We start from the raw sequence: 62,861 nt of genomic DNA, 5'->3' as shown, positions 1-62,861 counted from the left end.
AAGGTGAACTTATATCCTTCCCATGGGACGTCCATCAATCCATAATCATCAACCGCAGCTTGGAAGTTATTCATTTGCCATTGCGCTCTACTACCCCCTTTCATCTCATTTGAGAAAAGAATTTCGTTGAAATCGCCAATGCACACCCACGGTAATGAAGATTGCCCACCAAGAATGCAAAGGAGCTGTCACGATAAATGTCGGACCGAAACCGCAGGCCAGCCGTAGAACCCTGTGATTCTCCATTCTCTATCATCCTCTCGAATAGTGAAGTCCATATAGTGAACCGACACAGACATAAAAGAGCAATTTATTTCTTTCTTCCACAGAAAAGCGAGACCCCCCGATCTTCCCACACTATCCACTTCTAGACCGTCATACCCATCCAAGCTTTCTCTCACCCTTCTCATTTCACGACCACACAATTTTGTCTCGCATAGGAAAAGCATGGTCGGGGTCTCTCAACGTATCAAGGCACGTAGAGCTCTAGCAATGTCGGGGTTGCCCAAGCCCCGAAAATTAATGCTTAGGAGATTCATTTTGCCTGGCGGGGTTGAGTTCCCTCAACCTCCGCCTCAGATATTAAGACGCCCCCGTCTAATTGACTTTTCAGCCTTTGCCCCACATCACCAGTCACCACCATCCTCCTCCTCACGGACTCTCTTCCCCCTCCCTGGCAACACTTCCCCCTGATTCACCCCTCCCCCCGTAGCATATCCCTCTCTCGCTAATCGCTTCCAACTCTTCCCCTGAACACTCATTCCACCCTCCCTTCTATCCCCCTCCAATTGTTTTTTAAACGAACCCACCAGCACCTGCCCTCTCCCCTATAAACCTCCATACTAGCTTGCCACCCCCATCCTCCTCCCCCCACATTTCGAGCTCAGGCCCCCTCTTCTCCTCCTCCTCCTCCTCCAATTGTACATGTTCAGGTCTGCCCTCTTCCTTCCCTTCTCTATCCTGCTCCACCTGTACTACCTCTTCCCCTACACGCTGCACCACTTCTAACCCTCCTTTTTGAGCTCCCCTTTTTCCATAATCACCCGCCACACTACCTTCTCTCACCCCCACCCCCTTCTTGCTCTTCAAATCAATAGAAATTGATTGCAACTTGTCGATCATACATGTAATATCAGCCTGATCATCATGCATTTTGGATCTTTCAAACTCATAGTTCAAATCCCTCTTAGCTTTCCCCGGACCCTCATAAGTTGTTTTTGTAATCTTCCATGGCGATGCCCGCAGCTACTTCCCACACAACAAATCATCTTCCTTGTAAGGGCCAAGGTCACAATTTTTCTCCCCGTGCCCTACAATCCCACACCCGTTGCAATAAATAGGGAGCCGCTCATATTTAACATCGAAATTTACAATATGCCCCTCCTTCATACGAACTGGGACAGAAACCTCCAATGGTCGTCGTACATCGTGCAAAACCCGAATTCTAATAGCCCTATCAAGCTCATTATTCGTACCCATTTCAACAGCAACAAATTCTCCCAATTTCGTCCCAATTCTCCGTATGTTAGCCAAACTCGATCGTCTCGAAATAGGTAAATCGTAAACTCGTTACCAAATAGGACAAAGAAATAAAGGAACATCCATAATCTTACCTGCTTCATTTGGCTCATTAAAACACCACAAATACTTGTCAAAATGCCATGGTTGTCCCACCAGCACCCTGGCCTTATCCCGTTCTGACCCGAATTTGAAGACAAAAGTCCTCTCTTTTGCATCGACCACATTCCCTAGCATGGGTTTCGAAGGATTCCACACTTTGATCATCGTATCGATGGCCGCCAGAACGTTAATAGACTTCGATGCCCATATCTTTCCAACAAGCATACATTTCGTTTTCCTCACCACTTCATCAACCTCCTCCTCCCATTCCACCGCCTCCTCTCCCCCTCCCATGTCATCACCAACGTGCTCTTTCCCTTCCCGCCGCTGCCCCCGTGTTTTACCATTCATCTGACCCTGCATAAGAAACAAACAACAAACTAGAACAAACCGAATAACCAGACACACGATGAAAATCGTGAGAGGAAACCTCGAGTAGAAGGAGAAACTAAGAGCAATAGACCGAAACCCTAGGAGTTTTTGAAGTTTTTTTGATGGCGGCAAAACCCTAGACACTAGTTCCTTATATCCCAAAATATTATTTATATATATTCCGTATATTTTTAGCTAATAGACCTTACAGGCTTACACAAATAACACAATAATCTGTACTAGAAAAATGAAGCGTAACATGGCCTTGCTTCTTCGGCCCAGCTCTCTGTTTTATTTCTTTTTGGTCCGACCAAATTCTGTCCATGCTTAATTCACATTTTAGCCCAATTATATTCAATTTTTATCACCTGTTTAGCTCGTCAGCAATACTCCATCCTATTCAATAAATTCTTTACATATTCTTTTAATTTTTCTCACCGGTTTAGCTCGTCGGCATATTGAATAAAGAAAGAATTGAGTGAATAGGACTATAGGAGGGAGTATGTTGGTATAAACTAAGTATAATTCTATAAAGGATAATTTCCAACAAAATATTGTGTATAAAGTTGTAGTTATATTGCGAAGGAAAGATTATTAAGAAACGTACCAACTGTATGTCAGAGAGTTACATAACAATGTTGAAAAGGCAGTATAAAAGAGAAGGTTGACGAAACGTTTTGAGATAGATATACAAAATGAGTACACAAAATTGTGTACGTTTTGAATTAAAACTTCTCCTTAACAGGTAGATATAATGTATTCTTGCGGCGAATTTTCTAGAGATTAATACCTTGTAATATATATTTCATATTCCGTAATAATTTGTGAAAAACGAGGAAATATATATATTTAAAATGTGAAAATAAATTCACATACATGATAAAAACAGTACAATACTACATGTAAATAACAACATTACCCTGGTTACAACGCCATTATTCCTTAGATATTACAGTCTAAATAGAGTGTCGTATCGACTTATTTCTATATAAGTGCATATATATATTAGAGAAGGACAGTGTCCCAAAAGAGCTCATCTTACAAATTATAGTTTTGCAAGACCGTCTTAAAGGAGACTATTTAACCCGTCTTAGACAAATGCGAGAGCGGCATGACCATCATTCAAATTTAAACCGGATCCTCCTTTATACAGTAGCAGACCAAGTTTCATTTCAACCGGAGTAAACCCAGCAACGTTTGGTTTGCAATCAAGATCTTTGTTATGATATTGCTCTGAAATTTTACTCCAATTATTTTCCAAACGTGTGATAAGATCACCGGCCTTAAAACTGCTATACATTCCACGAGCTATCACCTGATCCTCGATATATTTGAATCGCGCTGCCTCGGCAACCATTTGTATTGCGATTAGAGCAAACTTGGCTACAACTTTACCAACATTCTTTTTTGGATCATTAAAATCCAGCCCATAAACCTGTGTAAAGGCTGTTTCAAGACTAGGAACCCCTGGACTTACATCTACCCTAGCAACAGCGGCCTTATTTGCTAGATCACCGTAACTGCTCTCAACGGGAAGCTTCGGTCCTAGAGTCACGTCTTTGTTTCCAAAGATGGTCTTTTCTTTACCCTTCAAGGCGCTGTACTCGTCCGAAAAAAAATTGGCCCGTAATTTATTGGTTTTCAAATCCGTGTCCTGATAACCTACAAGATAAGCATCTGAAGCTCTTAAGGCTAATGTAATTGTGTTCCCATTGGAAACCAAGTCTACCAAAACATATGATGAGGGTCTGCCTTTGGGGGGATCGGTGGTCACTGGTATTTTACACACCGGTGTTCCGGTGCCGAGTGCTCCCCTTAAAACATTCAAAAACGACGAGTATTCTTCAGAATCATAATCATCGACGGTCCAGGTCGGCCACGCAGAAGCTGCTGCCACAATCACCGCCATCATCAACCACCATGCCGATATACTAGACATCTTCATCTTTAATTTCCCCTTGTATCCGGCCTGTTTGAAATTATTGCTTTCACTCGTCACTTTTTCAAAAGGGAGACGTAAATAAACTTCGACTTAAAACAAAATCAATATATAAAATATTAGACCTGGCAAAACGGGTCAACGGGCCGGGTTTCTCATTGAATTCGGGTTAGCTCGGGTCGAGGCGGGTCATTTCGGGTTTGTTGTCGGGTCAATGAATAATAGAGAAATTGATATTTCAAGTCTTTTCAGTTCAATTAGAGTTATATTTTGTCGGGTCATTTTCGGTTTGGTGGTTTCGGATCGGGTCATTTTCGAGTCGGACAGTTCGGGTCAAGAAAGCTCGGGTCATGTTCGGGTCGGGTCAAATCCATTCGGGTTTTCGGGTCACTTCGAGTCTCGGGACAGCTTTTTCAGGTCGGGTCAATCGGGTCGGGTTGCTTTTGTCAAGTCTATATATAACTAATACGGTTAAAAATGGAAATAGATAAATATTAATGGTATGAGTGGTTAGAATACACTCTTGTATAAATCACTCATAGTTCATTTATTGAGAAGTCAAAGCTAGGTCATGAATATATCAGCATCCTCCTTACTAGTAAGAGAATAAAATCTTTTACACATGAAAACAATATTACATTTATATTTTACCTCTTTTGTAAAAAATAATCATTATTACATTATTATCCCCAATTTATCATGCAATCATTTACATAAATGTTGTCCTTCATTATTTACACTCTAAAATTACGCAACTATGCTTCTTATGCAATTTTTACCATAATTATTATTCATCACCTACACTCTAAAATTACGCAAATCTGGTTCTTATACTATACTTTATCAGGTTAGACTCTAAATATGTTTTTCTGAAGGACGTAACAAATTTTTATGTATTTTTTTATTAAAAATAAAAAAATAAAAATATTAATTTAATTATTTGTAAATTGTCTTTTTAAATGCGTAGTATACTATTTTAATTTTACCTGTTTTCATTATAAGGTTAATAGGCGTTTTAATTAAATCTTACATCACTTAATTGTATTTTAATGTCATATCAAGTAATGATATACTAACATTATAGTATTATTTTTAACAGTAAAGTAAAAATAGTCTAGGACAAAAATAACTTAATCTAAAGTGTCTTCTGATGAGAGTAAATTTTAGTTTTCTATCTCTTACTAAGATTATACTCCCTCCGTCTCGGTCAATTGTTGTCCTTTTATTTTGGCACAAAGACCAAGGAAATAGGAAAGGAGCAATAACTAAATGACAAGTGGAACAAATTGAATGAGAATGATCAAATTACTCATCAAGTTCATTCTTAAAATAGAAAGGATAACAAATGACTGAGACACCCCAAAATGAAAAAGGACAACAAATGACCGGAACAGAGGGAGTATTTAGTACGGAAGACATCATAACATTAAACTGCAAGTATAGTTAATTTATGCAATTAAATTGATAAGAAAGTCTCTTTATAAAACAAATCTAAAACATATTGTGGCTGTAGCATGAGAACTATACTAGTTATTCACTATACGTTTACATGATTATGTAAAAACCATTTTACATGACATTTATAATAATGACTCAGAGCAAAAGTCATTACTTGAACTCGAATTATATAATTTCAGGCTTGGTCTGAAGTCTGAACCCAAGAAAAATAATATTTGGAGTTTTGTTCCTTACGAGTAACTTTAAAATTACTTGCAAAATACGAGTATAATTTATTGCGTTGTTCAAATTTTATTCATCTTGGGAATTTCTCATGTCGAGCGTATTAAATTTGTACATTTTCTTTTAGTTATTAATTCGTGATAGACCCATCATTCCACCAACACGGAAAATAATCTCACTACATACGTTCATATCTTAACTTCGTATTTTTGAAGTGGTTCAACCCGACAATGTTAATGTATACGCTAACAGACAATGTACAAGTCATTTGAGTTTGAGCACGGGACACATGTCGATCTTGTCAACTATGGAGTATTTCCCAATTATTTATTTATTTTTATTTTTGACATAAATATTGAGGAGAAACTAATAACTACGATAAATAAATAACAAATGCACAAAAATGCAAATAACGATCATGTTATTCACTAAAAATATCATGAAAATAGAGTAAAAGGTAAATAAGGACAGAGTAATTGATATACTAAAAAATGCAATACGTAAATATATAGATGACCGAGATAGTATAGAATAATTTTTTTTTTTTTTGACAGCCTGGTATAGAATTGTTGTACACAAACACAAACCTTTTCTTTGCTGAAACCAGAATTACAAGCTGATTAAAGATCGACGGCCCTTTTTTTTTTAACGTGATTGATAGTTCTTTATTGTTATGATTTAGTGAAGAGAAAGTGCGTTATTTCAATGTCTTATATAGCACTGGTTGGCTACGTCTTTGCATGTCTTACGTGTCACGTGTCATTTTTGCGTTGGGTGCTTTCGGATTTATATCATATTATCGGGTTAGTTCAGGTTGAAATAATTCGGGTTGGTATCGGTTTGGTTCATTTTGAACTTTACGGATGCGTCACATCATGACGTGGATTTTATCCTGAGATAGGCCAGTTCACCCCGGGTTATTTTTTGTGAGTCATGGGTCGGGTCACTAGATCTGTTTTAGGTATATTGGTCGCGTCATTTACGGATCAAGGGGGGCAGATTATTTCAAGTCGAGTCATTTCGGGACAATGATTAAGAAAAAAAAAGATGTCTTTGATTATTACTTATTTATACTTAGTTTTGGTAATTGAATTTTTAGTTTAACCTAAATAATATGAAGTGTGATTTCAAATTATCATTCAAGTCCTTATTGGAGTTATTGGTTAATTACAATTTTATCTTGTCGGGTCATTTTCAAATTAGATGGTTTTAGATCGGATCGTCCTGGCTCACATAAGTCACGGGTCAACAAAGATCGTGTCATTTTGCTTGGCCAAGGTAAGACAACCATCCTACAAAACTTACGGAGTACAATGATTACTCTGTAAAAAAATAAAGTACACTGGTTTAGATTATAATAATTATATATAAGAAAAAAGACAAGGAAAAAATAACCATTTTCACATTATCACACGATATAGACTATGGTATACGCCTAGAGATAAGAGTGGCACGCGGGCAGTTGGACTTACACGCTTCAGCACGGCCGACGACCTATTTTAGCATGACACGAAATTGACAAGGCCAATATATCGTGGCAGTAGTTCGTAGTTGGGTCATTTTCACAATTAATTCTGACAATAAAAACACTAATAAAACAACGTAGTACTAGTTGGAGTAATGTCATTGTTGTCAAAAAAAAAAAAAAAAAAAAAAATGTTGGAGTAATGCACTGTGATAATTTTGTCACCATTTTCATTAATTTGTCTTCTAAACATTCTTTACCTGTAATCTACAAGCTTTTGCCATTTTGGTAGAGTTTGGTATAGGGGTGGCAATCGGGTCGGGTCATATAGGGTTTGGATCAGTCACCCCTTTCAGATCGGATCGGCTCGGGTCGGCTTCGAGTCATTATCGGGACGGGTCAAATAATGTGTTGAGTCGGGTCGGGTTATTTCGGATCAAATGGTGTATAGGATCGGGTCGGGTTTGGGTCGGGTCATTATCGGGTCCGGTTACTTTATCACATTACTTCAATTTTTGACCATTAAATTTAGTTTTTAAGCATTATTTGATTTAATTACTTCATTATTAATTCTGATGGGGCATATTCTGCACCGCTGACCAAGTCAACATGATTGAGCAAGGTCAAAGATATCCACAGCAAGTCAACGACTTGGACAATCTAGCCGATGCAGCCCATCGGCCCGTCAGCCTGGGTCTCGGCATGGTAACCTGCCAGCCGGGACACATATCCGCGTACTCATATCCAAGACCCCTCGGCGGCGAGTCAACAGGATCCGCCGGCCATCCATAGGCCCCTCGGCCGAGGGGTAGATCAGTCTTTCCACCTGCTAGCCACTTGGCCACTTGGCCACTACGTGACAAAAGGTGAAAGCCTATAAATACTCCTCAACCTTCATTGAGGAAAGGATCCGAACTAATCCACAACTAAACCTAAATACACTATTCATCTGGTAATATCTTCCTTATCTCTCTACAATACGCATTCAGCCAAGTAACAACTTATCCCTTAAGTTTACTGACTTGAGCGTCGGAGTGAGTACGCTTGGCACAAAGCCAAGCCCTCAGTTCGTTCATTGTTGCAGGAGAGGCCGTGAGGAACGATTGAGACCAAAGGAGAATCCAACTCAAGACATCATTCAACAAGCCAAGGGTGGTAACTATACTTGATCTGGAATTACACCCGGAACAATTGGCGCCGTCTGTGGGAAAAGACACTAGAAGCTAGTCACATTCATTCCCAAAAAAAAAAAAAAAAAAAAAAAAACAACAGAAACCCACCCAAAAAGGCTAAGAAGATGTCAAAACAACAAGACGCGGTCGTGACCGACGAAACCCCATTCCACCAGGATGACACCTTCAACAATTCTGGAGTCGTGCAGCCCTCCACCAGCGGGGTAATCCAACCGGAGTTCGGCATGCCAATAATGCCGGACACGCCGCTGCCAGCCAACCAGGTCACCATCATGGGACACGTGGTTGACATAGCAAAACTAAAGATGGTCCTGGACCTAATTAGTAATACGCCTGCTCACACTGTCACGCCGACAAGAGCGGCGGAAAACGCCCAGGAGACCAGGGCCCGAAACGTAACTCCGAGAAATTTGAACGGAGCACCGGGAGAAGCGACCCAGCCCAAGTCGCGGGGAGCCCAAAGTGGGCGTGGTAGACCTAAGTCCTTCCCGCACTCATGGGAGGACAGCGTCCCCGCAACACGAACGAGGCTTACCCCGGAGGAACCAGAGGAGTCCGACTCAGCAGAGTTGGAGAAGAAGTCCGAGTCGGGGAAGAAGTCCTTCCCGCTACGAGGAGAGGAGCCGGATTAGGAATGCGAGGAGCCGATCGCCGCGCGTCGTTCGATACGCGGTCGACACCCCCTCAACGCCTACGTCCTAGACGTCCGGTGCCAACTAAGCTCAAGTTACCACCTCTATCATACAAGGGAGACAAAGTGATCCGGCCGACCACGCCGAGGCTTTCGAGTCTTACATGTCGGTATGGGAACAGCCCGATGAGGTCTGGTGCCGAGTCTTCCCGACAACCTTGCATGGGATGGCTCAAAGTTGGTACAAGGGGCTTCCCGACGGCTCGGTATACTATTACGCCGACCTAAGAGACGCCTTTCTAGCCCAGTACTCTTGCAACAAGAGAAGGGCCGTGGAGACATCGGACCTCCTAACTATCAAGCAGGAGGGGGCGAGTCTCTACGAAGCTATGTGAAGAGGTTCGACGGAAAGGTCCAGCAGATTCGAGAAATTAATCCCGAATTGGCAGCCTTCGCGCTGATGAAGGGCCTCCCAAGGGGAGACTTGAAAAATGAGCTCATCAAGTGCGGAGGACTGAACTTGGACGCCGCTAGAAAGATGGCCGACCAGGCCATCAAGGTAGAAGACTATCACAAGACCTGGGTAGGCCCCAACGAGGCCGAGCACTCAGAAAAGAAGAGTCACCGGGAGGACAACCCGGATGAAAGACGCCGTGACAACAACGGGTCACGGTCCGACGAAAGACGCCGTGAGAACAATAGGTCACGGTCGGACAAACCTGCCAGGAGACAGGACTCGACGGGCGCCGGGTGGAGTTCGGGAACGTACCACCAGAGGCGGTATAGTGATAAAACCCCTCTCGTCGTATCGCCGCCGAGGTCTTTGCCCCGAGCAAAAGCGAGGGCCGAAGTGGGAGAGACCCCCCAAGCCAAAAAGTGACGGTGACACGAGCCAGTACTGTGAGTACCACGGCCACACCGGCCATTTAACCAACGACTGCCGGCATCTAAAGAATGCCATTGAAGAGCTGATCCGGAAGGGGAGCCTCGGCAAGTACGTTGCCAAAGGCCAAAAGACCGACGCCGAAACGGCTCGGGTAAGAAATCCGTCTTGAACGGATAGGGGTGATCCATGTTGTCATCGGGGCAACGAGAACGGAGGGTCCGCCCATGGGCACAAACGGCACCTGAACGAGCTATATCAGGCCATCAACTTTGTGCCCAACACGGCGATCCCCGCTTCCAACGTCCCCGATATAACCATCGGAAGGAAGGACTACGAAGGAGTCATCGCTCCTCACAACGACCCACTTGTAGTCAATTTGGACATATCCAACCACCTGGTCAAGAGGTGCCGATTGACACAGCGCGTACACGAACATCATGTTCGGGAGTGCTTCCTCGGCCTCGGCCGAAAGTCAAGGACTTGAGCCCCGCACCAACCCACTATATGACTTCTCCGGGGCGGCTTGGTACCACGGGATCAATCAGACCCCGGTGACGTTCGGCGAAAAGAATACGGCTAAAAATGTCCTAGCTGAGTTCGTGGTCATCGACGGCTCGTCCGCCTACAACGTTCTCATAGGCCGAGTCACCCTGAGCGAGGCTGACGCAGTGATGTCCATCCGGGCCCTAACACTGATGTATGTCTCGGACCGGGGGGAAGCATATAAGCTCGTCTCCAAAGACGAGAATGACGAGGTGGTCAACGTCCAGATAGCCGCCAGAGGATGCAACATGCAATCCCTCAAAGTGGCAAAGAAATCAGAGAAAGGGAAAGGTCTATCCTTACAACAAGAGGGCGACCTCATGGATGTAACTAGCGGCTAACTAGGACGTTGTGCCTTCGACAGGCCATTAGGACGCTGGTAATCTCGGGAATAACCTATGTAGCGGCGGAGGTGTCCAAAACAGTTGTGGGCACCCCGACGCATGTTTTTACCTAAATGAAAAATCATCCAAGTCTTCCATCAAAATGTTCACTCTTCCCATAGTCACTAGGAAGCAGCAGACGCCGACTCACACTGTCATACCGACAAGAGCGGCAGTCTTTATCAGTAAGCAGATGTCGGCTCACACTGTCATACCGACAAGAGCGGCAGTCTCATGAAGAAATAGGCGCCGTCGCAGTCACCCCAAGTAGTAGACACCACGGCAGTCACCCCAAGAGGTTGGACGCCGTCGCAGTCACTCCAAGTGGTAGACGCCACGGCAGTCTCCATGAAGAAATAGGCGCCGTCGCAGTCACCCCAAGTAGTAGACGCCACGGCAGTCACCCCAAGAGGTTGGACGCCGTCGCAGTCACTCCAAGTGGTAGACACCACGGCAGTCTCCATGAAGAAGCAGGCGCCGTCGCAGTCACCCCAAGTAGTAGACGCCACGGCAGTCACCCCAAGAGGTTGGACGCCGTCGCAGTCACTCCAAGTGGTAGACGCCACGGCGAGCCTCATGAAGAAGCGGCGCCGTCGCAGTCACCCCAAGTAGTAGACGCCACGGCAGTCACCCCAAGAGGTTGGACGCCGTCGCAGTCACTCCAAGTGGTAGACGCCACGGCAGATTCATGAAGAAGCAGATGCCGGCTCACACTGTCACACCGACAAGAGCGGCAATCACGACCAACGCAGTTGATACTCGCAAAGCAATCAAAATGCCTTAGAAGCGTTAACACGATTGAGATACGCGCTCTAGCGCCTCGGCCAAGCGAGGCGGAAACAAAAGAGACACTCAATTAATAACGTAAGAAGACAACCCAGACGAAGACAGAGGCGCTAAAAGTACAGTTGAGGCTCAAACACTAGCGCAAGAAAAAGAGGTAAGGTAAAAACCTCGGCCAGGCCGGAGGCAGAAGAAACGAGCTCTTATTAAAAAAATGTTCAACGAATTACAAGAAATTACAAGGACAAACCAAAAGACAAAAGGCTACGGATATCATCTCCCTATGTCTGCCGTTGCTCGCCATCGGCAGCGGTAGCAGCACCTTCTTCAAGGGGCAACCCAGTAGCTCCCTCAGCAGCCCCAGCCTTAGCCTCGGCAGCCTCAACTGCCCTTGCCCAATCGGCTTCCGCCTTGGCCGCCTTAGCCTTCTCAGCGATAGCTGCCGCCTCCTCGGCCGCTTTTTGCTCTATCTTCACTCTCGCCGCCTCCTTGACCCTCTCCTCCACGGCTTTCTCCTTAGCCTCGAGCTTATCGTCGAACAGCTTGTCGTATTTGTCCCACGGAAAGGAACCTTCAAGAGGAAAAAGCTCCTCAATTACTTCCCTAGCAGCTGCTTCGGCCAGATCCCGGAATTCGGAACACAAGTCGGGGAGCATTTTGGTTTGGAGCATCTCAATGTCGTCCTCCTTTTGCCTGATGATGGCCTCCTTGCTCCGGATCACCTTCCCCTGGATCTGAAATTTGCTCCTAAATTCATTCCTCTGCTGGAGATAAAGGTCGGCATGCCTCTGAACAAGGTCACACTTCTCCAGCAACTTTGCAGCTTCGGCCGCAGCAGCCTCGGCCTTGGCTCTCTCAGCAAGGACCTCCTTTTCAGCGTCCTCCCTAAGCTTTCTCTCAGCCAAGAGTGCTTTCTCGACATCTCCCCTAAGCCTTCGCTCATTGAGGAGATCCAGCCTCGCCTTCGCGGCCATCTTCTTAGTGACATCAAGCTCAAGAGCGGATCGAGCCACGGCCTTCTCTTGCTCTATAATGCGAGCACCGCCAGCTCGTTCCACCTCGCCGACTCCTCGACCAACCTCGCACCTTCCGCCACGAGCCGGGAGGGGGAAACCTTCTGGGATGAAGGGTCAACAGTGACATTTCGACCGCTAGTCTGCGGTCGGGAAAGGGAAACCTTCTGGGATGAGGACCCAATGGCGACGTCATGATCAGCCTGCGCGGGTTTCTCACTCACTTGCTGCTCAACAGGAGCGGCGACTGACAGCGGCTGATCTACAAAATTTAAAGAAAGCATCAGTATCAACATACATCGACATGCCGAAGAGCTGTCATCGGCAATACCGATGAATCGGCTAAACCGAGCCACCGGATAGATCGCACGTGCTTGGCCTTCTTGGCCGAAGGGCACACCTCCTCGTCGCAGCAGCAGGCTAAACGGCAGCGGTAAAGGTCGTCCGCTTTCTCTTACGAACAAGGGGAGACCCCTCCTCCTCGTCAGAATCATCCCCATTAGAGATGTAAACGATCTCCACCGTATCCTTTCGAACAGGGGGGATGGGGGTGGAAGCGATGTCGGCGCCACCACCGCCGAAGACTTTGTTCTTCGCGTACGGCGCGGCACTTGACTAACGACCCTCGCCTGGGCTTCCACCGCATTCAAGCGTCTCGGTTGCTGGTCCATAAGCTCATTCGGCGACGTCCCGCGGTCATGGGTAAGAGCCTTGGGATGCAAGTTAGCAACGGTCTTATCTTTGTGCAGCCCCATTCTCCGAGGAGGATATTCTCGCATGTGTCCGCCCAAAGCGGTGCAAAGGAAACAAAGCGGGAGTTAGGTGGAAGAAATAAATCAAAGTTCGAAGAACAAGAACATTGAGAGCGATGATGGGCCTTGCACCGACCCCACTCACCCCGCGCTAGGGGGGTATAAGACCGACATAGCAAAGCGGCTCATCCCGAAGAATGATCTCGCGTCGGGGGAATCCATCTTCTCGGCACCCCACTCTCATCCGTCTCAAAGAGCCTCATCGCGCCTTCTCATCCGCGTTAAGGTAGACACACTGGCATCCATCTTGAGCTTCTTGTATGAAACCCACTTGTCACGCTCCGCCTTAGTCTCGCACCGCAAATTAACCGGGTGCTGGAAGGAGCGAGGCAGCGGATAGTCATCCGGCACCTTAACGTACACCCACCGATCCCTCCAGTCCTTGCAGGAGATAAGTTTGTCAACAGAAGCATAACCATGCTCCGTTTGCACACTGTACCATCCGACACGGTTAGGTACTGATGGCCGGAGATAATGAAGCCGGCGGAATAAATTCACTGTCGGGGCCTCTCCCTTGAAGAGACACAGCCAAACAAAACCGACTATGGTCCTCATGGCCAACGGGTGTAGTTGGGCAACGGCAACGTTCATGGCCCTAATGATAGCCATAACGTACTCATTTAGCGGAAACCGGAGCCCGTACTCCAAATGCCGCATGTATACACCAAGTATGACCCGGGGAGGACAACAGACCGCTTTGACCCTCCCTAGGAATAACGATCTCGTACCCTGCCTCGCCAAAGAAGAAATGGTCCTCGAAAAGTCTCTCGCCGGAACAACGGGCAAGCTTATGGGTCCAAGCACGTCAAGGCGACCTTACAAGCGTCGCCGTGATCCATAACGCGCCTCTCTCCTCATTAGGGCGAGCCTTTTCAGCATCATCACCAAAATCGTCATCAACCTCATCGGAGTCATCCCATTCCTCCAAAACTCGAGGATCAACTTCAGGAGAAGGAGACCTAGCACCCCCCGGTGCAGAAGTACTAGCCCCAGCGTCGACAGAAGACATGATAGCAATAGTTACTTAACAAAATAAGAAGGAAGTTTGTTTGTTTACCTTGAAGAAACGCTCGCCGGAGTAACAACTCTGAAGATTAGAAGACAAAGAAAACCCTTGAAAGTTTAGAGGAAAATTTTAGAGAATGAAATTGGTGGCCAATTTCACGGGATAACTGCCCTATTTATAGGGAAAAGCCCATGAAGAAGGACCAATCAGAGAACAGCCCATGAAGCGTCAACCAATCAGCGTGCAGACACGTGTCGGACATGCAACCACGGGATGTCAATCGTTGCAACAGTTAGACGTCAATCAATGCAACAGTGACCAAGCGTCTTCAACACGCCTATTCATATCTCCTTGCCTATTCACCTTCCTCAACAAATTCCCAAGCATCTGCTCTCCGCCGGCCACATAATCAACCAAGCTAGAAAGCGCCGGCGGGGGGCAATCAAAAAAACCGGCACTCTCAACCCTGGTCTCGGCCAGCGTCACTTTCTTTTCCACACCGGATGCCCTTTACGCATCCATGTGGAGGGGGGATATGGTACGGCCTAAGAAAGACCAGGCCGAGGCAAAAGAAGCCGCCGCAGAAGAAGCCGATGCAGGAAATTTTTTACAAATTACTTGCGCAGAATATACGCTCAAACATACATCGGAGCCCATACCACGGCATAGACTACGCTGGGGGCAAATTGATGGGGCATATTCTGCACCGCTGACCAAGTCAACATGATTGAGCAAGGTCAAAGATATCCACAGCAAGTCAACGACTTGGACAATCTAGCCGATGCAGCCCATCGGCCCGTCAGCCTGGGTCTCGGCATGGTAACCTGCCAGCCGGGACACATATCCGCGTACTCATATCCAAGACCCCTCGGCGGCGAGTCAACAGGATCCGCCGGCCATCCATAGGCCCCTCGGCCGAGGGGTAGATCAGTCTTTCCACCTGCTAGCCACTTGGCCACTACGTGACAAAAGGTGAAAGCCTATAAATACTCCTCAACCTTCATTGAGGAAAGGATCCGAACTAATCCACAACTAAACCTAAATACACTATTCATCTGGTAATATCTTCCTTATCTCTCTACAATACGCATTCAGCCAAGTAACAACTTATCCCTTAAGTTTACTGACTTGAGCGTCGGAGTGAGTACGCTTGGCACAAAGCCAAGCCCTCAGTTCGTTCATTGTTGCAGGAGAGGCCGTGAGGAACGATTGAGACCAAAGGAGAATCCAACTCAAGACATCATTCAACAAGCCAAGGGTGGTAACTATACTTGATCTGGAATTACACCCGGAACAAATTCAAACATAACAATCTAATTACAAAATCACCTTCATTTTGATCAATAATAAGCTTAATAATTGTCGGTTCATCAATCTAATCGGGTCAGTATCGGGTCGGATCTGGGTCACATTCGGGTCACTGATCATCGGATCAAGTCGGGTTATGGATCGTCATCGGGTCGGGTTGGGTCGGTTTCGGATCACTGGTCATCGGATCATGTCAGGTTACGGGTCAGCATCGGGTCGGGTCGGTTTTGGTTTCGGGTTGCAATATTCTCGTGTGGGGTCGGGTTTGCTTAGGTTCGGATCGGGTAAGACTTTGGTATGTGGCATTATGCCAACACATATATATGTGACTTGACTACTCTATCGCCGTGCATGTCACATTACATTATTTACGTGAATTGCTCAAAAGCTGTTTAGTTGACACACGGGAATTGATCAATTGAATACATGGGTGAAGCCATTGTTAATTATAACAAAAGGTCTTGGTATAGACGGGTGGGGTGAACAGACGGGTAAAGACCTCTAATAAAATGGGTAGAGGGAACAAGGTGAGGCACCCCCATGTGCTTCCCACTCTATGGCAAATGAGTATTTTATGAGGGAAAATAGTGCCCGTCTATAATGAGAATTTGTGTAATTATAATTATAATGTCGATTGTCGAGTGATTAACGACTAATGAGAGAATAGAAACACTGATACTCCGTACGTGATTATGACGTCTTCTAAAGTACGTAGGGTGGTTAGATAATCTTAATTCTTAAATGGAATAATTATGGGGAAGTTGATAATTAATGTGAAAAAGTAAATCACCTTATTTTGATAACCAAATAAATCTTCACCGATTATAATTTTTTTTAGTAGGTCTTCTGAGATACGGCCTCTCAACAGTTTTTTGGAGGTGATAGTGTATATCATCCCTCTGTTGTAAATCACAAACGGGGTATCATTTCTTTCGATAAAAATATGCTCCAAGGATTAAAGCGTTGGTCTAAATAGCTTTATCGAAAGAAACGGTACCGTCAACAAAAAAACATTGATTTTATTTTGTCTTTCTCATAAAACCTAAATTTCACTCAAATTTTTCAGTTATGAATCTTAATTTTCATATTCAACAAGTAGCTATTTCGATTTATCAAAAAATTACATTAATATGCTTTGTATTACAAAAAAATGCATTGTGTAACTAGATTATTTGCGTGTTGATTTAGGGTAGGCCGTAGGCGGTAAAGGTATAACGCACTACACGATTGGCAAATTTCAATCAACTTGTCATTTAAGACTTAATTATTGCTTGTCAAATTGTTTAGGGTACAATTTCTTTCGATAAATTTCTTTCGCCACTAATTCAATATGAAAAGACTGACCAATATAATGTTGATATTGCTTGCCAATTTGAGATTTTAATTAAATAGACATTCAAGACTTAATTGTCTTGTCAATTTTTTTCAATGAATAAACTCTAATATACATAAGAGTACAGGGAAGATGAACGATGTGCGATGGGAGTGGACGGGGTCATGGTGGTCTGCATGTAACACCCTCATATACCACGGTGCCTTACCAAGACCACCTAATGCATGAGAATGCTACCATCTCGGTTACTCGAGGCATAGTAATCAAAAGTGACCATCAAGAAACATATTTAAAGTAAATAGTTTAAAGTGATTACATAAAACCTATTGTAAAAGAAATACGATACAAGTGTTCCAAAACCAAAACCAACTAAAATGATAAAAAACATGTCATGACACAATAGCGGAAGACTACTAGCTCACTCGTGCTGACTCATCCTCAATTAACCCGCGCGCATCCAAGCCATATCTACTAAACAACTGCTCACCATCCCCGAATGGATCACCATATTATTCAAAACAATTAAACGGATCAATTACTGTATAACGATATAAGATAATACAACAACAAGTACACAGTCACAATCCTCCAACACCGTCACATCACTAATCATCTGACTAACCCGAAGGTCTAGCCCTGCCAGATTACCAATCGTAACCAGCAATCCACACCGCCAGTGGGGGGGCCGCAGTCTTTCCCACCTAAGCCCCGCTCATCTCCATCGAGCAAACAACCCATGTTCCTTAATGTGCACATCCTCTTTGTGGCGGGAACGACAAGGGACGAATCAATGGCGTGAAACCACTCCCGCAAGTGACTCCACTCAACCGAGCGCGCACCTCGCAAACCACAGAAAATCAAATACGGAAACAAATTCTTATACTGAATACAAATAATATGGTACTTTATAATATTGGGATTGTAAGGACGGGAGAAACCCGAACCTTCCCATATTGAATACAATTACAAGTTGACAACATAATTGAACTCCTTAACACAACAATAACAACTGGTTACAACGCCATTATTCCTTATATGTTACCGTCAAACTAAATAGTGTCATATCGACTTATTTTAAATAAGTGCATATTAGAGAAGCAGTACAATGTCCCAAAAGAGCTAATCTTACATATTATAGTTTTGCAAGTCCGTCTCAAAGGAGACTAACCCGTCTTAGACAAATGCATGACCATCATCCGAATTTAAGCCGGATCCTTCTTTATACAGTAGTAGGCCAAGTTTCATTTCATCCGCAGTAAACCTATCATCTTGTGGTTGGCACTTACGAGCTGGATTATGATATTGTTTAGAGAGACTACTCCAATCCTATTTATTAAACGAACAACCACAGTGCTGAGTTGTCAGACTGTGGTTGAAAGTTCATTTTTTTATTTTAATTTTAAAAGTGGCCCACATTGTCCCCCACGTTCTCCTATCAACTTTTATTTACAAATCAGGCAATTCTCATTTTTGTGTTTTTTGTAATACTCCGTACAACATTCAAGTTGAAGAATTTGTGCAGTCCAATATCAGTATGTGACTGTTTTAAACTTCCCATTAATTAACTTGAATAAAATAGGAATTAATAACCTATATTAATGTAAAAATAACAATAACAAGTGAAATAATACAAATATACAATCTACCAATTGAACAAAAATAAAAAAACACATACACTATAATCTCATTAAATAATTTTATTTTACAGTTGGATAACTAATTATTCAGTAACATTCTAGACAAAATGTGTATAAGTGGAACGGTTCTCCCTCCACTAATGGGGTAAAAAATGTAGATAAAATTAAGCAAATTGAGCGAGGAAGCATAAGATCTACCTAAAAACGAAATTTAATAGAAAAATTTACTAAAAATGAAGTAAAAAAAAGTAGGAGCTTGGTCATCCAAAGCATGTGAGTTTATAGAGATCTATAGAATTAAAACATCATTTTAAAAATACATTTTGAAATGTTTTAAAAAATACTATTTTATCAAACAAACCACAAAAACTCAATACAATATAAACTAGAAGCTAAAATAAGATATGAACATGGTTATTTAAATTTTAAAGAAACAAAAAGCAGAATTGACGATTGGATCTATAATTTGTTTATTTTCGGAACTTTATTTAAAAATATAATTAGTTATAATTTATTTATTTTCGAAACTTTATTTTAAAAAAATATAGGTAGAGTAAAATACCATATAGTTGTAGATCTACATACTTCATGTTAAACCGCAGAAATACACGAGTTTTTACGCCGTATTGCGTCAGACTGAGATAGTTTATAGAGTGAGGTATAGGATGTGAAGTATTGTGAACGGAGTGAAGTAAGGAAAAGTGATGGGAGGCTAGGCGATGTCGCGGTGAAGAGAAAAAGGATGTAAACAGAGGGAGGTAGATGGAGGGATGTGAACGGCGTAAGATCATAGAAAAAAAATTGGGTTTGAAACGAGGAAATATGGGGGGTGAAGAAATGAGTACAATTTTACAAGGATATGTGAATGTTTGACTAATAGGTCTTGGTATAGATGGGTGGGGCGAACAGACGGGTAAAGACCTCTAATAAAATGGGTAGGGGGTACAAGGTGGGACACCCCCATGTGCTTCCCACTTTATGGCAAATGGGTATTTTGTGATGGAAAATGGTATCCGTCTATACGTATAGACGGATAGTGTGTAACACTACGGATTTTCCTTGGTGACTACTCGACCGAGTAGAACCTACTCGGCCGAGTAGTGCTGAGGTTGTGTATTGTTTTGGTTCTGCCGAGGAACACTCGGCCGAGTAAAGTGAACACTCGACCGAGTATGGGACACTCGGCCGAGTATACACTTACTCGACCGAGTGTCCGGTTTGGCGAAGTGTTATTTCGACGGTTTGATTAGGGAGCGTTTAAGATTTATTTTATATCCGCGTCAGTTTTCAAAATATCATTTCTACTTCATCATTCTTACGTAACCCTAATCTCTCCCTAATTACTCCTTAATCACCCCTTTGCTTTGTTGATTGCGAAACCTTCGGAGTCCTTACGTACATTTCCTCATCCTACTGTTGGTAAGTGTTATTCTATGTTGTTTGTATTCGTTGGGGTTCTTTGTGTGTTTACGGAATTGGGGAAATATGGGGATTGTGCAATGTGTAATTGTGTGATATGATTATGTTATAGGAGAAGACTTCGTAGAGGAGCCTTTCTGAGTGTTCAAGTCCTTTCCCACTGTTGATTGCTAAGGTAGGGTTTCCCTACTCAGTTTACTGTCAATTGATTTGAGATTGTGCTTGTTGTAATTGTTGTTATTTGCTGATCATCGGAGTATGGGGATTGTTGTGACGATGTTGGTATGAGCGGATTGAGATGGCTGTGATGTCATGTGATTGTGATTGTGGTGGAGTCACTTGCGGGAGTGGCTTCACACCCTAGTTCGCCCTCCGTGGAACCCGTCACGGGAGGGGATGTGCACATTAAGGGACAGGGATTGTTAGTCGCTCGTTGATGAGCTGGACTAGGTGGGGATGGGCTGCGGTCACCCACTGGCGGCGAGGATTACCTGTTGCGATGGGTAATCTGGCAGGGCTACACACTTCGGTGTGTAGTCGACATCTTGTGTGAGATCGATGATCATTTGGTTGTATTGTTGTTGTCTTGTATTGATTGAGTAATCGACCCGTGTTGTTGTTTTGTAAAACCTGCGGTGATCCATTCGGGGATGGTGAGCAGATTGTGACAGGTAATGCAGATGTTTAGCTATGGGACAGTCATGGGGAGTCACCACGTCAAGTCTAGCTTCCGTTGTTATGAGTTTAGATGTCTTGGATTTCATTTGTATCGAGACCTTGTACGTTTATTTTGAGTTGGTCTGAGATAATGTAATCTTTAACTTATATACTTTGATAAATGTTGTTTGGAAATTGTAACTTTGATATACTAACCTCGGGAAACCGAGATGGTAAATGACCTTTCATGCTAGGGTAGTCCTTGGTAAGGTACCTTGGTATGAGGGGGTGTTACAAAGTGGTATCAGAGCCGACGATTCCGGCACCTAAAACAAATGAACCCAATGAACTTAGGGAGTCTAAATAAAATGAACCCGGGGAGAGTTGTTTGGAGCTACCGCAAAGACTTGGGAGACGTCCCGGAGTCGCACTAAGGCCCTTACGATCTCAAGCCGGTCACATGGGGGGGAAACTGTTGTATGTTTGAGTTATGTGTGTTTGATATCTGTAGTTTGAATCTTGTGCATGGTTGGATTAAATGAGGAAAGAAGTGGAATATGGTAGTAGTTGAAAGATGTATCGACGATTTGTTGATGTTGAAACTTTGAGCATGGAATATGTTGGCATGTTAAGTGTTGGAACATGGTAAAAGATGAAAAGTGAATTGTGAAATTGTATCTGGTTGATATTGAGCATGAAGAATGTGATCATGTTACCTGTTTAATACAATGTTGAGCATAAAGTATGGTAGTGGTACATGTGCATATGAATATGATGATTTTAATGCTTGATTGTTGGTAGAAGCATGTGATTAAGGTCATGCGTCTGTATATGTAAATGTGGTGTTTAGTTTTAATGTGAATATGATAAATGTTCAACTATGTACTGGTTTTTAGAAGCATTGGGTCGTTATTGCTTGTTTTATGCATGTTAAAGTTGTTTTGAAAAGAAATTTTTGATTTGTATACAAACCGATTTTGGAAGGGTTGTCTTAAAACTGTCATAAGTCGAGTTCTAGAAAATATATTGCTGTGATTCCAAGTTCAGGTGATAGCTTGTCCTCTTACGATTCTAACGATAGGTCACACGCCCAGATTGACCAAGTAACGAGTGAGATATGATTGTTTTACGAAAACTGGACGGTCTTGAGAATGCGCCTATACTCGACCGAGTAGTCCCTACTCGGCCGAGTGTCTTTTATACTCGACCGAGTATTCCATATTCGGCCGAGTAATCTTTCGTGATAATACTTGTTTAGCGCCGGAGTCGTGAACTCGGCCGAGTAGTCTTATACTCGACCGAGTAAGGTCTACTCGGCCGAGTATTCCCAATACTCGACCGAGTAATCCTTCCGCGGCAATTGAGTTGCTTTCGGAGTCGAAAACTCGACCGAGTAATATAGTTACTCGACCGAGTACCTTGTACTTGACCTAGTATGTTATGTACTCGACCGAGTACCTCGTTGGGCGGCCACTTTGAGTCGGTGGCTATGTTCTTACTTTTGTTTTGAGTCGGTGGCTATGTTTTACTTTTGTTTTGAGCCGGTGGCTATGTTTTTCATTGTTTTGAGTCATAGGGTATATACACATGTATGTTTTGAGTCTTAACGCATTCTTTTATATGAGAGACGGTCTTGATACGTAAGTTACCGGAAGGTATGACAGGGAGAATGCCGGGTTATGAGAGATAAGTGTTGGATAAGGAAGACATGTGTTAATGTGGTTGTGAAAAAAAAAAAAAAAAAGAATGATGAGCTAATCGAGGTAAAGAGCATGTTTTGTGAGATATGATGAGTGAAATAGTCGTGTATTGAGTAGTATAAAAGTAAGTGTATATGGGCAAGGGTGATGTAAGTGCAAAGAAGCATGAGAATGAAAGATTGAGATGAGAGATACGAATAGTGACATTTCGGGATGTGTAAGGACTTATAGAGGGAGACGGTTAGCATTGTGTTGCTTAAGGATATATGTAATGAAAGGTTGCTTTAGAGGGATGGAGAAGAGGGTTATATAGTGAACTTAGATAGAGTTATGTCGCGACGTGGATTTGTAGATGGTGACCAAGTTTGGGAATTTGGAATTTTCACGATGTGAGCCTAGTGAGTAATTCTTTGGGCAGCTAACGTTATGAGATGAATTTTGGTTTCCTAGTGATGTAAAAAGGGAGATGCAATTGTTTGAACTTTAAACGTTGATTTTATGGATAGATTAGTGACAATTGGGAGTTATAGTATAATGAGAGAAGACCCATGGTAAGAAAGAGTGAGATGATATCGACATAAAATAATGGGGATTGAGTTTGGAGCAATGTGAAGGTAACCGGAGCACTTAAGAGTTAGACAGAAATAATGAAGAGTTGAATCATTAAGGGAGTTTGTCGAGGGTAAAAGAAAAGAATAGGGGAATAAAACTAGGAACATGTTCACTGAGGATATGTGATATAAAAGTAAGGAATCGTAGAGATGTATGATACTATCATGAGGATTTGAGTTACAGTTATATAGAAGTTCCAGGACAACATGATAATCATGAGTTTCGAGGAATTAAAGAAAGCAAAAGTTGGGTAAAGAATTTGCACGATATGAGATTTTGGTGGTGAGTCGGGTGACGATACGATTACGGATGAAATTGGAAATAGTGTTGAGGTGATTTTTGTTGATATATTTGATGTTTGTCGTTTGGGGATGAGAACCAAAGGGAGGAAAAGGATTGTTATATTAAGAAGTGATAGTAAGAGAGTAGTCACATGAAAAATGTTGGTGTCATAGTATTGTCACTAGTGGTTGAGGATGATGTTATTTTGGGGAAGTTAGTTGTTCTAATGAGGTTGATTTTGTGAAGGTGATTAATGTTTGGTTGTGAGGGATTTTAAGGTATGGATATATGAGGTATTCGTTAGTAGTTGGGTACAGATGATATGGCTACGTTCACTGGGTGGTGATAAATGTGTGTAAAAGAAGATATGTTATGAAGGGCACCGAGTTAAGTCCAGGATAAGAGGTATTCATTGTCAAGTGGTAACTTACGTAATCAGGATTGGCTATTTGGATGTGATTATGGGTCTTAGGAGTATGTAAATGTTTGTGTGAGGTTGTGACCTCACGAGATGCGGTATGGTGTGATAGTCATAAAGTTGTTATATGAATGTTTGTAATATATGTTGGATACGGTAACTTAATGGAATGATGATCAAAAAAAAAAAAAGGTGATAGTTTGGGTGGTCTGACAAGACTGGTTATACTTGCATGTGTATTCATGATATAGGTTTAATCCATGAAAAGTATGGATGGTATGCATGAGATTCTTGTCTATTTATTCCGTATTATGTATGGTGTTGTGATCTGGTAGAGCAGTTTTGAGTAAGTTTGTTGTCCAAGATGTTATATTGAGTCAGTGTTTATGGGATTGTGTATGGCACGGTACTTACCGTTGTGATGCGGGTATTTTCGCACTGTGGTGCGGCTGTTGGTGGCAATGTTGCGATGTTGTCACCGGTTGTGGTGGAGTAGGTGAGATGACTATAATACGAGTTTTCGTAAGTGCATACCAGTTAAACATAGATTGTTGTTTGGTTTGCTGCTGTTCCTTGTGAGTTTTGGTTGAACATAAAGACTGTTGTTTTGTTTTGTTGATGTTTCTTACCAGTTTCAGTTTGGGAATGAGGGTAGAGTATGATGTGAAAGAGAGTTGTATATGTTTTCGTTGTTGTCATGGTATAGTGATATTCTGTTGATGGGACACAGTTGTGAGAAGTTGTTACAGTAATTTTTATCTTGTTTTAAGATGAGGCATCGGTAGTCATAGTCATGGCAAGTGATTCGTGGAATATGTGTTGTAATGATCTGAAAGCGACAAGTGGTTCATAATCTTTTGTTGAGATAGTGAGTGCAGGATATTGGGAATTAGTGTCATGTTCAGTTATGTATGAGTTTTGCGGTAATGAAAGAAAAGAACTTGAGGATCTAGTGTGAGTGTACGTAACAAGTGTGGAGTGTGAATTATGCTTTTGGTGATATGAGTTTTATATAGTTTATATAAAGATATATGTCATGTTGCGGTAATGTGGAAGAGTTGAAGTTTTGGGTTAAGTTAAGGATTTTGAGGTATAGGTTAGGGGGTGTGACGAGTGAATTGAAGGATGAGAGTTGTTTAAGTAAGAGAGCCTAAGATATATGCATGGCGACGTATTCGATTATAAGTGGTTATCTTTGACATGTGGTGGTGATGAAGATAATGAGAGGTATAACGAAGGATCTAGTATTAGTGAGTTACGAGGACGTAACATTTATCTTAAGGGGAGTAGGATGCGATAAAAGAGATTTTGATGGTTGTGCATATGGTAGTATAATTGGAAGTAGAGTGTTGGTGTAGTATAAAGGACGGATATTTGTGTTGATTTTATTAAAGGTCATGACCGTGCTTGTTGTAGTTCGATGTTTAGCAATGAGAGAATATTTCAATGGTGTTGCGAGTTGAATGATAATGATTATGAGTCTAATAGTTTTGACAGTTGGAAGATGATGTTTATGTGTTTGAGTAAACTTCGAGGACGAAGTTCGTTTAAGGATGATAGAATGTAACATTCCGTTTTGATGATTGATCTTCTTTTGTGGATTGAGTGCTATTGAGTGTTATGGAAGTAATGTTATGGAGTCAGTATTGAGAGCCTATGCTATAGTTGAGACGATATCGTGAGCCATGTTGTGGAAGGAAGAGTAGTTTGTGGAGTGGTGTTAAGTGTCCATGTTTTATAGGTTGGGTTGGAACTTTGCGGTCGTGTTTCGTTTTGTTTGTTGTTTTGCTTTGACTCGGGATAATGATTTTTGTGGTGACTTGTATAGTTCCTTGGTGTTGTTATATGTGGTTGGTGTAGCCTTGTGGCGTAGTGTTGTGCTTTATTTTATAGTAGAGTGTGAACTTCGGGACGAAGTTCTTTTTAGGGGGGAAGATTGTAACACTACGGATTTTCCTTGGTGACTACTCGACCGAGTAGAGCCTACTCGGCCGAGTAGTCTTTGAGGTTGTGTATTGTTTTGGTTCTGCGAGGAACACTCGGCCGAGTAAAGTGAACACTCGACCGAGTATGGGACACTCGGCCGAGTATACACTTACTCGACCGAGTGTCCGGTTTGGCGAAGTGTTATTTCGACGGTTTGATTAGGGAGCGTTTAAGATTTATTTTATATCCGCGTCAGTTTTCAAAATATCATTTCTACTTCATCATTCTTACGTAACCCTAATCTCTCCCTAATTACTCCTTAATCACCCCTTTGCTTTGTTGATTGCGAAACCTTCGGAGTCCTTACGTACATTTCCTCATCCCTCTTTGTTGGTAAGTGTTATTCTATGTTGTTTGTATTCGTTGGGGTTCTTGTGTGTTTACGGAATTGGGAAATATGGGGATTGTGCAATGTGTAATTGTGTGATATGATTATGTTATAGGAGAAGACTTCGTAGAGGAGCCTTTACGAGTGTTCAAGTCCTTTCCCCTTTGTTGATTGCTAAGGTAGGGTTTCCTACTCGGTTCTTGTCAATTGATTTGAGATTGTGCTTGTTGTAATTGTTGTTATTTGCTGATCATCGGAGTATGGGGATTGTTGTGACGATGTTGGTATGAGCGGATTGAGATGGCTGTGATGTCATGTGATTGTGATTGTGGTGGAGTCACTTGCGGGAGTGGCTTCACACCCTAGTTCGCCCTCCGTGGAACCCGTCACGGGAGGGGATGTGCACATTAAGGGACAGGGATTGTTAGTCGCTCGTTGATGAGCTGGACTAGGTGGGGATGGGTGCGGTCACCCACGCGCGAGGATTACTGTTGCGATGGGTAATCAGCGGGGCTACACACTTCGGTGTGTAGTCGACATTCTTGTGTGAGATCGATGATCATTTGGTTGTATTGTTGTTGTCTTGTATTGATTGAGTAGTACTGACCCCGTGTTGTTGTTTTGTAAAACTTGCGGTGATCCATTCGGGGATGGTGAGTGATTGTGTGTAATGCGAGATGTTTAGCTATGGGACGGTCATGGGGAGTCACCACGTCAAGTCTAGCTTCCGTTGTTATGAGTTTAGATGTCTTGGATTTCATTTGTATCGAGACCTTGTACGTTTATTTTGAGTTGGTCTGAGATAATGTAATCTTTAACTTATATACTTTGATAAATGTTGTTTGGAAATTGTAACTTTGATATACTAACCTCGGGAAACCGAGATGGTAACAGCCTTTCATGCTAGGGTAGTCCTTGGTAAGGTACCTTGGTATGAGGGGGTGTTACATAGTGTCCGTCTATAATGAGAATTTGTGATGTTTGACTAGGGTTTTGGACTGCAATTTTAATTTTCTTTAACAGGTTGCGTATGTATTGTAATGCAAGAGTTGTGCACTTGTGTGTGCTACGGGGCATCATACTTCGAAAATTTATACTTCGTATTCAAAGTTTAATACTCCTTCATCATACAAAATTTGTGATATCAAAAATACTAATAATATAGTTATTATATTATTAATAAACACGTAATAAATTTACCCATTTCCTCATTTAAGACGGATAACGGATATATTCATCTTAACCTTAAAACGGGTCAAATATCACACATAACACAAAAACAAAATGCATTAAGATGAACAAAACGTTTGTACCATCTATGTAAGTGGAGTGTTATTTAATCCGTTACAAATAGTTTAGTCATTATAAAGCCCATCCTGCCCTACCAGCTTTTTAGCGGGTATGGACAAATATTTTTTGTAAAAAAAATAAATAAAAGAGTTGCGGGTTTACTCCGGCTCACCAAGTTAAATTGAGGGTATGAACTATGAACATTATAATAATACTTTTATAAAAATTAAAGTTAACATGCTTATAACGAAAATCACCCCATATAAAAAAGATAGGGAAAATATTACAATGCTTAACTTCAATTAAATATGGTGTTATAGTGTTGGATATTGCTAGCAAAATAAATTTCGTAATTAGACCATATAAGTACGTTATCGTTTTTCTTTCTTCTTTTTCTTCTTTCTTTAAAAGTTGTTATTATAATTTTTTTAATTATTGTCGTTGACCCATATAAATTCAGAGCTGGTCAATAGTGACCCATCCTACTAATGCAATATGCATATGACACGAAGTTAGCGGGTTCGACATTTTGACCAACTTAAGTAATTGGGTCGACAAAAAAGTTAACTAACTCGGGTTAGGGTTGGGGACTTATGACACAAAGCGACATAAATAACCCTCTTAATCTAAATGGGTTGAAATGAAGTTGGGTTGATTTGTTTAACCTATTTAACCCATAACTACCTTCTATCATATATAGTGGTAGACCAAGTTAAAAAAATCCAACGAGAGATGTTGAGATCTTACTTTTGGATTACTACATAACATTTAGAAAATGAATTATTAGTAAGTTTTTTTACACTTTGATTAAGTCAAGTTGGATGTGAAAGGGTTTGAATATGTCATTTTGGGTTAATTAAGTGGTTTTGGGTTAAAAAGTCAGGGTAAATGGGTTAAATAAGATCAAATTAAGTTGTTTAAAGATATATCAACTTAAAATGTTTGATTCTTGTATGTAATTAATTTATACCTATTTTTGGAATCTTTAAAACTCACTCTCGATGCATGAATCTCAATGGTTTGATGAGAGATTATTCATAATCAAAAGAACAAGTCTCATAAGAAGAGGATGAGAGACAAAAAATGTGAGATTGAGGCGATTGCCTAAATTTAGGATTGTATTTATATAGTGTGAAATTTCTATGGCGGTAAATGAAAAACGAGTCAATGTTTTCATTTTAAATGTACACGGGTCAAAATTTCACTTTAAACTTGCACAACTTTTACAAATGTGAACGAGTTTGACTAAATGAAAATGGAGTTTAACAATTTGCACGGGTCTGCAACTATAAACATAGGTTCACATTTGCTAATTTTGTTTTATTTTCATCCGAATAATTTGGTCTGATATGTAAGTTGTGTTTTTTTAAAGTCGACCTGAGTAACATGATAAAGTAGTAAGTCAAATTTAATTAACAAGAGTATATATCATACTAAAATAATTATCTGACCAATTGACCCGGTGCATTATAATATTATATATGTTAATTACAAGCGAATTTTATAATCCAATCTTAAAAACTTAAATATGACTTTATGACTTTAACTATTAGAATTTTGATTTCAATTTATTTAACAAAAAATAGAGAGATTTTATTGCTTTATTTTAAAACTTTGTTTTTAAAGATAATCCTTATTTTAGCTCTATAAGTTTTAATAGTTTAAAAATGACAAGAGATAAAATCTAAGATGTTAATCAATTAGTATAACTAAATAACAAAATATTTAGAGAGCAGCCCGTGCAAAGTTGCACGGGTTTAAATTTTAACATTTACTTTTGTTATGCTTTGATATATGACTATATAAATTGCAGTTTTATTATTGCCATATTTTAGATACCCTCGGTAGCTATAATTTTGATAATTGCAAACGAAATTATGATACGCATTGAGAACAATAAATATGACTTCAACTAAAGACCAACCACAATTAACACATACACCTTGATACAACATTCTAAATAACAAACCCGTGCAATTTGCACGGGTTTAAAACTAGTTATTTTCCAAACGTGTGATACCACCACCGGCCAAAAAACTGTCTTCCATTCCACGGTCTTTCACCTGACCCTCGATATATTTGAATCGCGTTGTCTCGACAACCATTGATATTGCGACTAGAGCAAACTTGGCTAATGTAGTAGTGTTCCCTTTAAAAACCAAGATAAGCATCTGAAGCTTGGAAGGCTAATGTAGTAGTGTTCCCGTTAAAAACCAAGTCCACCAAAACATATGATGAGAGGAATTGGCTGAGTTGGTCACTGATATGTTACACACTTTTGGTGTTCCAGCGCCAAAAGTTTGTGGACCGAAGATCAAACAAGGGTAAAATGTTGAACCGTGGACCAGACCATCCTTTTATTGGTCTGGTCCGTTCGAGACCAAATAAATGCGGGGCGGGCTGGAATTTTAGGACCAGAGCAAGGTCTGGGCCAACAGCAGGCCAAGGCCGGGCCCGGAGGGGTCGTGCCTAGTTGTATAAAATAATGTGCCAATGCAGGCTGGGTTGGGTCAGCCCATGCTAATGGCCAACTCTATTAGTGACAGACCCACCACTCCACCAACACGGAAAATAACCATACGTCCATACTACATATCATAGCTTCGTATTTTTGAAGTGGTTCAACCTGACAATGTACATGTTCTGTAGTCTCTAGCCAATCTTGGCCGAAGTCAAATTGAGTCTGAGCATGAACAAATAACTAGTCACCCCCCAACATTAACAATTGCAATAACGCTTAATATAAGAGCAAATGTTCCGATTATTTGTCGCCACCACATCGTTCTCATGACGATATTAAAAGCGACGTTCAGGCCAAAGCTGAATTATGTGATTGATTGAACCCACTGGGGGAGAAAATTTTCAACGAGGGTGAACGAGTAATGATATTAACGAAGTTTAAATTTTTTTAGTAAATATTAACTAAAACCTTTGCGATAATTTTCATCTGCCAGCGGGGGCGAGCGCCCCTGCTAGCTCCCCTAACTCTACCACTACGTATCTATGTGACTTGACTACTCTATCAACGAGCATGTCACATTACGGTATTGCTGTTTGGCTGTTATCGGGGAATAATTTCTTAAAAAACACATGAATTGGACAATTTATGTGAATTGCTCAAAAGTTGTTTTGGTTAACACGCGAGAATTGAATACATGCCTGAAATCATTGTTAATTAATATTGAAATAGATAAATAAATGACCGAGATGAGAATATTGTTATGCAGTAATAATAGTCAAGACAAACCTGTAGTTTTCTAGCTGAAGCCGAAATTAAAAGCTGAATTATGTGATTGATTGTTTTTTATGTGACTTTTGTTAATGAAGAGAAAGTGATTTATTTCAATGCCTTATATAACACTGGTTGTCTAGGACGACATTTATAATACTGCCTCGACTTTGCATGTCTTATGTGTCTCATGCATGTATCACGTTTTTTCTATTTTTTGTTATTGATCTTGTACACAGGACCAACTTTCGGATGAGTCAGGAAAGTTCATCGATTTTCAAACCACTTTGAAAGATTTTAAAATAATTAATTATTTCGAAAATTTCCCATGGTACGCAGTTATACACAAACGGTCCGTTTTTCTTAAGACCATTGCTTTTGGTCTGAAATAATAAGACGGGTAACATGTCATCATTTTACAATAAAATGTTGTTATTTTCTGATAACATGTTACCATTATTGTTCACATCATTTTCAGGGTAAAAAATAACACCTCTAGTCATAACATTTTGTGAATTAATTGGTTACATTTTCTTAAAAAATGGCAACATTTTATCCGTTTGACAAATAAGACCAAAAGTGTCAGTCTGAAACAACAATTTGTGATACACAAAAGTTGTTGGGTAAGGCCCATGCACAAAAGATTTGTAAAACACATTTTGATTTACTAATTTTTTTATATAAATGAGTTATAACATTTATTATGTTAAGAGATCTGTCAACGCAAATATGAATAAGACCGTCTTACAGAAAAATAACTAATTTATTCACGGTCATGTCTCTTTCACTATCAACTTTGACGATAAATTTAAGACGAATATGTCCGTTTTAAACAAAAAATTGTGTTGACAATATATACACCACAAAACAACGTAGTACAAGATGGGCTCTGAGCCTGTGATAATCTGTACACAAATTCTTGTTTGTGACGGCACATATCCGTCACTCTTGAGTGACGGATACCATTTTACCTCACAAAATACCCACTTTTTCTCTCTCTGCAATACTGTTCATGTGGTCCCCTTTCTCCACTAACCCATTTTGTTACCATTTTATCTCACAAAATATCCGCCATAAATGGTAACCCGTCACAAGGGAGACCAATTGTAATCTGTATTGGTCTTTTAAACATTTTGCACGTTTAATTTACAAGCTTTTACTTCGTACCATTTTGGTAGAGTTTGGTACGTGACATTATGCAAACATATAGACTGATTATGTTATATTAAGGTGTCGTTTGATTATCGTCGAGAAATTAAGTTTCAACCACTTAGGAAAAAAAAATGAATTTGATAGTTTAATGAGTTGCTCAAAAGTTATTTGGTTGGCACACGATAATTAAATACATGCATGAGTTTGCATTTACGTAGGGGGTTAACGTTTTGAGATAGATATACACAATGAGTATACAAAAGAGTGTGTTTTGAATTTAAACTTTTCCTTGACAGGTAGATATAATCATATAATGTATACTTACGCCGAATTGTAAGATATAATGTATACTTCAGTAGTTGGTAATAAATTCTGAAAAACGAGGAAATGTATTTAAAATACGGAAACAAATTCACGTACCGAATAAAAACAGTACCACAAATTCTCCAGCCTTCCCTTATTGAGTTCAAAATACAAGTAGACGACGTAATTAAACTCTTTAATACAACGACATTACCCCGGTTACATTATTCCTATACACACATATCGAGGAAATGTTACATTACCGTCTAAATAATGTCGTAGCGACTTATTTCTTTTTAAGTGTATACATATATTATTGGAGGACATAGTCCCAAAAAAGCCAATCTTACAAAAATAGTTTTGCAAGACCGTCTCAATCGAGACTAACCATGGTTCAAATTTAAGCCGGATCAATTATGCAGGACGAGACCGAGTTTCATTTCTTCTTCAGTAAACTCACCTCCTCCTAATTTGCAAGATTTATGATATTTTTCCGAGATTTTACTCCAATTATTTTCCAAAAGTGTAATACGAGGACCAGCCGCAAAACTGCCGAACATTCCATGACTTTTCACCTGATCCTCGATATATTTAAATCGCGTTGCCTCAACAACCATTTGAATAGAGATTAAAGCAAACTTTGCTACGTTTTTAGCCGTGAAATCTTTCCCTACCGCGGTAATAGCAGTTTGAAGACTACTAACCCCTAGACTTAATTTATCCCTCGAAACACCGGCCTTCTTTTCTAAATCAGTGTAACTGCTTGAAACGGGAAGCTCCGGTCCTAAAATCTCTGCATTCGGAAAAATACTCTTATATTTACCGTGCAATTTTTTGTACTCGTCCGAAAAAAAATTGCCTCGTAATTTATTGTTTTTCGAGTCCCGGTCTTGAAAACCGACAAGGTAAGCGTCCGAAGCCCTTAATGCTAAGGTAATGGTGTTCTGATTAAAGGGTACTATTAAGTTCACCAAAACAAATTTGTCATTATTTGCTTTTTTGGTCGCGGGTATATCGCACACTTTTGGTGTTCCACGGCCGAGTTCTTCTCTCAGAGAAACCAAAAATTTCGAATATTCTTCAGAATCAGAATCAACGGTCCAGGTCGGGCTCGCAGAAGCTGCTGCTATAATTAATGATATCACCATGTACCATACTGATATGCTAGACACCTTCATCTTGACTGAAAAGGAAATAGATAACTATTGATTAATACGGTCAAAAATGGAAATAAAAACGCCCCAACATGCATTAACAATTGCAACTATTAATATAAACAACAAATGTTCGAACTTGTCAATTATTTCCTAGGTATATCCTGATTATTTGTTTACTTTTATATTTGACGTAAATACTAAGGAAAAATTAGTAATTACGGTTAATGGGTAACAAATGAACTAAAATGCAAATAACGATCGTGAATAAGTAAACAAGTAATTGAGATACTAAAAAAAATCTAGACAGAGTTAATAATGCAATAGTTAACACACACCTGAAACCGAATTAAAAGCTGAAAGATTAAGAGATGGAAATTAGGCCTTTTTTTTATACGTGATTGATAGTTCTATATGTGTTTGTTTAATGAAAAGAAAGTGCGTTATTTCAATGCCTTATATAGCACTGGTTGGCTACGTCTTTGCATGTCTTGTGTGCTTCGTGTCACTCTCGGGTTGGATGGTTTCAGATATGTCTATTATCTGGTTAGTTTGGGTTGGGTAAGTTCGGTCGGGTTAGGTTTAGACATGAAAAACGGGTCAATTGGGTAGGATTCGGGTCAAATAAGATTGGATCGGGTCGATTTCGGGTTTTCTAGAGTCCGGGTTACGTCGGGACGTTTATTTCAGATTTGGGTCGTTTTCGGGTCAACTATTAACATGTTATTTATTGATAATAATCAACGTGCAACAATAAATATTCGGGTCGATTATATTGGGTCAGGTCAAATCGGGTTCGGGTGAAGCTTAGGTCTTGAGTTCGGGTGTAAGGTCTGGTACGAGTCGAGTTATGCAGGTCAAGTCATGGGTCAAAATTGCCATGTGTAGTTGGGTCATTTCGAATTTTACAGATGTGTCACCTTACGGTATGGATTTTACCAATAATAATTTGACCGACAAACGGGTCGGGCGAGTTCGGACTGGATCAATTATTTGTGTCACATTTTCTGGTTACTTTTGGTCCGATAAGGTCATTTCAGATTCCGGGTCTGTTTCAGATATGTTGGTTAGGTCATTATTTTCGGGTCAAGGGAGTTGGGTTATTTAGGTAAAGTCATTTTAGGTCAATGATCAATGGTTAAGAGAGAAAACAGTACGCCTTTTTATTATAATACCCATTTATAGTTTAGCTTTGATAATTGTTCTTTATTTTAACCTAAATTATATTGGGGGTGTTTCGTTCAAAAGTTTGGAATGGATTGGAATAAAATGAGATATCACGGGAGAATGGAGTTAGAACCCCATAGTGTCATACATGCTCGTTATTGCATTGTTTGGTTTACTCAAATTATATAGAGGGGGAATGGGTTTAGAAACCTGAGGGTAAAGGTGGATATGGATTCCAAGGGCTTGTGGTGGAATTAGAATCCATTAGGAATGAATTCTAACTTCATTCCAAACTGCCCGAATCAAACACTAGAATGACTCAAATTCACTCCTTTTCATTCCAACTCCCCCCAACCTAACACCCCCTGTGTGATTTCAAGTTAGTCATTCAAGTTTGTATGGGTCGTGTAATTCGTGCCATTTCGAGTCTCGAGTCAGCCATTTTTGCTAAGTTTAATGTAATCCTACGAAACTAAACAATACATAATACGGAGTATAGTAGTATAAATATGTTATTTTATACAAATATAATTAATATACAATGTACAATGATTTAGATTATGATTTGTAGTACTCCCTTTGTCCCTTTGTCTTAATCGTTTATTTACCTCTTTTATTTTATTTTTGAGAGTATTTTAATGAAAAACAAATAAATAATTAAGACGAAAGCAGTAATTAATACCCGGAAATTTTTGCTATGGTCTATGCATTAATTATTCGGAATAGGGCAAATATTGTAAATATATTATTAGAGAATTGTTACCCATCTTCTCCTCTTACGAATTAATAAATAAATATAAATTCATCCACTTGCAAAGCGAGCGACGTTCATGTGAAAGATGGTAATACGGATTAACAAAGTATTAATGGATTCAACGTCATGTCTTTTTGACGATCAATTGATCAATTCTGACGACAAATACACTAAATAACACAACGTAGCACAAGATGGGTTGTAAAGTTTTTTGTGTAATTAATAAAAGAATAGAAACAATGATACTCCCTCCATTTTAATTCCAAAACACATCATTTCTCTTTTAGACATTCATCAATGTATAAACTGTAACGTAAATATCTTGAATTTTACATTATTAAAAAAAATATAAAACTTTGTTTTTCTTATTGTACTTATAAAATGGATCACACAAGATTATCTCATATGATTATATTTTCTTTTAAACTACGTAGGGTGGTTAAGTAATCAAATGACTACACAAAAGCATTCTCCTTAGAAAACAAGTAATTCTCCTTGCCTGGCTAGCTCTCCACACACGACTAACGAGTGACAAAAGATTTACAAAAGAATTTGACAATCTGGCAAAAGCTGCAAGCCTCATTTGAAAGAAAAATATGACGAGTTCGCTGTCCAATTGCAGTGTAAATTATGGGGACAGACACAAATTAAACAAACCCTAAAACAGACAAAAGAGCAATTTTCAGGGAATGCAATAAACTTGGGAATTTTTATAAAAATAGCAAATGGTCTCGAAAAATTATGAAACTTGGTGATAATTTAGTTAAGACGGCAAACTTAAACTGTGCCAAATCTCAGAATTTTACACACACTCTAAGTATTTTAAATAAATGGAAAACCAGACTGAAATAAGTGAAATCTCAGACAGCTTCCTTAGAAGACTCTTGTGACTGTTTTTGTGATATTTCCTGGACACAATAGGGGATATAATTTCAAATTTACTCTCAAGCAAGCACAGAGATTAAACTTAATAATTTAGGGAGCCTGGAATGGATTTACTCAAGCAAGCACAGAGTAAACACACAACAGACAGACAATGCACTCAGAATAGTTCAAGCAAGCACATACCTATCCCAAGTAGCACCACAGATCCTTAATCACCTTCTAAGCAAGCACAAGAAGATATTAAGTCTGACTTATAACTAAGACTCAGCAAAGTTAGAAGATTTGCAAATTTTGAGAGAAATCTCAAGGTTTTTCATTAATCAAAGTTGAGTAAAACAGACTGAGGAATGGTCCTTATATAGGCCTTCCTGCGAAGTTTTCAGTACATGATAAACCCTAGACAACTCCATCTAAGGGCCAGGATTAAACTTAGAAAGCAAACAAGAGTAGTGGACTTATTTTACAACGGATACAAAAGAAATTAAGGCAAACTGAATAAGAACAAAAGAGTTGCAGGTTGATAGTGACATGTTGTCCTTGGCTGCTAAAACCTTTGGCTGTTTGTTGAAGGTCAAATGGCTTTGGTGCAGGCATCTTCTGTGGCTCAAGGCTCTATAAAATGATTGTTGAACAGGCCAAGATTTTCTTTGTTGAGAGTTTTTCCCTTGTTTGGCCAAAAATGACAACTTTACTTTATCTGATTTACCCTCCTGTAACTATCTTTTCAGTCTGAATTTGTGTGCAATGCTTTAGGAATTTGGCCTGGCTCCTTAGGATTAATTTGTGACTAGTTGAACAAGGATTCATTTGCCAAGGTGGTCTTGGTGGCTAGCTATTCTTGTTCTTGTGGCCGGATGAAGCTGGACTGGCAGTTGAGGTTGCCTGAGTGTTGTTACTAGTTTGAATTGTGCCTGGCATCTGTGGTGGAACATGAGGGTGCTTTGCTTGTGCCTGATCAGTCACAAAAACATTGTTAGCCAGGTTACCAGCTCCTGCTGCACGAATGGTGTTGAGTCTGGGTACCATACTTTCACATATTCTTATATAATGTTCAATTGTTCATTATTTTAGTTGTTACAGAGAGGCTTGTTAGTTGTTATTACGAATATGATGACGTTTTCTCATTTACAGTCTTTCATACTGCAAAGACAAGAATATCGTAATTTAAGGGAAGTTGTATTCTGTATACGTGTATAATTGTAGCTTGTAACTCGAAGCCCATAATTGGCCAAATTATGTAGCAACCTTCAGAAAATAATATCTCATATAGAATCCTCCTATATTACAGAACTTGTCCAACTAAAAAAAAAGAAGCCCAAACATAAGACATTACGTATATATTGAGCTTTATACTTTATATCTTATATATCGAAAACTTAACATATTTAAATATATAAGTTATGAATTTAAAATATTATAAGTTATTAAAAATAAAAATATTATTTATTTATTTTTAACTTAAATAATAGACCATACACAATAATTTCTGCTAGAAAAATGCAGTGTAACATGGCCTTGCTTCTTGGGCCCAACTCTCGGTTTATTATATTTGGTCCATAACTTGGACTGACCAAATTGTATGGTTTGTGTCCAGGCTTAATTCACATTTAGCCCGATTATATTTTAATTTTTCTCACCCGTTTAGCTCGTTAGCAATACTCCCTTCTATTCAATAAATTCTTTACATATTTTCTTTTTGACTAATTTGCTAAACATAATATGCAGTTTACTCCCTCCATATTCCGTAATAATTTATGAAAAAGGAGAAAATATATATATTTAAGGATAATGATAAACACAGTCTTTAGAAAACAAATTCACATATCTAATAAAAACAGTACAATCGTACAAGTAATTAAGTAAATAACATTGGGATGATAGGGATGGGAGAAACCCGAACCTTCCCTTATTGAATTCAAAGTACAAGTTGATGACAATAACAACATTACTTATTCCTTAGATATAACAGTCTAAATAGTGCCATATTGACTGTTTTTTTAATATAACTGCATATTAGAGAAGTAAAGTGTCCCAAAAGAGCCAATCTTACAAAATAGTTTTGCAAGACCGTCTCAAAGGAGACTAGCTAACCCGTCTTCGACAAATGCGAGAGTGGCATGACCATCATTCGAATTTAAGACGGATCCTCCTTTATACAATAGGAGACCAAGTTTCATTTCAGCCGCGGTAAACCTAGAATCCTGTGGTATGCATTTACGAGCTGGATTATGATATTGATCCGAAATTGAACTCCAATTATTTTCCAAAAGTGTAATACGAGCACCAGCCTGAAAAGTATCGTCCATTCCACGATTTATAACTTGATCCTCAATATATTTGAATCGCGCTGCCTCAGCAACCATTTGTATAGAGGTTAGAGCAAATTTCGCTACCTCTTTCGCAATATCTTGACCTTTAGCAGTAAAATCCTTCCCATAAACCTTATTAAAGGAAGTTTGAAGAGTACTAACCCCTAGATTTAGATTATCCCTCGAAACACCGGCTTTTTTTTCTAAATCAGTGTAACTGCTTGATAAGGGAAGCGCCTTTCCTAGATCCTGTGCTTTCGGAAAGACGGTCCTATAATTACCGCTCAATTTTGCATACTCGTCTGAAAAGAAATTCGCACGTATTTTCTTGGTTTTCGCATCTATGTCCTGAAAACCGACAAGATAAGCATCGGATTTTCTTAAGGCTAATGTAATGGTGTTCCCATTAAAGGGTAATACTAAATTCACCAAAACAAATACGTTATTATTGTTTCTGTTGGTGACTGGTAGATTGCAAACTTTTGTGGTTCCTCGGCCGAGTTCTTCCCTCAGAGAATCCAAAAATGTCGAATATTGTTTAGAATCAGAAGCAACGCTCCAGGTTGGGTCCGCAGAGTCTGCTACCACAATCAAGGCCATCACCATGAACCATACTGAAATTATAATAGACATCTTCATCTTTGATCTTGTATCCTGTTTGAATTGATTAATTACTAGATTAGTATTACTTGTGTATTGAAACAACGATGAGAAGATCGATTTGTAAACAGGGGCGTTTTCAGTGGAAATTCACGAGGAGCAAGTTAGAAACTCAACAAGCCCTTGATATTGGCTAAGTCAAAACTCGGCTTGAGATAGGTCAAATTGAGCTCGAGCTTGAACCAAACCTAGTTAAACCGGAGCACAGTAAGGCTCAGTTCGGAAACTTGTTTGAGCTTGTTATGTTTTAAATTACATAGTTTTTATTAATAATATTTACTTAAATTACATTAATTTATAATTTTATGATAAATTAATTAAGATATAAGTTTAGAAAAGAAAATAATATAAGAAATGTTATGTTAAGCTAATTATCGGAAAAATACTAGTTTGAACTGGACTTTTTAACTTAAAAATTATGATGGAAAAAAAATAATGCTCGAAAAAATGGTACTAAAACAGAACTCAATCTCAGGTTTCGTAAAATATCATATGAATCGATCTCGAGCCTTAATTACTAAAGCTTGAGTTTGGGCTTGGAATTGATTTTTACAATGTGAACTGAGCTAAATCATAGGTAAGCTCGAGCTCGGCTCGACTCGGTTACAACCCTAAATTCATTTTTTTTTTTTGTGTTACTCGACAGCCCTAAATTCATGAGGGTGGAATGCCAGGTTGGGGGGTATGGAAAACATGACTCGAGCAAAGTTGTTACTTGAACTCGAATTATATAAATTCTGGATTATCTGGGAATTTATTTCTCAGCATTTAAATTACTAGCAAAACTTATTTTATTAGGTTGTCCAAATTTATTTATCTTGGCAATTTCTCTTATCAACGTGTATAATTTAATTTATTAAATTTGTAAATTTTCTTCTAACTAAAGTCAATCAGTGACGGATCCACCAACATGTAAAATAACCACAATGTATATCTCGATATCACGTTATTTATTTATTTTTACTTTTTGAGTTTTGAAACCAATAGTGGATAATAAATTGACCATATTATATTATAGGATGATGATCAAAGTATCTACTAAAACATTCTCAAAATTAAATAAATAACTAAATGAAAAATTAAAATAGGTAAATAGATGAACGAGACGAGGAGACTCGATTTCTTACCTTATCTGAAACCTGAATTAAAAGCGGAAATTAGTAAATGGAAGGCCTTTCTATTATTTGATTGATTGATTGATGTATATGTGTTTTTGTTAATGAAGAGAAAGTGTATTATTTCAATGTCTTATATAGCATTGATTGGCTTGGACGTTTATAACTCACTGCCAAAACTTTGCATGTCTTATGTGACTCGCGTACCACGTTTTTTTTTTCTATTTTTGTAATTAAATCTTGTAAGTAGGACCAACTTTGGATGATGACTAATGAGTGAGGACGATTTGTCGACTTTCAAATCAGTTCGAAAGATTTGGAAATAAATACATAGATCATTTTGATTATTAAAATGAGAGTATTTGTCTAAGTATATTTTTCAGACCTCCAAGTAACTTTTTTTTAAATCGAGTAATGGAGTTGTACCAAAAACGTTGAATGTGTTGACGAGTTTGCCGAAAAATAATTTTAGAAGTAGCAAAACTATTCAGATGTTGACAGTGACAGAGTTAGGATTATTTGCAATTAGGGTGCTAAAATATTTAACTAAAAAGTTATAAAATTTCTATTTTCGAAGTGCTATGTTAATCTCCTTAACTTCACCACTGATAGTACAACATAACTAATCATGAGCAATTTAGCATAGTTGTACAAAAAAAAAAGGCTACACATATGACATACCAGTTAGACTATACTAAAAGATATAGACAATTTTTACACTAAATTATCAAATCAGCTACACTTTCATTAATAATCTACACTATTATGATAAATAATATTAGCTCATTTATCTAATTAGACCTCACAGTACTCAATTTATTGGTTAATTATAGAAAAGTATATGACATATTTGTAAAACATAGAAAGTATATGACATATTTGAGCAATAATAATAAACCTTTTGTCTAAAAAAAAATAATAAAAATAGTACACTTTTGTCTAAAAAAATAATAATAATAATAAACCTTGTATAAATTGTTATGTAGGGTGTCATATACAAGAAATTTGTAAAACAAATCTTTTGAGTATGTGTCTCGATGGTGTGATTCCGATTAGGCTACTTGTTCCTTAACTCGTCGCTGAGTGATAGGGCGGTTCGTTTTTCTTAACAACTCTCCCGTCTCATGAAAACCAAGAAACAACACACTGTTTCTTGTTCTTCTGCTGAGGCTGAATATCGGTCATGGACTCTGTCCCATGTGAATGAAAATGGCTTCACGGTCTTCTTGCAAGCTTGGATGTCCCATTATCTTTCCCTATGCGCTTATTTTGCGATAGCCAGTGTGCTCCATCTTGCACAGAATTCCGTTTTTCATGAACGAACAAAGCATAGATTGATTGTCACTTTGTTCGAGATGTTATTACAAAGGATTTAATCCAGCCGTCACATGTCTCTACGACCGAACAACTTGCTGACATCTTCACTAATCTGGGAGCGAACCAATTTATTAACTTTTTCGCCAGTTGGGGCATTCTTGATCTACATGCTCCAGTTTGAAGAGGTATTGATGTAATATCGTATCTTCTCAATAATATCGTAATATGCTTTATGCTTTATATTGTTACGGGAATATTCCTATATGGTTACGGAAATATCTCCCGATGATTTGATCTTCCGGTTTATTAGGAGACCCTTGTATTATATATACCGATTAATTTTATTGAGAATATCACCACTTCTGATTCCATTCTCTTTACAATATAACTAATTTGTTACAAGTATTTAAATGAGTTATAATATTTATGTTCAAAAAAATCTGTTTACATAAATATGAATAAGTCCAACTTATAAAAGAATAACTAATTTAACATAAATATGAATAAGTCTGACTTATAAAAGAACAATTGAATTTGTGTTTATTCATGGTCGTGTCTCTTTCCCAATTAATTTTGACAATATGTACACCACAAAACAACGTATACAATATGTGAATATGGGCTGTGATAATTTGTCACTACTCAGTACTCACTACCTTATCTCCGATTGGTGTTTTAGAACATTTTGAACGGGTAACTACAAGCTTCAACACCGTACCATTTTGGCAGAGTTTAGTACGTGGCATTATGTCGACATATTGACGGAATAACATAATTGAATTGAATACATGCATGAGTTTCTATTTATGTAAGGGCCTTCGGTTAATTCTTTCATTAAGGAGGAGATGATCGTACATGAAAAAAAAAAAAAAAAAAAAAAAAAAAAAAAATAAACAAGGATTTTTTATATAGTATTCTCGTGTTTTAAATTAAGTAAATAACTGCAATTTTTCTAATTTATGTGAATTTTTACTGTGGCCTTGTTTGGTTGCCCGTTAGAATATAATTCCACGAAATATCGAATTCATAGGATTTAAGTTCCCACATTAAATTCACGTGAATTAGCTAAATCCGTTTGGTTGCTGAGGTAAGAGTTCAATTACACAGGAGTTTGCAATTACCTAGGAGGTTAGGTAATTCAACTCCTCCATTATGAAGGAGTTTGATACTCCTTGGAAAATAGAATTCCTACATCATAGCAAAAAAAAAGAGCAACCAAACAAGTTGCAATTTTCTAATTAATGAGATTTTACAACTTCCATGATTTAGAAGGGGCAACCAAACAGACTTTTATAATGTTTTCTATATGTGAGTGCGGAGTGTCCCTAACTTCTCTACGTTTTTATTCTAAGTATGTGAAAGTTAATAGCCATTTTCATATACAAATCGCTATTTATCATTTCATATTTCTTAAAGTTAACGTAAAAAATGACCTACACAATTCACAAAGCCACAAAGGCATTAGAAAACATGCCATTCTCCTCGCCCTGCTCTCACTCACAAGCTCATTCGTAGTAAATCAAGAGGGTCTTAGTATGTCTTCGGGTGATCCCTAAGACTCGGTATCAAACTTCAATATATTCTTGTAAAACGTTCATTATTTTAGTCCCCTTCATGTTGTACATGACATCAGGCTGCTACGAGAATTTGGCGTGGCTTGGTGACGCTATCTCATTTACTGTATTTTCTCGTATGAAAGTGCAATACTATGAAGAGTAGGTTTTCTGAGAGATGGTCTCTTAATAAGCTTTATTGAGAGACTATTGTATAATTTAAAGAAAAAGTGGTACTAAAGGTAATAAAATATGTACAAATTACGATCAATGATAAAATGGGTACATTTATTATGTAAATAGATACGAAATTAATATGTTACGATCAACAACAAAAGGGGTACGAAATACAAATAAAAGGGTACGAAATATTGGTCTCTCAAAAACTAAGTGAGAGACCGTCTCTCCCAAGTTTTAGGGTACTACGAATACCAGGCCCGTCTAACAGGGGGAGCTCTATGTGCATTTGCACTGGGCATCAAATTTCTGGGGCCCAAACTTGACATTACCCATCCCCCTACTACTAAGAGAATAAAAATTCTCTTTGTTTTTCCCTCCAAATGCTTCTATCTAAATAAAGAAATAAGTAAAACTTTCTTTCTTTAAACTATTATCTTTTCATTAAAATATAATAATTATATTATAATAAACTTTAATCTTATAATTAAATTTAAAATTATAATTTTTCATCAAAATAAAATAAAATTGATTTTAAATTATAAACTATAAGTTGGTAAATTTTTCATTAAATGCAATAATTATAACTTTAGAAAATAACTTGACACATTACTACCATTAACTTTGTGACAAAAAAAAAAATCATTAAAATAATTGGAGACAACTTATAAAATGAAATCCTTATTTTTATGGTAAAAAAAAATATAGATTTCATAAAAATACACCTTTCATTACTTTAATTTTCCATTATTATAAATAACATCCTAAAAAATAAATACTCTATACATACCGCACATTGTGCGGGATCTATACTAGTAAATTGAGCAATTGAAAAAAAAAAGAAAAAAAAAAGGAAAGTAATGAAGTAAAGAAGACAGAAGGCACGCATACTGCAGCACATTCCAAATTGCAATCCTCAATCTTCTCCTTTCCCAAATATAATTAAATTTCTTTCCAAAAAAAAACTAAACTTGCTCTTAATTCCATAAACCTATCTGATCTTTTTTTTAATCTTTAAATATGATTACAATTCATAACAAGTCATTCCAAGTTTATAATTAGAGAGATTAGAATCAAAACTTTGTCACTTATCAGTTTAAATCGTCTACAAAAATCTTACTCTTGGGTTTCATGGAAATCGAAATAGGTACTATTTCTTCTCAATCTTAAATTCTTAATAAATTTTAATGAATTTAATTATAATTTTAATGTATTTAATAATAATGTATTTGCAGCCATTGGAGGTAGGACGAGGAGTCGGAGATCAATCGATCAGACAGTCATGACTCGTGATGCCGACTATAGTTCTCAAATTCGTTCTTTGATTTTGTAAATTTGAGGCCTCAATTGTTTTTTTTTTTGCACCGGGCCTCCACTTTTCTTGGGACGGCCCTGATGGATACGAGAACATTGTAGTAGACTAGTAGCCTTGGGAGAAGTTGTACGAAGCATATAATTTTGTTAGTTAAATTTCCTTTAAAACGGACAATCAGTCTTAAGTTTAAAACGAGTTAAATAACATCTTAATTGTATGGATGAGACAACTATTTTATTGGCCTCCGACATATTTGACTTGTTTTATGTCTGAGACGAATATTTCCATTTTAAACAAAAAATTGTGATAATTTAAAGTTATAATAGCACTTTCGGGTAGGGATGACGATGGATCGGGTTGGATTGGTTTTTGCGAAATCTTAATCTGATCCGCTTACTTTTTGGATCAAGGACTCATATCCAAACATGATTCGTATTTTAAAAATCATACCCGATTCATTATTTATTTTTCAAATTCATACCAGATCCAAAACTTGACTTGATTATACTCATCTTATATGACAAAATTGAAATTTCAAGTTTAATAAACCTAAATTTTCAAAAATATTTAATGGGATCGAAATCGGTTATGAATGGGTCAGATTTTGATTTAGTTCGGGTATTCCAATAGTAAATATGGATATGAATTTCATTTTTAAATATTGAATCGGATATGAGTTTTTAAAAGTTGAGTTCGGATTTAATATTTTTCCTTTGATTCTATTCAGTTTCAGTTCGGTTTGGGCTATAATTCCGGAACATAGAGGGATGTAACTAGTGACTCCAGGCTCATATTTGGCCTAATCATGTACAACATTCCGCAAAAGATAGTGTAACATGGACTTGCTTCTTGGGCCCAACTCTCTTACTCTTCTACTTGGACCGACGAAATTGAGTCCAGGCCTTATTCACAATGTAGCCTGTTTATATTCACTTTCTTACCCGTTTGGCCGTTTGGTTATCGATAATACTCTCTCTGATTCAATAGATTCTTTGTTTATTCTTTTTTTTGCCGATTCTTAACATAATATATGCAATTATCCACTCGCATGTGAACATCGCACCAAAAGTATATGTAAGTAGTCTTTTGAATAGGGATTGGTCTCCCTTGTGACGGGTTACCATTTGTGGCGGATATTTTGTTAGTTAAAATGGTTACAAAATGGGTTAGTGGAGAAATGGGACCACATGAATAGTGTTGCAGAGAGAGAAAAAGTGGGTACTTTGTGAGGTAAAATGGTATCCGTCACTCAAGAGTGACGGATATGTGCCGTCACAAACAAGAATTTGTGTTTGAATAGAAGGGAGTGTATAATATACTATTGATTATTGATAAAAATGTGACATTCCCTCAAATAATGCAAAGGAAGGATAAAATACTATTAAGCGTACTAAAAATGTCACAACGTTATATTACAAAATTATGCATTACTAATACACTGTATAATTAGTTATGCACTTATCACCAGCATAATTTATTTTTCTTACATCTTATCTTCGTGGAATTTTCTTCATTTCTCCCATTTCAAAGCTTTCTTTGACAAATTTAGAGTATTAATGCTATTAACATAGTGTTAATTGGTCATGTTAACTTATTAGGCTCATAAGAAGTGATGCTCATGATTTCAGGTTCAAATCCTGTGAGCACCAAGTTTCCTCTAAACCAAGAAACGTGGTAGAGAAACTGGTAGGAAAAGAAACACGATCCGGTACGACCTCCCCCAACGGCTCAAGTTTAAGAGTATATATTATACGGTTTTCGGAATTTAAGGGTCTCAAGACAAAAATATTCGTAAATCATACGGACGGTTCCTCGGGTCATATAAAGCAGCCACACAAAATTTTGAGAAGCAACAGAGGACATTTGAGAGTGCTGGTACGCGATAAACGAGTCTCGGGCGAAAATCGGGTACTCCTTAAAAATAAATGAATACTTCTTAATTAGGGCTGAAAATCGAATACGGTAACTCATGAAGTGACCCTAGACATGTGGTAGAAAAACTGGGAGTAATAGAAACATGACCGGTACGACCTCCCAAACGGCTCAAATTTAAGTGTATAATACACGGTTTTCGGGATTTCAAGGTACCAGAACAAAAATGTCTATAAACCATACGGATGGTTTCTCGGGTCAAATAAAGTAGCTACACAAATTTTGAGAAGCAACAAAGGACATTTGAGGGTGCCGGTACACGATAAACGAGTCTTCTATGAAAATCAGGTACTTCTTAAAAATAGATAATTGCTTCTTAATTAGGGATTAAAATCGAATGCGGTAACTCATGAAGCTATCCCAAACACGTGATAGAAAAACAGGTAGGAAAAGAAACATGACTCGAAACGACCTCCTAAATGGCTCAAGTTTAAGTGTATAATACATGGTTTACGAGATTATAGTATCCCGGAACAAAAATGTTCGTAAATCATATGGATGGTTTCTCGGGTTAGACAAAACATCCACACAAATTTTGTGAAGCAACATAAGACATTTGTGGTGGCGGTATGCGATGAACGTTGACTCATGAAGCAACCCCAGACACGTGGTAGCAAAATTTGTAGGAAAAGAAATATAGCCTGGTACAACCTCCCAAAAGGCTCAAATTTAAGTGTATAATACACGTTTTTCGGGATTTAAAGGTCCCGGGACAAAAATGTTCGTAAATCATACGGACGGTTCATCGGGTCAGAAAGCAGCCACACAAATTTTGAGAAGCAACAGAGGACATTTGAGAGTGCCGGTACACGATAAATAAGTTTCGGACGAAAATTAGGTTAAATACTACAATTAAATAACATTGGGATGATAGGGATAGGAGCACAAAATCTCATTATAGACGGCACATATCCGTCTATAACTAAAGACGGGCCAAATACAATACCACATTTCTAAGAGGACAAGCAACAAGTGGGATGGTGGGGGCAAAAAATGTCATCACTTTCAAACTATTTGACTCGTCTTTAACTATAGACGGATATATCCGTCTATAGCAAAACTAGCTGGGATAGGAGAAACCCGAACCTTCCCTTATTGAATTCACCGTACAACTCAACGACGTAATTGAACTCCTTTTAACACAACAACTAGTTTTTTGACCCGTGAAAAATCACGGGTGTCATTTAAAGTTATGTTTTCATCAAGACATTTTTCTAAATCTATTGTACATCATTTTACATAAATTCATGCTACTGACTTAGTGAGTACCAAATGATGATATTTGGTGTTGTATTAATGCTAATAGGTTCGTCTAGTAAGATCTAAATAAACACGAACTAATGAAAGTAGGAATACAATGATACATAAGCCAACTAAATTACTGTGGTAACATACCAATCAATTGAGCGTAAAATGATACATGATACGGATTTAGTAAATAACCAAATTATTTCCATAGTCGTTGTCTTTTCGATATCCAGAACCCATAATGGCTCAAAATTATTGTCATGTATTGGTTAAAATAGAAAATCTCCGGAAAAAAAAATTTAGGAAAAATTTGAGAAACATGCTAACTCATAAAAATTCACATACTTGTAAGTTGTCATTTTTCATGTATTGATATCCAAATGTGTCTTTCTTCTGAAATTTATCAATTGTACATACAAATCAGTATTATGCCAAAATCAGATGCACACGAAATATAATAAAACATTATCAAATGAGAGTAAATGATTATAATGGAAATTAAAAGAGAACATGAGAAAAACAAATTAGCTTTAGGATGATACAGAAAAATGCATATCTATTGTTATGCTTATGGAATGAACATTATCATTTTGAGATAAAAAAAAAAGTAGGAATTAAAAACCATATTTTTATGAAAGTTTTCAAAGGTAAACTAAAAATATGAATCATTATAAAGGAACTTGAGAAATGAGTTATGGAGAAAGAAGATGAAAAGTGTAATTAAAAGTTAATGGTGAATTGAATTAGGTATTCATGTGGAGGGAGATAAAAAGTTTATTACCTTTATTATAAGATTTTAATTGTAGGAATAAATATTAGGGGAATTATTTAAAACAAATATGATATTTATAAGATTATAATTGTAGGAATAAATATTAGGGGAATCATTTAAAAAAAAGATATGGTAAGACTTGCAATATGACTTCTTTGAAATCACATGGTTATGCCACTTAGCTTATCACTTAAAATGTGCGTGATGTTAGCTTTTTTATATTATTGTATATGTTTCATGTTATGTTGTCAATAATTAAATAATCAACAACAATTATTGGATTCAGAAAATATCCTATGGAATAAATGTTAATGGTTTATCTAGCCTTTTATATATATTGCATAGATTTATTATTATTCCTTATAGATTTAATTATAATTTCATGTTATGCTGTCAATATTCAAACAATCGGTAAAAGTTAATAAATTATTGAATTTTAAAAATTTCACTAATTTTGTGGCCCGTGAAATTCACGGGATGTTTTGTTTTGAGTGTGATGTTTCTAGTGCTTTTATTAATTGAAATTTTATAAAATATCAAAACATATAGTAAGTTCACCTTATGAATAATTCATCATTGATTGCGTACTAAGATTACGGGCATTTACATGTTAACATAAAGATCAAAATCGATAAATTAAATAAGCCAAAGTAAGTGAATATTGCTATTTTTTCGAAGGTAAAATGATGGGAAAAAAACAAACAAATACCAAAATAAAAATATACATTTGAAAAAAAAAAGAAAAAAAACTATTAGTCATTCACGTTGATGTCATCAATCTTGTAGAGTTGTAGTTAGTCTCCAATATATAGTTATTTAAGCTATCTTAGTATTTTACTTCTTTATATAGTCTTCTTTTTCCAACGAATCGACCCTATAATAAAAAAATAACTCAATAATTAGTCTGAATTAACCAACAAAATTGTGAAATTTGTTTTATGCAATATTATCGTTGTTAACTTAAGTTTCCTCTTAAATAGTGAAAGAAAAAAGGGAATGGGAATGAAGTCGTAGAGAATGAGTATTACCTTTGAATAACTCAACACCACAAATCTTGATATCCCCTAAATGAGAACAAAACAAACACAAACGATGAAATTGAAAATGTGATGAACATTTCATAACCCAATGGAACTTACATAAAAAGTAAATAAATTAGTTAATAATTTTAAAACCTTAATACACTTGGCTTGATGTTAATAGAATAATAGGAAAGTTTAATGATACATTTAGTTCTACTGACGATAGAGATAAGAAAAAATTTGGCTTATAAATTTTGTCTTCCATCAAAAATATATAAAGAATTGAGGATGTGTTTTATGACTTTTGAGCATCCTTTTTTCATTATTATCAAAATTAATATAGGCATAAATATCAATCAAGGTTCACGACTTTTGAGCATCATTTTTCATTATTATGAAATTTAATATAAACATTAATAAGGAATAAAGAGAAATGAAATGTATAAGTTTTGCTTGATTATTATTATTATTATTATTATAATTTATTTATTTTACAAGATCCACTTTACAGGAGAATTATTTAAGATGTTGTCTTATTATGTAATTAAAATATGACATGTAAATGATGATAGTTAGTTTTGCTTGCCTTTTAATTGAGTCCATTTTTGAAATAATGGTCAAAAATAAAATATTTGTCGTTTTGGGTCGGTTTTGAAAATATTTGTCAAAATGGTGTCCACGTAGGCTCGAGATTTCTAGACCTGAAACACGCCACTACTAATGGCGTGTTTTGTGAAGGAAACACGCCATTAGTAGTGGCGTGTCTTTATAACAATTTTTTTCCTCAACTGACTGAACTTTAAAAAAAAAAAAAAAAAAAAAAAAATTACATAAGACACGCCATTAGGAGTGGCGTGTTTCCCCTCTGAAACCCGCCATTCCCAATGGCGTGTTTGTTTTAGTCCATTTTTTAATGAATTTTCATTCCGTACTCATTATAAACACGCCATTGGTAGTGGCATGTTTTAGGTCCAGAAATCCCGAGCCTACGTGGACACCATTTTGACAAATATTTTCAAAACCGACCCAAAACGACAAATATTTTATTTTTGACCATTATTTCAAAAATGGATTCCTTTTAATTAGATTTATATATTTTATATTTAGATTATTGAGTTATAGATTTGTCTCATTATTATGAAATTTAATATAGACATAAATATGGAGGAAATGAGAAATGGAATGTAAAAGATTTGCTTTATTCATATCCTTATTTTATTTTTTTATTTTTTTTTACAAAATCTACTTTGCATAAGAGTGGTTTAGAAATTATCTTATGAAATTTAAAATATGACATTCAGATGATGGTAAATAGTTTGTCTTACTTTTTAATTATAGATTATAGTTTTATAAATTCAAATATTATTCCATGCATGTTAAATTGTCAATATAATTAAATAATCAATAAAAATGAATAAGAATTAATGGGGTGTGAAAATGTCATGTGAAATGAAATTGAATGTTCTAAGCTACCCTTTTAATTAGACAATATAAATTTTATGCAATGTTATTGATAATTGAGTATCTCATCTTCCTGAAATTTCAATACAAACACAAAAACAATAACTAAATAACATTCTTACTATTAATAAATTTAAAACATAATAAGAATAAAAAGCGAAAGAATTCATTTAATTATCTATGTATGTATACTTTACCTTCCAACTTTTTGAATAAAAATGAAAATTAGGATTGTTATAATAGTTATATAGGAAACTTTTTGTTATTAATTATTGATTAAATTCAAAAATTTATTCAATTTATTCGAGGGAAGGGGAACGATTTTGTGAATTAAAAGGGAGATAAAAAAAATTATGATAACTACAAATTATAATGATGGTGAGAGAAAACCAGAAAACCATCCTATTAAATAAAAGAAATTAAAGGTTAAATAAATAAGTAGATTAATAACCAAATTTATGAGAGGAAAATAAACAGTTTGTATTAATTTATTTTTTGTGTTTGCAATTAATATTTTTTTTAATTTTTTTTACTTATAAGCATGTGACAGTTTTAAAGATAACTTTTAAATACATAATCTGGCCTTTTATAATATTGTATAAATAATCAAATAACCAATATAGATGAATTAGTATGTACCAATAAAAAATCGGCATGTGAATCAAAATTAAATGTTTTTAGTAGCCTTTTAACTATATTGTATAGGTACAATTTTTTTTTTTTTCAACTTCATTTATTCTTCTTCGTTCTTAATTTCATGTATTCGTTTTTATTTCAAATACATATAATACTACTCCATATGAAATATCTTGAAATTATTAACTTATAATTAATGCGTATTTTTTTATTGTAGTTTTTTTTAGTTAATTAAGTTTAAAGCTAATAGAATATGGATGGATTTGTAAAAGAAATAAGTGAATTAAATTAATGTAATATAATAATAAATTTGTAATCCATGTCATATTAGTTTGCCAAGTCACATTGTTATTGCATACGTGGCTTTTTTTCATCTCATGTGGCATTGTCTACGTGGTTTTTTTTAGACTAGCCTTTTAATAATGTTATATAGATTATAGATAACAACATTACCCTGATTACAACGTCATTATTCCTTAGATATTACAGTCTAAATAGTGTCATATCGACTTATTTCTATATAACTCCATAATAGTCTATTAGAGAAGGACGTAGCCCCAAAAGAGACGATCTTACAATATAGTTTTGCAAAACGGTCTCAAACGAGACTACCACATTACCCGTCTTAGACAAATGCGAGAATGGCATGACCACCATTCGAATTCAAGCCGGATCCTGTTTTGTACAGAAGGAGACCAAGTTTCATTTCAGTTGCACTAAACCTAGAATCTTGTGGTTGGCATTTACGAGCTGGATTATGAAATTGGTCCGAAATTGAACTCCAATTATTTTCCAAAAGTGTAACACGAGCACCAGCCTGAAAAGTGTCGTCCATTCCACGATTTATCACCTGATCCTCGATATATTTAAATCGCGCTGTCTCAACAACCATTTGTATAGAGATTAGAGCAAACCTTGCTACATCTTTAGCCATATCCATACCTTTAGCAGTAAAATCGTTCCCATAAACCTGTTTCATGAAACTTTGAAGAGTACTAGCCCCTATTTTTAGTTTTTCCCTCGAAACACCGGCTTTTTTTTCTAAATCAGTGTAACTGCTTGCACAGGGAAGCGCCGGTCCTACTTTCTCTGCATCCGGAAACACGGTCTTATATTTACCGCTCAATTTTGAATTCTCGTCTGAAAAAAAATTCGCACGTATTTTCTTGGTTTTCGATTCTATGTCCTGAAAACCGACAAGATAAGCATCTGAAGCTCTTAAGGCTAATGTAATGGTTTTCCCATTAAAGGGTGATATTAAGTTCACCAAAACATATTTGTCATTATTTTTTTTGTTGGTCACTGGTAGATTGCAAACTTTTGGTGTTCCAAGGCCGAGTTCTTCTCTCAGAGAATCCAAAATTTTCGAATATTCTTCAGAATCAGAATCAACGGTCCAGGTCGGGTTTGCAGAGATTGCTGCCACAATTAATGATATCACCATATACCATACTGATATGCTAGACACCTTCATCTTTTCTCTTGTCTCCTGTTTGAATTTATAACTAGATTAATATTACTTGTGTGTCGAAACAAGATTATGTAATAATGCATCTAGTATGACATTTACTTGTGTGTCGAAACAAGATTAAATAGGGGTATTTTTAGTGGAAATTCATGGATTTTGATTGAACCCTACTGAAAAAAGATAACATGTTGTTTAAGATTAGGGGTCTTAGGTTCAAACCCAACAATCTAGATCTTTTATAGTACTAGTAATGGTAATTTAACATTTTAACAATAAAAAAATGTTTTATTTAATAATCGAACCCTCAAAGGTGAAATCCTAGAAACGCCCTTGGTTGTAAATGAGTAGCTCGACAAGCCATTGATATTGGCTAAGTCAAAACTCGGCTCGAGATTGGTTAAACTGAGCTCGAGCCAAGCTGGTCCCAAACCTAGCTAAACGCGAGCACACTAAGGTTCGGCTTGGAAACTCATTTGAGCTCGATATGTTTTAAATTACTTAGTTTTTATTAATAATAATTACTTAAATTGTACGAGAATTAATTTTATGATAAATTAATTAAAATATAAGTTTAGAAAAGAAAATAATATAAGAAATGTTATTTTTTTTTGGCAAATTTCTCTCGTTGACGCATATAATTTAATTTATTAAATTCGTAAATTTTCTTCTAACTAAAGTCAATCAGTGACAGATCCACCAAATGTAAAATAACACAATGTATATCTCGTTGTCGACACCGGTCATGAGACTCCTAACATGCCACATTGCCACCACACTCCATCACAGAGTCTAGCTTCATATTTTTGAAGTGGTACAACCCGACAACATACATTCTCTTACCAATCTTGTTTAAACTCAATCAAGTATCTTCTACATCTGTTATTTATTTATTTTTACTTTTTGAGTTTTAACACTAATAGTGAATAATAAATTGACCAATAATTACAATATACAATGATGGTCAAAGTATCTACTAAAAACATTCTTAAAATAAAAAGTAAATAAATAAATTATAACATGAAAATTTTAAATAAGTAAATAAATGACCAAGACGAGGAGACTAGAGAGTATTATTGCAGAGTAATAATCAACACAAATCTCTAATTTCTTACCTTATCTGAAACCTAAATTAAAAGCTGAAATTAGTAAATGGAAGACCTTTCTGTTATTTGATTGATTGATTTATATGTGTTTTTGTTAATGAAAAGAAAGTGTTATATCTCAATGTCTTATATAACACTGATTGGCTACGACGTTTATAACTCACTGCCAAAACTTTGCATGTCTTTATGTGTCTCATACCACTTTTTTTTTTCTATTTTTCTATTTTTTGTAATTAATCTTGTAGGCAGGACCAACTTTGGATGATGACTGATGAGTAGAGAGCTGTAGAGCTGTCAAGTCTGACCCGATTTGTATCCGAGCAAATTCGATTCGATAGAACTCGAAAATATTACAACCTGAAATCGACCCGACCCGACTCGACGACGTCCCGTAACTCAACATGACCCGATGATAAGTGACTCGAATCGGCGCGACCCGATGACGACCCGTAACCTGACATGACCGATGATCAGTGATCCGAACTGGACCCAGCCCGACCCTATATTTACTCTACCCAATTAAATTGATGAACCAACAATTATTAAGCTTAAAATTGATTAAAATGACCGGATTGGGCTACTTGTTCCTTAACTCATCGCTTAGTGACAGGTGGTTCGTTTTTCTTAACAACTCTCCCGTCTCATGGAAAACCAAGAAACAATAACGTACCCACTGTTTCTCACTCTTTTGCTGAGGCTAAATATCGGTCCATGGGTCCATGGCCTCTATCGTACGTATGTGAATTAAAATGGCTTCAAGGTCTTCTTGCAAGCGTAGATGTCTCATTATCATTCCTTGTGCACTTATTTAGCGATAGCCAGTCTGCTCTTCATCTTGCACAAAATCCCGTTTTTCATGAACGAACAAAGCACATTGAGATTGATTGTCATTTTGTTCAAAATGTTATTACAGGGGGTTTAATCCAGCCATCACACGTCTCTACGACCGAACAGCTTGTTGACATCTTAACTAATCTGGGAGTGAACCAATTTATTAACTTTTTTGCAAGTTTGGCATTCCTGATCCACATGCTTGAGCTTGAGGGGTATCAATCAATCAATACTATATATTAATTCCAGAAACCAAGGGACTTCAATGTAATTAAAGAAAGTTATATAAATTAATTATAATATATAGTTTTAAAACAATAGCACCGTGTGATGGACCCGATTAAGGGATCTCAATGTAAATATTATATAGTTTGGGTTAAAATTAAATTATATAGAAGCTTGGTAATTTTCCTAAACATTTGTAAAAGACTAAAACATGGTCAATTTCCTTAAAATAAAATAATTAATTAAGATGATCAATTTCCTTAAAATAAAATAATTAATTAAGATGGTCAATTTCAATGAGATTTTGTGTTAAAAAAGAAGATGTTTGATAATTTTCCTAAATATTTATAGAATACTAGAAGATGGTCAATTTACTTCAAATAAAATAATTAATTAGTATAAACATGCAACATTGGCTATATTTATATGATATTAATCACTCATTTGAATAGTAAAAGTAACAATATTACCAGCGAGAGCGAGATTAGTGAAAGTGGTAGAAACAACGGGAGTAGTGAAATAATCAATATTAATACGACAATAGTGAAAGTAACAATAATTACGGCAGGAATAGTGAAATTATCAATATTAATGTGGCAGTAGTGACAGTAACAATAATTACGGCAAGTGTAGTGAAAGTAACAATGATTACGGGCAAGTAGTGAAATGTTATTACTATTGTTTCATTAATAAGAGTAAAATATTAATAGCGGGAGTAATGAATTTGTCTCAAAATTTATTTCATCATAATTTTTGGATATGTCATAGAAAAATATATTAATGATAAATTTATGGGTTATCCAACTTAAAGTAAATTTATTTAATGAAAAAAAAATTTTATGGTAAGTAGAGGTAGTCCGGGCGAAGCCGGACACCAATACTAGTTAGATATAAAATCGTATCTTCTCAATAATATCATAATATGCTTTATGCTTTATATTGTTACAAGAATATTCTTATATGGTTACGGAAATATCTCCCGATGATTCGGTCTTCCGATTTATTAGGAGACCCTTGTACTATATAAACCGATTAATTTTAATGAGAATATCACCACTTCCGATTCCATTCTCTTAACAATATAACTAATTTGTTACAAGTATTTAAATGAGTGATAATATTTATGTTAAAAAATCTGTTTACATTAATATGAATAAGTCCGATTTACAAAAAAATAACTAATTTAATATTAGGGCACATGATAAAAAGTTAAGTCGAGAGTTTGTTGAAAATATATCATGGCAAATTAGAGTTGAAACTCATCTATATCTATATAAAAGTATAAGGGGTCGTTTGGTTACCCACTAAACAATGCAGGAACTTAAATTCATGTGAATTGCAAAATGGGTATGTTGTTTGGTTACCCCAATTCACATGAATTGGAAGTTCCCATGAATTCCAATTCCTCCACAATGGAGGAAGTTGCTTACCTAGGCCCCCCTAGGTAAGTTAGAATGCCTACATGAATTGCACTTCTTCCATGACAACCAAACATTTTTTTGCAATTCACATGAATTCCAAATTCACGTGTTTTATGACTTCCTAGGCAATACAAATTCCTATATGCAACCAAACGACCCCTAATAGAAGAACCACCATCCATTATACTGTACACGTGTCACCCTCACATTAAAAGATTTCCCGCTCAAGAAATAAACCCTAAGATTATACCTTAAAAATTATACCGAGTATATTTGTGTAACTTAAGCTTTAAGCGGCTCTTGCTTTTCCCCACTAAATGAGGCGTTTTAACCCTAAATGATCAAGAAGTTAATGTTATTTTTTTTCAGCCGTCATTCTCTACATCTAATTCATATATTTCTTCAAAACTATCCAAACCATATAAGATTTCCTTTCTTATCTTCATGGCAAAATTCTACTTTTTCTATAGTTTGATGCCGTGAAGCATCTTGATATTCATGAGTCCGGTTTCCTGCAATTTTCTTGCTCGAAAGTCTTCAATATTTACGAGGTTAGGGTTTCTTTATTTTAACCCTAATACATTATAAATCGTAGTTTGTTTATCCGAAGTTTGAGTATTTGGGCATGAAATGCCAAATGGTTCGGTATTATGGTTCAGTTTGTTGAATACATGTAAGTTATATTTTAATAAAATATATAGAATTGATCGGAATGGGGATTGGAGGGGGTATGTGATTTAACTGATTATGTTTTTCCTACCCTTTTAGAGTCACCTTGATCGATTCTTCTCCATCACTTTGCATGTGTCGCTGATTTCCCCACTTTAATAATTACAGATGATCTTATTATATGAGTCGTCTTCTTCTCATCAAACCCTTCCCAAATCATCCTATAAGTTGTTTTCCGGGATTTTTCTCACGTTTTTTTTTTTTTTGTGAATATCATGGTGACATGGTGGCTAGCTCTTAGTTTTACACTTATTCATTTAAATAGACAATAGTGATTGGGACAAAGGGAGTATATGGGTAGCATTTAATTGAATTATATCAAGCGTCTTTTGTTATCTTAAGGAATAGAATTTTAAACAATAGGTATTATGAATGAAGTTTACGTACGAGACATGTTTCTAAAGTACTCCCTCCGTCCCGGTCATTTGTTGTCCTTTCGTTTTGGCACAAAGACCAAGGAAAGAGGAAATGACTAATTACTAAATGACATGTGGATGAAATTGAGTATGAATGATCAAATTGTTCATCAAATGCAATTCTAAAATAGAAAGGACAACAAATGATTGAGACACCCCAAAATAGGAAAGGACAACAAATGACCGGGACAGAGGGAGTATATATGATATAATTAATTAGAAATATGTGATGTTTATTGTATATAAAGTGAAATAGTGCTATTTACAAGACATGAGGTTTAAAATTGTTAAAAGAAAAAAAAAAACCAATACTATATGCCTTATGTACATGTGTATTTCCTTTACTTTCATAGTGCAATATTGTTGTAATATACTTACTAATATAGTCTTTGCTAAGTGTCGGATAAAGATTATATTATACCCATATATCTTATACTCCCTCCGTTCCAGTGATATGTTTACACTTCCTTTATTTTGTGAGGGGGAAATAAAGAAAGTGTAAACATATCACTGGAACGGAGGGAGTATGTCATCATGTCGAATATGGGTTTGACCCAAGAATTGAAGAGTTTTTTTTTTTTGGAAAGAAAGAACATAGATAAATAAATAAAAAAGAGTTAGGTTACATCAAGGGGGCGGGTCGGGGGAGAGAGGCGCGCAGGCCAAAACAAAGTCTGTAGTACAAAGATCAACAACAAAAGGAGGGGCAAATGCCCACTCAAAACAACCTAGTGCGGGGCTAACATCATGGACGGAGTAATGAGCAAGAGCATCCGCCACACGGTTGGCCGTTCTCTTCTCAAACACCAGCTTCAAATGGGGAGAGTCCTGCAAGAGGGCCCTACACTCAAGAATAATATTAGCAAAGGGACCACACGGATCAATAGGACGGAGGATGGCACTAACGGCATCAAGACAATCAGAGGCAATCAGAACATTGTCCCCAAGGACACTAGAACGTAGAATCCCATCACGGATAGCACGGACCTCACTAAGGAAAGGGCAAGTACCAGGGAACCAGGTAGACCAACCAAGAACCCAAGACCCATGACAATCTCTAATGACACACCCCGAACTGGCTAAACAAGAAGAGGGAGAGAGAGCCGCGTCAACGTTGGCTTTAAGCCAACCAAGCGGCGGAAGGGCCCAGCTCAGTATCACGACCTATGCATCCTACCATATCTAATATTGTTGAAAGATTGTCTTATTATGTGCTTGCTTATTAGTTGCATGGTTTGTGAATGTGTTTTTATATAAATATTGGGTAATGTTGATTTGTTTTATCTTTTTTAAGATAAAAAAGCACTGATTTGGAGAAGATCTGGATCTGTGTTTGAGACGATTACAAAGCATTGGGCTGTTAGTAGCATTGTAGAAAATTTGGCAGGCAAATATTGAAAAGATTTTTTCCCTGAATACTTTCTTAAGCCCCTTTTATCAGAGGTTGTATGAGACTCTGAAAGAACCTTTGATGCACTACTTTGTTTTAGTCCTTTCCAAAATTATAAAAACATTTTATACCCAATGTGAAATTAACTTACCTTAAGCTTTATGTTACATAGCCGTGCTTCTGCTTCTGTTTTTTTCCTCTTTGTAGGTTGTGTATACATAACATACATTGTACAAAAGATTTTCACCAATAGTTCACCCTACAAAGGATATATTAGATCATTATTTTAGTTTTCTTAGTTTTAAACTTCTTAACTTCTTAGCTACAGTATCTATTAAAGCACTCATTTCATTTGTGTTTTTGATCAATTTTAACATATGAATCGAGAATGTTTTCCTTGTGTTGAAAGTTGTAACTAGGGTTAAAGCTATGTCATCTTATCCTAATCTCACTCGTGGCTAAGAGCTCGGGTACCGTAGTAACATTAATTTTAATGATATCATAGAAATTAAAGTTTATCATTATTTCTACGTTGGGTTGCACCTTTTTTTCCGTTGACAAGGAAACCCACAGCTAGAGGCTGCAATCATTGACACGATCTGTTTATGTAATTGGGTCGGTTTAGGATTGAGATAGTGGTGATCCGTTTAAAGTTGACACGAACACGACTTAACCTATTTGTCAGGTCTACCCACAAGACCACAACTACTATCTTTGGTGTGCATTGGGTAAACCCATGGGTGTACGTTATAGCCTGCAAACCACGTATATCAGGCAAGTGATTTACTCGAAGTTTAGAATGTATAGCCTCAGGCGATAAATAGTCCACAAGATTGCTCTTGGGAGGTTTGAATCCGAGACCTTGGAAATTTCACCTATAATTTATTTAAATAATTATTCTATAATTTATATTCATGTCCAAACGTTAATTTATGTACGAAGTACTTGCGGAATGCGGATATGTTTCATGTTGTACGTTGACTTATTAGCTTCCAGTGATCCCAAACTCATTTTTAAAATGTTAATTTAATAAAATAACCACAATCCTTTAAGACATATCTTTTGTCTAATACTATATAAATAGGCACTCAAATAATCTAACGGAGTACTTTATAATTTTTTAAAGGTACATATTTTATATATGTCCGTGCAACTTTGCACGGGTTTTAAACTAGTATTTAGTATAACTAGTGATATAATATTGAAAATTATTCCCTACTTAACTTCTTAGGACACATGTTAAAAAAACTCTTAACATAAATATGAATAAGTCCGACTTAGCAAACAACAAGTGAATTTGTGTTTATTCATGGTCGTGTCTCTCTCCCAATCATTTTTGACAATATGTACACCACAAAACAACGTATACATGGGTTTGGTGTAGTGGCTGCTCACTTCATCCCTTAACCATGAGGTCAGGGGTTCGATCCCTGTCCATGGGAATGAAGCAAACTCCCCGCGGCGAGGGGATTATACACTGTTATCGACGGTGGACACCCCGATTTACACCAAAAAAAAAAAAACAACGTATACAAGATAACAAGATGGGCTGTGATAATTTGTTACTACTCACTAGTCACTACCTTATCTCCGATTGGTGTTTTAGAAAATTTTGAACGGGTAACTACAAGCTTCAACACCGTACCATTTTGGCAGAGTTTGGTTAATTAATTCATTACGGAGGAGCTAACTAAAGAAGAAGAAGAAGAAGAAGAAGAAGAGTAAATCATTCGATTTTAGATTAACTAAAGAACCAATAAACAATTGCCATTTTTCTAATTTATGGGAATTTTTACTAAATAAATCATAGGTAAAAAGTCTTCACTATCACGAATCTTACTTTTTTAATGTTTTCTTTATATGAGTGGGAGTGTCTCTAACGTCTCTACATTTTATTTTAAGTATGTGATAGTTAATAACCATTTTCGTATACAAATTGATATTTACCGTTTCATATTTCTTAAAGTGAACGTAAAATAATGACCGAGTCAATTCACAAAGCCACAAAGGCATTAGAAATAAACATGCCATTCTCCTCGCCTCGATCTCACTCACCAGCTCATTCGTAGTAAATCAAGAGTGTCTTAGTATGCCATCGGGTGATGCCAAGACTCGGTATCACACTTCAATATATTCTTGTAAAACGTTCATTATTTTAGTCCCCTTCATGTTGTACATGAAACCAGGCTGCTACGAGAATTTGGTGTGGCTTAGTGATGCTATCTCATTTACTAAATTTTCTCGTATGAAAATACGAGAACATTGTACCCTTAGGAGAAGTTTTACGAAGCATATAATTTTGCAATTTTGTTAGTTAAATTTCTTTTAAGACGGATAATCAATCTTAAATTTAAAACGAGTTAAATAACATATTAACTGCATAGATAAAACAACTAAAGTTGGCTGGTGTAAGTGGTAAGAACTCTCATCTCTTAAACAAATGATCAGGGGTTCAATTTCGGACTGTCGGATATTGGTCCTGGTCAACACCAAAAAAGACTGCATAGATGAAACAAATATTTTTATTGGTTCTCAACATATTTGACTTGTTTTATGTTTGAGACGGATATTTCCGTTTTAAACAAAAATTTCTTATAATTTTAAAATTATAATAGCACTTTTGGGTAGGGAATTCGTACCCGATTCATTACATATTTTCAAATTCATACCCGATCCACCACATAATTCATAACCCGATCCAAAACTTGACTTGATTATAGAAAAAACTCATCTTGTATCATAAAATTGAAATTTCAAGCTTAATAAATCTAAATTTTCAAAAATATTTGATTGAATCGGATTCGGTTATAAATGGATAGGATTTTGATTTGATTCGGGCTCTCCACTAAGTAGATTTGGATATGAATTTTTAAATATTCAATCGGGTATGAGTTTTTAAATGTGGATTCAATCAATTGTTTAATAAGGCGGTCTTATACTATAAGACCGGCCTTTTAACTAAAAGCCCAACAAAATCCTTGACAGTTTACAAAATTCTTAATTATCTCGTTTTATTTTACACTCTCATCAACATTTTCACCCCTTTCTCCATTTCTGCTTTTACAGTTTTACCTCATCTTCTACAATGAAACAACCAATTTATCCACACCTCTCCAATCTCTTTCCCTCCACATCTCCCAATTTAAACCCTTGAAACTCCATCTTTAAGTGAATAATCTAAGATCTCATCATCTTTTTAAATAAGGTATGTTTTCAACCGAAATTAATTTCTTTATTGTATGCTAAGTTTGGAAGAACTTCTGCATCATTTTGATAGTTTACAATAATTTCAATGTCATCTTTTTATACAGATGAATGAAATGATTGATGTATTTTGTTGTTTTAAGGGTTTTTTTGTTCTTTCTAGTGGTACATACGGAGTAGATGGATTGGCATCAAAACTTTCACTCTAGCATTTACGAAGTATTATTTTTAAGTCGACAAAATAAACTACGTATAAGGTTTGAGGTTTTAGTTTGAAAACTCATAGTTTTAACTTCAAAAGATCACCAATAATTAACTTTGATATCTCAATCTAAATTTTACTATCTAATTGTTAAACCAGGATTTTAACTTAAAATCTCGGTTTTTTAAGTTCAAAACTTGTTTTGGGAAAAAAAAAAATATAACAAATTGAAAGGTCTATAATTTATACATTTTATCGTCAAAAGCTAATTAGCTCAAATGGAAGAGCATGTGCATTGCATAAGGTATGGGTTCGCGTCCCATATTAGCTAATAAAATCTCTCATAACAAATTTATAAAATCGAATGATTTGAAGCCTTGAAGGGGTGAAATAAACAGTGATTGTTGTTGATATC

At 37.0% G+C, this 62,861-nt stretch overlaps 4 protein-coding genes across 4 annotated transcripts; all 4 read right to left on the bottom strand.

Annotated features, from left to right (window-relative positions):
- Nucleotides 1-2,813: 2,813 nt before the first annotated feature.
- On the bottom strand, nt 2,814-6,298 carry LOC141606614 (ribosome-inactivating protein lychnin-like). The gene is made up of 2 exons (XM_074425812.1): nt 6,199-6,298; nt 2,814-3,961 (listed from the first exon to the last, which is right to left on the bottom strand). Exon 2 carries the CDS (start codon nt 3,935-3,937, stop codon nt 3,083-3,085), a length of 855 nt encoding a protein of 284 aa, XP_074281913.1. The 5' UTR covers nt 3,938-3,961; nt 6,199-6,298; the 3' UTR covers nt 2,814-3,082.
- A 25,812-nt stretch (nt 6,299-32,110) lies between these two features.
- On the bottom strand, nt 32,111-33,563 carry LOC141606615 (ribosome-inactivating protein lychnin-like). Its single transcript, XM_074425813.1, has 2 exons — nt 33,473-33,563; nt 32,111-33,163 (listed from the first exon to the last, which is right to left on the bottom strand). The coding sequence occupies exon 2, from the start codon at nt 33,156-33,158 to the stop codon at nt 32,391-32,393; it is 768 nt and encodes a 255-aa protein (XP_074281914.1). The 5' UTR covers nt 33,159-33,163; nt 33,473-33,563; the 3' UTR covers nt 32,111-32,390.
- Nucleotides 33,564-37,792: 4,229 nt separating this feature from the next.
- Nucleotides 37,793-40,144, bottom strand: LOC141606612 (ribosome-inactivating protein lychnin-like). The gene is made up of 2 exons (XM_074425811.1): nt 40,037-40,144; nt 37,793-38,903 (listed from the first exon to the last, which is right to left on the bottom strand). Exon 2 carries the CDS (start codon nt 38,886-38,888, stop codon nt 38,013-38,015), a length of 876 nt encoding a protein of 291 aa, XP_074281912.1. The 5' UTR covers nt 38,889-38,903; nt 40,037-40,144; the 3' UTR covers nt 37,793-38,012.
- Nucleotides 40,145-51,898: 11,754 nt separating this feature from the next.
- LOC141606611 (ribosome-inactivating protein lychnin-like) lies at nt 51,899-53,010 on the bottom strand. Its single transcript, XM_074425810.1, has one exon. The coding sequence runs from the start codon at nt 52,929-52,931 to the stop codon at nt 52,083-52,085; it is 849 nt and encodes a 282-aa protein (XP_074281911.1). The 5' UTR covers nt 52,932-53,010; the 3' UTR covers nt 51,899-52,082.
- Nucleotides 53,011-62,861: the final 9,851 nt, after the last annotated feature.

The sequence above is a fragment of the Silene latifolia genome, chromosome 10 (assembly GCF_048544455.1).
Source record: "Silene latifolia isolate original U9 population chromosome 10, ASM4854445v1, whole genome shotgun sequence".
In the NCBI taxonomy this organism is placed as follows: Eukaryota; Viridiplantae; Streptophyta; class Magnoliopsida; order Caryophyllales; family Caryophyllaceae; genus Silene; species Silene latifolia.
This window is presented reverse-complemented; position numbering and strand designations above follow the sequence as displayed.

Coding starts and splice junctions, on each gene's coding strand:
- LOC141606615 (XM_074425813.1), bottom strand. CDS start 33,158: ATGAAGGTGTCTAGCATATCAGTATGGTACATGGTGATATCATTAATT.
- LOC141606614 (XM_074425812.1), bottom strand. CDS start 3,937: ATGAAGATGTCTAGTATATCGGCATGGTGGTTGATGATGGCGGTGATT.
- LOC141606611 (XM_074425810.1), bottom strand. CDS start 52,931: ATGAAGGTGTCTAGCATATCAGTATGGTATATGGTGATATCATTAATT.
- LOC141606612 (XM_074425811.1), bottom strand. CDS start 38,888: ATGAAGATGTCTATTATAATTTCAGTATGGTTCATGGTGATGGCCTTG.